General features: G+C 33.7%; 5 protein-coding genes across 5 annotated transcripts; 1 reads left to right on the top strand and 4 right to left on the bottom strand.

The window, feature by feature from the left end:
• Nucleotides 1-30,507: 30,507 nt before the first annotated feature.
• On the top strand, nt 30,508-33,622 carry LOC131032770 (wall-associated receptor kinase 2-like). The gene is made up of 6 exons (XM_057963823.2): nt 30,508-31,381; nt 31,637-31,671; nt 32,125-32,293; nt 32,448-32,939; nt 33,012-33,229; nt 33,329-33,622. Exons 1-6 carry the CDS (start codon nt 30,508-30,510, stop codon nt 33,620-33,622), a joined length of 2,082 nt encoding a protein of 693 aa, XP_057819806.2.
• A 23,053-nt stretch (nt 33,623-56,675) lies between these two features.
• Nucleotides 56,676-57,410, bottom strand: LOC131032739 (protein SMALL AUXIN UP-REGULATED RNA 12-like). The gene has a single exon (XM_057963783.2). It carries the CDS (start codon nt 57,328-57,330, stop codon nt 56,923-56,925), a length of 408 nt encoding a protein of 135 aa, XP_057819766.2. The 5' UTR covers nt 57,331-57,410; the 3' UTR covers nt 56,676-56,922.
• A 1,828-nt stretch (nt 57,411-59,238) lies between these two features.
• On the bottom strand, nt 59,239-60,623 carry LOC131032769 (protein SMALL AUXIN UP-REGULATED RNA 12-like). Its single transcript, XM_059221247.1, has one exon. It carries the CDS (start codon nt 60,533-60,535, stop codon nt 60,146-60,148), a length of 390 nt encoding a protein of 129 aa, XP_059077230.1. The 5' UTR covers nt 60,536-60,623; the 3' UTR covers nt 59,239-60,145.
• A 3,996-nt stretch (nt 60,624-64,619) lies between these two features.
• LOC131032789 (protein SMALL AUXIN UP-REGULATED RNA 12) lies at nt 64,620-65,003 on the bottom strand. Its single transcript, XM_057963840.2, has one exon. It carries the CDS (start codon nt 65,001-65,003, stop codon nt 64,620-64,622), a length of 384 nt encoding a protein of 127 aa, XP_057819823.1.
• Nucleotides 65,004-70,085: 5,082 nt separating this feature from the next.
• LOC131032790 (protein SMALL AUXIN UP-REGULATED RNA 12) lies at nt 70,086-70,469 on the bottom strand. The gene has a single exon (XM_057963841.2). The coding sequence runs from the start codon at nt 70,467-70,469 to the stop codon at nt 70,086-70,088; it is 384 nt and encodes a 127-aa protein (XP_057819824.1).
• Nucleotides 70,470-72,089: the final 1,620 nt, after the last annotated feature.

The following is a 72,089-nucleotide window of genomic DNA, read 5'->3' as shown; positions in this document are numbered from 1 at the left end:
GATGTGTATGTTATTGATACTACATGGTTACCCTTCTTCGATGTGTTTTTATTGGATTCATGTAGGATATTAACATTACCTATGCAGTGGGAGTTTCATGGTGTACATGCGTGGTGGGTATTGCACTTGGGACTTATGGTTGCATGTTACAGGTTGTATATGGTGATGAGATGTTATTCACTTGGTTTGTATGCCTTAGAGGCATGTATAGTTTATGTGTTAGTACTTATTGTGGGTCTTATTTCAGCTATGGAAACAACTAATTTTGTATTGGATACCTTTGGATTAGTGTTTGTATTCAGATATCAGTTAATGTGGGACTTACCATTTGTTGCGATAGATTGTGTGACTTTCTCTTTGGATGGCCTTTTCATGTCTACTAGTACTGGCATGATGAAGGGTGAGAGCATTCATGTATGAGATGGTGGTCACTTTGTTTCTTGTTGCAGGTATCTTGATGGAGCACTTGGCTTCCATGATGGTATATGTGCATGAAGAGATCAGTCTCTTGTTCGTGTGATGGATTAATTCCCGGCCCTTATGAAATGTATACAACAAGTGGGAAAATATTGGGAAAATGGTGTTGTACACCTTTCATAATAATGTGTTATTGTTGTATTATTTTATTATTGTGTGAGGTGGACATGGAATTATATTTTAATATCATATTGCATTATTACACCTAGGAGCACCTAGATGGACGTGCAACATGTAGAGATTCCCTCAGAATATTCTTGTAACCCCTTGATAAGTTATATTGATGCATTGGTATTATTATACAGTATTTATTTAATATTGGGGAATGTAATTGTGATGAAGTGCCCAGTATTAAATGTGGCTCAAGGGTAGGTAGGAAAAATATTACATTTTATGGTCACATGCTTTTGGGCACATGGTTTTGATGTAGTACCACTTGGTGGTTTTGTGGGAGCTTGTTTTTATAAAAGAAACCACAAGGGTAGTTGTTTGGGTTGGTCAGTTAGCCAGGTTAGCATTTGTGAAGGAAGCATGGCATGGGATGTGTGGATTCATGCTTGGTCACATGGAGTGCTTCTTGATGGCTTGTTATGGTTGGATTTCAGAAGCTTTCCACAGTTGTATTGTAATGGATGCATTGCTGAAAATACATGGTGGGTGATGCTTTTGGAGGCTGGTTTTTTCCCTCATGAGGCTTTTCCCAGGGTATATCTTGTGTCACATTTCATGGGTATGTTGTCTATTCTTTGCATGTGGATTCTATGAGTTTATTTTGCTAAGATCTATATTGGGTTATGTGGAAATTGTCAAAAAGTTGGCTACAAGTTTCTTTTTAGATTTGGTAGCATGATTGAAGGTCAGAGTTCAAGGCTTCAACGGAAGAAAAAATTTGTTCTCCAATCTCCAAACATAGTCACATAAGATTTTCTTCCTATCAGCTTCACTATCAAAAGTAACAACAACAAAACCCTGGGCACAAGGAAACATCTAAACATCGCCTTCCAAAATGGGTTCCCAATGTATTGAGATCCATTTAATCATCTTCCCAAGAGAAGGCTAGAAACCCCAAAATCTTGCAATAAGCCTCTTTTCCATAAAATGCTCTACGAAATATTTAACCTCTGCTTCAACCTCTTTACTGTGCTTAACAAAAATCCTCCCTGGTAAGGGATGCATGCACTTTGAAACAATACCACACTTCCCCTTAACCACCTCAGCAAAACCAACACCACTCTTCCTAGCATGATCAGAAGCAGTGATGACACTTTGAGGATGCAACTCAAAACCAGAGACAATAATCAATCTATCCCCTGCGAAAAAGGTAGCACCATCTCCAAAACACGGATTAACCGAAGAAGGGTGAACATGAATTTCGTTCTCCAACACCTTGCAACTATCTCAAGCCTAAGACTTCCCCCCAATTCCAGGTTGAGGAGAAACCCTAGCCACCTACGAAGTCGGGAGGTGCAAAAGGAGTGGGAGCGCCATTTCAAAAAAAATTAAAATTTTCTATAAACATCTACTCTTGCCAAAATAATATAGTTATTATTACATTATCTACTTGATCATAATCAAATTTACATACCTCAAATTTGTTGGTGTTTACACTTGGATTGTTGAAATGTGATCTTAAAATCTAAAATGCATAATCTTTGCCACATTGTTAGATTATTAATGATTATAACTCTTGAAACTTAAAAAGTATAGTTATTTGAATTCAACCTCAACTTCATATTTTTAATAGATGTATTCCAAAAGTCAAATTTTGAATCACACTTACCTTTATCATTTAGATATTAACCTTATGTTTGATGAAAGTTATATAACCTAGAAAATTATATTCATGTCCATTAATATAGTCAAATATCCTTGTTCATATTAAATCAATTATCAAAACATAATATATCCACGACATAGAGAATTATACTACTGAAATGTCCACATGAATGAAATTTGATGTTAATGTCATATTTAAGGTTGCCATTTCGCTATGCTTCTAGGGAGTCTACCTTGGCCATGTATCAAGTCAAAATAAGCTTGGCCCTTGTTATGAATAGGGTATAATAATGTCTTACCCAAGCCAAAACTTAAATGAGTGAAAGTGCAATGATTTAATTGCTTTTGAAATCCATCCAGTAAGGTATAAATCTATAAGGAAGAGAAGAAGCATTTCTTCTATAATAAAATCAATAATCAACTAACAATATTATTTAGTGTGCAATGGTATTCTCATATGCATTCACTTTTATGACTAGGAGATATAAGACTATTTAACATATGTCTACACCTCATTACTATCACTACATCATGAACAATCCCTACTAAATACTATGAGATGTTAAACTTCTTGGTATATTTCACAATTGAGTTCATCGTTTAAATTTGCAACATTTTGATATTATACCAAATTTTACTCAATCATGAGTCTCTTTATTTTTTTTAACTTCCTATTGGTTAAGTTGACATTGCAACTTGCATTCAAATCATATGGATTGATTTAAAAGTATCACACATGATACTCTATTTGACTAAAAAGAAAAATTCAAATAAATCTATGTACTTTGTTAGTTTGACATATGGTGTAGTCACGATTAGGAGGGACCTTAAGGAGATAAATCTGGACCGTGCAGTAGGAGTAAAACACAACGGAAACAAGACAAGATGATAGAGGAAATGCATAATTGATTGAATTATATCATGAAAACCAATTACAATCTACCAACAACATGCGGGTTACAAGATTTGTCTCATTGCCCTTATTATGGTATAAATGTGTTATGTAACATTTGGCTCAAGCGAGAAAGAGAGCCAACTCCAGAACACCCAATTCCTTAGATTTATTTTCTATATCCTCATCACTGCTAGATTACATTGATTTATATGATCTAGAGGGATCCGCGTCAGCTCAAGATGAACCAAATGTCGATGAACAAAATGAAGTGTGTAAAACCAGGTCGGCCTCCGCCAATGAAAATCCTCTAGAAAATCCAAAGGGAGAAGTGCAGGCCAAAGGGAAGGTCTATGACATGCCAAGGAATATTGGAACAACAAACTGGAGCTTTGAAAACTACATAAAGGATCTGAAAGATTCACCAATAGCAAAATAGGTCCAAGTTGTTATGGTGTTCTAAGCTAGAAAATTATCTCGGAATCTAGAAGTGATAACTTGCCGGAAAAAAATCCAAACGTCTCGCAGACTTTCACAAGCAAAATATAGCTTCGAAGAGTCGGTGAGAAAATGCAAAAAAATGCAGAAAGAAATGCTGAAACTATAAAACAAAAAACAAGCTAAAAATAAATGTTTTTGGTTGATGCAAGATTGCCAAGAACTAGAGATGCTCCTGCATCAACATGCTTAACAATAATGACAAGACTTGCCTACTAATGCACATAATGTAGGGGCCTTACATTAGCCAACTTGGCCAAGAAGAGGGTTCTCACAAGCAGTGGGACTACTAGAAAACCAAAGACCAATGCTACAAAAGGACCATTACACAAACAACAAATAAATGTGGGACTCGAAGAAGACAAAAAATTCTGAAACACACCAACTATTGATTTCCCAAAACACTTGGACCATTCATGACCAACCATTTCTTGTTACATTAAGGCTACTTTGCTAAGTTTTTTATTAAATTAAGTGGGGAAGAGGCCCAACCCGTTACATATCAAAATCAAAAACCATCTATCAACCAAAAAAATTTCTCATGTTAAGACTTCAAATTTTATTTTATTTTATTGGTTTGTAGAAGGATTTTTTTATATAATATTTTAAGGCTAAGCATTACATATCAAAATCAAAAACCATCTATCAACCAAAAAAATTTGTCATGTTAAGATTTCAAATTTTTTTTTTTTTTTTTGGTTTGTAGAAGGATTTTTTTATATAATATTTTATTACCTTGATAGAAGCATTATTCTATATTATCCATTTATCCAATTATAAAATTGATATAAATTTTTAAGGCTAAGCGTTATTTTATTTCAGAGTTATTTAATCTACTAAAATAAATTTAAATTTATTTATGTAAATGAATTAAAATTAAAAATAAAAAAATGATATTTAATAAAGATAAAATTAAATTAAGACTAATATTTAAGATTAAAATTAATTATTGTAAATGAATGGCCCTTTTATTGGTTGTATTGGTCGTAGAATGGCAGTCAAATCTGCGAAACAAGGGGGTCCCCTCCGCCACTTCGCCAGAAGTTTTATCGGACGACTAGGCAACAAAGCTCCGTTTTCTCTATGAAGTTTAACAACTTTTGCTGGCGCTAGAAAATAATTTTGTATACACGCCTGTCGGCGTAATAATTACCTTTCTTGAATACGGTAAACTAAATAAAATTTCTTTGCACGGTTTTGAATGTATTCATTTTCCTTGTTACATCGTTAGATGCATTCATTAATTTCGACGAATTTGCGGTATTTTTCTATGAAAACAATAGAGATTTTTTTTCACTAATAAAATATCTTGAAGACTTGTCCACGATGAGATTTTGTCATTCGCAAGTCTTTTGAGTCAACGATACAGTCTGTGATTTACGTCCTCGGGGCTTCACATTCCTTAACATCTTCCTGCTCATTATTACAAGATTATGGACAAAGATTACAAGGATCATCTCTTTATAAATTCTTCTTCTATGAGAACCTATTCGTGCAATACAAGCACCAGTGCGTCAAGCTTATTTCAGCCACCTCAGGATGGGCCATTCACTATTTCCATTGCCAATAAGATTGTGGTTATTGGCTGCCACACATTCGGCACATATACCACTGACTGGGGGGAGGCGAGACGTGTATCTTCATGTAAGTTTCAAAGTGATCGACCATACTATCATTATGGCTGTTGTGAAATTACCCTTCTAAATAATTTTAAGTTTTTAAATTTTACATGTGGATGTGCTTTTTATTTGCTCAATTCTACTACTGACATTAAAGTTGGGAAGTGTGGCTTCTCCACCATATTGAACCCTTCAACCTTCACCATTGTCGACAATAAAACAGACCTATTTTGGGGGGACGGTAAGAAGGCTTATTATGGTCTTCACTATGCAAATGTCTCCCTGGATATGAAGGAAATGGTTACTTGAATGGCACACATTGCACAAGTATGACCTCTGCACTCTTCTTAATTATAACCATTAATAGTATCGTGGCTTCTCCATTTTAAGATTATTTGAGTCTGTTTAGGGAATTTTGTTTTTTATTTAAAACAAAAGTAAAAATGAATTAAGGAATCTAAATTATTCTTTAATTTGGGCGTCACGGATGTTCAATTATTATGTTTTTTCTTTGTATAATCATCTATATTCTCTGATGATATACAGAGATTGACGAATGCAATAATAAAAGTTGAACGCGTGCGTGGAACCATCCAAGGGAGGTGTATACCATAATTTCGCAGGTTGGTACAATTGTTCATGTGCAAAGGGTTAAACTAAAAAGGGTCAAGGTGCGAGTCGGAAAGCTCAAATCCTGGTGTCTTTCTTGCAATCGCAGGTTAAAAAAGATCATTTTTTATTTTCAATATAAGTGGATTATTCTATTAAACTTTTTTATTAATATTTTTTAATTTTTACACAGGATTCAAAAAGCATAAAGAACCCTGGGAAGAAAACCTCCGGTCATAGCTCATAAAATAAACCTATAGTATCTAACGGATCAGTTTATACACCCCGCCCAAAACCACATACAAAATGCAGTCACAACACATACAATATTAGTTTTGCATAGAGCCCATATGACAATTTGTCAAAAAAACCCATCGGATAATTTTCAAATGTAGACTCCACATCTGCTATCAATAGAAGAAGACAAATTTTTTCAAAGCCCTGTGCCAAATCCCATGAGCCAAAAACCTTCCTGCCAAAAAAGAAAGTATCAAAAAAACTTTGGAAAAACACTATTGTATCAAATACCATGAGCTCGAACTCTCCTCCAGACAAGGAACATGAATACTTGAAATGAAAGGGGAAAGCGGGAATAATTATCATCATAAAATTTTACATCAACATTACTCAAGAAAATCACATAACTATTGTTGCAAACCTTCCCATACCCTAGAAGGAATTTCCTCAAAACCCACCTCTCGTTGATTGGCATTGCTATCAATGGCTAAATTTGCCAAATAATCCGCAATCTTATTAACTTCTCTGTAACAATGAGATACCAAGAAAGATTCAAACAATTCTAATTTTTGTAAAATGGGATCAAGTATATACTGTAAATTCCAACAATTTGATTTCTTTTTCATAACACATTGAATAATCACCATAGAATCACCTTCAATTATTAAGTCCTTAATTCCCAAAGAGATTGCCATATCCAAACCAAAAGACAAAGCATGAAATTCCACATAATTGTTAGTTTTAAAACCAATAGCATGACACAACCCAAATAAAATTTGCATTGTGATCATAAATTACCATGCCTATCCTAGCCGGCCCAGGGTTACCACGAGAGGCCCCATCAAAATTCAGTTTAAAGTGCCCCTGCGGAGGAGGTTTCCATCTAGCAAAGCATCTCTTACCTATTGCATCATTCTTTTTTAAAATTGAACCATGAGAGGGTAAAACTGACAGCATCTTCCAAACTCTAGTAACTCTACTATCCTAGTGCGAAAAAGAAGTAAGATTTTTCAAATTCCTATAAATAAATGACAAAGCAACCTCAGAGATTGAAGACTCAATTTTTAATAGAACCTCATACACAGGAGACCTTGTTTTTTTAAATATCCTATTGTTTCTCTCTAGTCAGACATTCCAAATCACAATAGATGGAGATATGATCCAAAGGCATGCATAGAAAGATGAGGCAAACATAAAGGACCAAGACCTAAAATGGGAAATGAGATCCTTACCAATAAAAAGGGATATATTTAACTTCTCAAACAACCACTACCAACATTCATAAACATAATCACAATGTAGGAACAGGTGTGAAGAAGATTCCAATTTTTTGTTACAAAGGACACAAGGGAAAACAATAGTAATACCAAGCCTGTCTACTCTCATACCTGTAAGGACTCTGTCCTGAACTAGCAATCAAGCAAAGGCTCCAGCTTTAGGAAGACAAGCCGAATGCCAAAATAACTTATAAGGCCAAGATGATAAATCTTTAGCAACCATAAGAGAGTTGTAACCATCTTTAACAATGTACTTACCAGAAATATTCTTTGTACAAATAACTTCATCCTCAAAATCAGAAAGAAATACAATTCTATCCCCCAAAATCTTCTCAAAATCTAATTTCATGCTTTGATCAACATCTAAGAAATCAATCAACTTCCATCTAGCTAGCTTAAGGGGACCACTAGTCACAATTTCAAAATAATCTGCTACAAAAACACCCCAAAGAAAGGAAAGAACAGTGATCAGAGGAGACCAATACAGTTATAACTTTATTACAATGTCTTCGTTTGTGGTTCTCTCTTTAGCAGCGTCTCTCTTGGTTTGCTAGCCTAAAAAACACCACTTGAAACTAGTGGAGACCAAGTATTTTCAACAGCTGTAGCAATACATAGCTTCTAGAGTTGGGAGAGAAAGCCTCAATGTTTTTTGCTAAAGAATTGGCAAGAGCTTCTAATAATTATTCAAATGAAATGGTATTGGGAACTGGTGGCTTTGGGACTGTATTTAAAGGCATTCTATTGGATAGTACTCTTCTGCCCACTAAAAAGTCCAAGCAAGCTTTCAATGTAGAGGATGGCCATGACTTTCTAAATGAAGTTACAATTCTTTCTCAAATCAATCATAGAAACAAAGTGAAATTGTTAGGTTGCTGTATCCAAACTAAATTCCCATTGTTGGTATCTGAATTCGTTCCTAATGGAACACTGTTTGAACATTTACAGTCCAAGGAAGGGTGTTTGCCAAGGGCTTCACGTGTGCAAATTGCAATCGAGACGGCATAGGCTTTGGCATGTCTTCATTCTGGAGCATCTCAACGCATTTTCCACCGGGATGTAAAATCATCTAATATTCTTTTGGATCAGACATTTTCTCCCAAAGTTGTAGACTTCGGAATTTCTCGACTCATTTCTGCTTCCAATAATACACATCTCACCACTAATATAATGGGCAAAAGAGGTTACTTAGATCCTGAGTACTTCCAAACGTATCAGCTCACAAACAAAAGCGATGTATACAGTTTTGGTGTTGTCCTAGTTGAGCTTATAACAGGTCTGAAACCACTGAGTGCAGAAAGAATCAGCGAGGACTGGAGCTTATCTACTCTTTTTCTTAACAGAATCAACAAGTGCCTCAGGGAAATCTTAGATAGGAAAGTATTGGAGGAGGAAACCGTGCAACAGATGGAAGATATTGGAAGGTTAGCAAGAGAATGCCTTCATTTGGAAAGGAGGAGAAGACCGTCGATGAAAGAGGTCATGGAAGAACTTTTGTGAGTAGGAGGCAGCACAAGAAAGAAAAGATTTTGTGAAACTGTAAATTGTGATTATGCAATAATTAAGCAGGCAAGTATTTCCAGAGAAGCATCACAAAGATCATACAAATTCAGGAGTTACAATTTTCCCTCTGTAGCTGAGATAACGTTGGAGGAACCATTCAGTACACTGATTGAGATGCCGACTCTACCTGATCTAGGGAGTTCAAAGGAGAATATTTCTAGTCTATTTTACTACATTGCAGTCTATCAGGAATTTTAACCACTCAATTAGCTACCATACTATGCTCTAAGGATGCAAGATTAAATATCATAGGAATTGTGCTAAACTATGCATAAAACACTCTGAATGAATGCTTATGGTATACTCTTCTGAATAAATAGAAGAAGATAAAAATATTAATTTGTTATCAATTAATTTTTCTTTTTATTTATATAATTTTTTGTCTAGTAATTTAGATGAATAAATTGAAACTATAATAAAACCAATTTTATTTTGTAGTTTTTCAATAGATAGGAGAAATATTGAAAATTAAATATTTTGTTATTTTAGATGTAATACATATTTTTTTAATAAGGCATTAGTCAATTAATTAGTTTTCATTTATTATTTACACTTGAAAGTTATTTAATTCATAGAGCTTAGATGACCATAAACTGATTTAATTTTCAAAAGAAAAATAAATGATATATGAAATAAAAAAGTTAAAATTAATAGTAATTAATGTTCATATTTTTAGATGTTATGAGAAGGTAAGATCTATTGAAGTTCCAATTTTTAGTTGTAAGAGAGTGTAATCATAGAAGTAGGGGTAAAAGCCCCTCCTTTACTACCAATTACAATACAAAGAAAAAATGATTCATCTGCATACGGTAATTGAACTCCGAGCCTAAATCAATGTGTCAATAAAATGTACAACATCTACTTGATGATCCTACTTTCCTAAACTTTACATACATAAATCAAAATGGACTGAACTTTCTTAAATTTAAACATAAGACAAAACCATTAATTATAGTTCTAGTACGAAAATCTCAATTCCATTCAAGATTTGGATCCTTTATAGGAAACCCATAGTATATTTTGGGCCACTTTAGCATCGTTTGATGCCTCATCAAGGACCTCTTTCATTATTTTTTCCTTCGACAGTGTTTTTTGATGGACTCTACTTTCTAAGTAGGAGCTTTGTGTTTGTTGTACCTAGTTTCCTTATTCTAGTTGTACTTTAGTGTGTGGTGTCTAGTGATGTAGATGCTTTAAGTGTAGGAGGCTCCCTTTGTATGCCTCTATTCTTTCTACATCTACTCCTAGTTGGTTTCGGATGGAGGGAGCTATTTTTCTCACCTCCTTTGTTTGTATTTCCTTGTTTCTGTGCAAGGGTTTGGTGTTTGTTTCTGATATTTTTAGTAGCTAGGTTTGCAGTACTAACTCCATCTCTAGTATGGTGGTATTTGGAGAATGTTATTGGGATATTTGGTAGCATTGGTCCCTACTACTACTAATAATGGGTTGGATTTCAAGGGGCTCTTATGCCCCTACTCTATTTTCTTTTTGGGTAATGTCTTTGTTATGCTTTATTTGGGGCTTTTCTTTTTCTAGTTTTCTGATTTCGGGTGGTGGATCTTTTGGCTGTTATTGCCATATGCTACACCCCAACATTCATTTGGGGAAAATCTGATGATGAGTCCTACTGTTTTCTCACCAGCTTCTTAGTTTCCTACAAGAGATACTCATGAAGCTGTTGTCCTTTTACTTTTTTAAGTCTATTTTAGAAAGATAACTTTGGATGGATGGTTGTTCATATATAGAAAAAAGATGTAAAAATGCATAGGCTGAATTTTAATGCTACTTAGTTGTGGTCTAGTCAGATTGTTGTTCAGGTTAGAATGCATAGGGTTAATGTTTACAAGGTTGTTTCAATACTATTCCAGTCCCGCCGTAGGTTAAATTTTTGGTAACTCTATTGTTCAATCCCTAAAACAACCTTTTTCTAGTTTTTTTGGGTTTTCGTCTTCGCTTTTTTCTTGGTTTTTAATGGGCTTGATCTGCAAGACTATTTTTTTATAGTTTTTGGATCAAATTGTAATGGGTTGGGGCTCTTCCTACTTAATCTAATTAAAAACTATTATATCATAAGCCTCCTATCCCCAAAATTCAAACCTCCCACTCATGGCTTTCCACTCATCCTCTTGTCCCCAAAATTTAAACCTGCATCTCCTACCCTTAGTGACTAGTAGAAAGGGCTCCCCTAGTAATGAATCTCCTAGAAATGGCTCTCTCATGTATAAATTGGTTATGGATGTTTCCTACTTGAAGGCATCTCCCTCACAGAAAACCCAACCTGCTACCTTCATGGTTAATTCTTTCATTAATTCTCTTCTTAAGGATTTCTTTTCTTTGTAAACCCATAAGGGAATATTCAACCCAACCTACAAAATGTTTAGACTCTTGTGCCTCCTTTTCTCTATAGGTTGTTTTGGGCAAAGATTTTTTAGACTAAGTTACATATTTTGAAAACCTCACACTTATCAATGAATTTAACTATTGATGGCCATCTCATCCTACACTATACTCCTAGATCTCTAAACATTGGAACGCATTGGTGTTAAGTAAAATAGAAATTTACCCTTGTGATTGAATGTTTTTCATATTATTTTATTTTACAATATGGATAGTAGAGATCTTGTTGCATTAATGAGATTTTGGAAAGGCATCTCTTATGCTCTATCTCTTCAGCCTTAGACTCCCTCCTTCAATCCTCTTGTAGATCCTATTGAGTTTTCCCCTACACAGGTTAGGGTCCCCAACCTCCCTCTCCACTTCTAGTGCATTGTTGCCTATGAATCTATTGGCAAAAAATTGAGCCACTTCATCAAAGTTGACCCTAATTCTAACCTCTTCTCTCGTACCTCCTTTGGGAAAATTTTGGTAGATTTGGAGCTCTCCAAACCACCTCCTATTGGGATTTCTCTCAAGGTTTGTGGGTTACAAAAAGATCAATCTTGGACTATGAAGGGATTCCATTTAGGTGTAGATTTTTTTTTGCAATTGGCCACTTGGCCTCTTCCTATCCTTGCGGTTCTTGGATTTTCTCCTCTCCTACCTAGTCAAGTGATGTTGAAGGGTGTCATCTCATGGTCTACTTAGTGGATTTAGATTTCCCCTCTCCTATTAATTTGACTCCTCCCTCTCTTGAGTTTTCCCTACTTCAATAGCTCATGTCGCCTAATCCCCTATGGACCCTACCCTAGCATCCCTTATCTCTGTGGTTGGTGTTCTTAATGCCTTGGTGACCCCTACTCCTATTGGTCCCTCTTTGTGTACTATCCATGCTCCTCTATCTCTTTTGATTTATCATTTGATCATTGTACCTATCCCTTCCATGGTCCTTTATTCTCTCTTTGGATTGCTAGGTTCCCCTTCTAGGTTTGGTGGATCGACTTTCAAATTCATCTAGTGCTTTTAAGGCTTCTATCCACATTGCTCACTTTATTTCTCTAGAAAAGTATTCTTCTTGGATTTTTGTATGAGGAAATTAAAATTGTTCCTCTTCCATACCAAAAATATTAGATTGTTTTGTTGGGCCCACTTCTTGATCCTAGGTCTAATTTTCAGTAGTGTGTGTTTTTTTGTTCTAGTTCAACTTTACAGTTTTATTGCTGAGTTACATGGGTGTAACTTTGTTTCCTTTCAATTTTTGTTATGATGTTCTTTGTTTGATCTATAATAGGTTGATTCCCTTCACAACTTACTTTAATAAAAGTCTATTACATCATAAAGTTTATGTTTGTGAAATAAACTCACAAACCTATATTTAGAGAAATCTATGTAAAAAACACCAAGCGATATCATTCTCAAAGTGCCTATTTTATTTTGTTTGAGGTATTTTATTCAACTCAAGTCAAAATCTAACCCAAATTATTATCTAAGAGGATTGTATCTCAAACTGTATACATAAATGTAACCCTAAATTAAACTTAACCCTAATTGAACCCTAACCATTACTTTAATTAATTTGTAACAATAATTGAACTATAACCCTAATCTTGGGCAAAATAAATCTATAATTCAAATCTAATATAACTTGAAATATAATTGTAAATGAACACTTAACCTTATCTAACTCAAAACATAACCATAAGTGAATCCTATACCTAACCCAACTCAAATTGAATGATAATCCCAACTTTAACTCCAACCCTTATCTAGCACAATTAATAACTATAAGTCTTCATTGAATTGTCATTGTACAATACAAAATTTCATCACTTTATTAATCTAAGAATTCAAATTTTATGAGATTTTCTTTTACAACTTGTAGAAGGATTTTTATATGATATTTTACTACTTTGATAGAATTATTATTCATTTATCAAATTATAAATTGTAAGGCTAAGATTTTTTTATATTTTAGAACAATTTAGTCTAGTAAAGTAAATTTAAATTCATTTATTTCTCATGAAATGATTCGCATTCATAAATAAATTAATATTAAATATAAAAATATTGATATTTAATAAAAGTTGAAATAAAAGAATATTAATATTTAAGATTTAAATTAATTATTATAAAGAATTCTATGGTTTATATTGTGTTCTTATAATATACTTCCTAAAGAATAATTTTAATTTTTCAAAGACACATAAACACTGAACAAAATTTTGTCTTGAAATTTTAAAAATTTAAAATTGACATCCAATGCAAGGTCCTCCATTAAATTACAGAGCCTATTTCAATATTGAAAATTACTCTCTATGTGTAATTATTTTAGCATTTGGAAAGGAGAATATAAACTATAGAGACACTAAATAATTTTAATTATAAAATGTCAATATAATTATTCAAACAACTACAATAAAAATCCATTGTAGGCCTCTCTAAAATTATGGAGTTCACTCCATTGTTAAATAGAATCATCTATTTGCAAGAATTCTCATGGTTTTGAATCTAAAAATAAATAAATAAATAAATGTCTAATAAAAAGAATTTTTGTCTACTATAATGCAACAAAAATATCTAAAGTAGTCATCTCAACCAATACTAAAATCAACCACAAGCATTTATAAAATCATAAAAAAAAATGATCAATTTTTATTAATTCAAAATGATAATCCACAAAATCTTTATGTAGACAACCAATTGGTAATTATATCCAATAAATCAAACCCTTTAAAGCATTAAGAATTTGAAGTAGATCATTTTATAGACCATGATATTACAGGAGGCACCTAACTATACTTCAAACAAGACATATGCAAGATTTGAACCTGTGACCTCTCCTTCAACAATACAAGTTCTCCACCACTAGACTAACTCACATGTACCATATTATATGTTCAAAACCAAAAATCATCCTAAAACAAAAAAAAAACTCACAGCATAATCTCCAAATCCAAACCTTAAACTTCATCTCAAAATATTACAATCCTAAAGGAGGAAAGTGAGCCCCAACATAAAATGTCAAAATTGAAACTTCCAAAAAAGAGGACAAAATATACAAGTTGGAGAAAGGGCTAACCAAGTCAAAGAATATCCATTTATTGGTCCTGTAGATGGAGTGCTACATCGCAAGGGGTCGTAGAATGGCACTCAACTCTGCGAAACAAAGGCTAGTCTAGTGCTTTCTTTCTCCTCCACCACTTCGCTAGTAGTTCATCAAGGTTGGACTTAACTGGCACATACTAAGGCTAGGGTCCCATGGAGTGGGGCTTCCTAAAAAATAAAGCTAGCGCTACTGCGATTTTTTAGGAAAATTTTAAAACTACTAGTCTCATGAATTTTGTAGTGTAGTTTAGCTTAAAAGTTTAAGCTCCAAAATTTAAATAAGTTGGTCATCTTATGAACATAATACATTTGTCTTCTATACTATGTACAATGATAAAAACAAGTAATAAAAATTATTTTCCCTTCCAAACTATTTTGAATGCAAATCTAAACATAAATATTTGATAAATAGAGATAACATCCCTAAGGTGATAGGGTAGTTTCTAGCCCCCACCCCATTTTCAGCTGATAGGACAGTTTCTAGCCCCACCTGCTTAAATATACAAGCCTAAAAAAATACTCCCATATTTTTGAAAAAAATATTCCAAATAATCCATCTTCCTGAAAATAAAAGCTTAAGCCTCCATAAAACCCACCCTAAAGATCTGCCTCCTTGGGTGGCTGTTTCCTCACGGTCACTGTTCGCTGTCAATCCCACTCAAATTTCAATTTTTTTGAACGGTTTTCTTGCCCCCGTTGCAGCTCCATATGCATCAAATAGTTTTCCAAAACGAACGGTCGTCACGCATGATCCCGGGCTGTGTCAAATTGGGAGCTTTGGAAGAGGCTATGGGCGTCCATCATCGCTGCTGGAAGCATACACAACGCACCCGAACTGTTTGACAAGATATCGAATAGAAATGTGGTCTCATTGAATGCTCCAGTTGCCGGACATGCACGAAATGTGTCTATTCAAAAGGATTTATAAACTTTAATCAATTGTATGCGGCTGGTGTAAATCCAAACTGCGATTTTTGCTAGCGTCCTCTCTGCTTGTGCCAAACTGGAAGCTTTGGAACGAGGCATGATATCCACCATAGACAACGCATGTGAACTGTTTGACGGGATAACCAATAGAAACGCGGTCTCTTGAAATGCCATGATTGCAGGATATACGCTAAAGGATTTGTTAAAAAGGCTTCAATTTTTGTTTAGCTAAATGCAATCGATAGGTCTAAAGCCGCACTCCCCGACCTTAAAAGGACAGGGATTTTGTCATATATTTAAAGCGTAATGCAAGGGAGATTTATGCCGGAGATTATCGTTGCAAAATTGCTCTAGCAGACATATATGGAAAATGTGGAAGCATAAACAAGGCACGCAAACTGTTTGACAAAATGCCTCAAAGAAATGTGGTCGGAGGAGATTCACTGTTTGTGTAATAAAAAATAAAACAGAAAAAAAGTCATAGAGAGCAAGGGGAAACTGGATTTGAACAGCTTTCCTTACGTTGAAGGGAACAATTTTTCCTTGCTCATTTTAACCATGTCTTAGCATAATTGAGCAGCTTTTGCTCCAAAACGAGTCATACTGTAAGAGGAGGATGAGGATGGTTTAAAAACATTGGCAGTCCCTCATGTAGGAGGCAATTGAAGAATTGGAAACGTTTCTTTCAAGATTGTTGCGCAGAAAAAGGTAAAGATGGTTTCAGCTGTGTTGTTTTGTTAGTATTTACTTTCTTGTGTATTTTGTTAGTCTTTTTAGCATTTGTAACTATTTAAAAAGAATAAAGGGGAGGGAGAAAAAAAAGGTGGATGTAGTTTTTAGGTCAATTGGAACATTAATTTTGAGAGGAGATTATTTTTTTATTTTTTATTTATATAAATGTATAAAAATCTAATATAGGAAGAGGGATATTTAGCTTTAGAATTACTGACATAAAATGTTGATATTATGTTGAATTTATTTGCTATTGTCTAGAAAATAATGTTTTCAATTTAATGAATATGTGAGTCTATATGGTCCAAAAAAAATTATGGTTCAATCTAAAATTCCTTGAGTTTTATCAAGAGCAATAGGTACTCAATCTTACATTGAAAATTGAATTGTGATGTGTGGCATTGATTTGGAAAAATGTGTTTAGCTAAACTTACTCACCTTTGCTTTCTTAATATCAATGTGTCAAGATAGCATGTCTAAGAACATCATTCGAGAGAATTCTTACTTATGTTCTTCTAGGTCAACCCATTTGATGGGCTAGATTAATGATGATGGGGAATATAAAAAGTAAAATTCACCACTAGGCATATGGCCTCATATATGCAAATATGATTCTTTTGTCATTTAAAAAATCAAAGTGTGCTTTAGATGTTCTTTTTATTCCCACATCTAGCATATGAATTAATGGTCTGCATTATATATCTTTTAATAACATGACATAACAAACTCTCACACAAAAGTATGTTCGAATTTGAATATAAAAATAATAAATTTTGAGTGCACTGGGTAAATTTAAATATCATGCCACTCATAAATAAACCATGGCATTCAAATGGTAGTTTTGAGGTTGGGAATGAATGTATGAAACTAAGTGCAAATGAGTGCAATAATGGCGAGTAAATCGTGTATAAGAATTTGTGTAAAAATGTTGGTAAGGTATAGAGGCATCAAGCTATAAGCCAAATATAGCATGACTATGTGACTTGTTAGTATGTTATTGTATTAAAAATTAAGAACATTCTATCAAGGTGGACAAAATTAAATGGAAATGCCATGGGTATAAAACTTCATTATTATTTTCCCTCGTCTTTGATATTCATGTGAATCCATCATAACCATTCATTTCAAAGTAAATGGGTATTTTTAGTAAATATGAAAAGACAATATCTATACACTTATACAAAGAATATATGGTCCATATATAAATTAATTGATCATTCTTGAATTGTTTTTTGTTTTATTTGGTGTGAGAATCCCATCTAATCCTACAAAAGAAAAAAATATATGCAATGAGTAGCTCCCATGTTGCAATCAAAACAACTAAAAAAATGAAATACTATCCTATAACTTAGAACCATTATTCAAGACATAAGTGATCAACTTCCAAGAAAAATCATTTTGATTAGATAAAGTGGGATAGGAGCTGAACCCTTACATACTAGCCACATGACAAAGAATAGGGGTCTCATAAAGATTGAGAATACTTAGCATGGAGACTAGCTAACACAAAAAGTTCCAATACCAGATCAACAAAAAATAATAGAACACTAAACTAGAAAATAACTAACACCAAAAAACCAATACCACCCACGGAAGACACAAACCAATTGTCTACATGATAGAGGTTTTCACATCTTACCAATCTTGGCAAAGTTATTTGACCCTCTTTTGATCAAACCTTTTCCTAACGAAGTTGTAGGAAATGGGGGAGTAGCAAAACAGATAGAAAATAGAAACAAATAGACATTTATATCTAAAAAAATCAAATATTACATCGATTGACTGAGTTTTTGTTCTTACATTCATGCCTCAACATGACTTTCTTCAGACACAATTTTTTACAACTTACAACTCTATCGAGCTAGACTCTGCCAAGAGAGTGCAAAACAAATACACACCATACAATATATAGAAGACTAAAGACAGATACATATGTAAAATATTATTTATTGAGCTACCATAATCTGAATGAATCTGCAGATGAGATATTAGGTAGGTTGTAGAAGGCCGCGACTATTCTAGCTCCAAAACAGACCTGTCGTACAACATGTCAATGACAGGTTAGTCAATCACAACCGTTAACTGCAAAACCAACGGTGTAAAACGCGCGACTAACACGCATGTTAGTCAATCCGTACTGTCTTTTTGGAGCCAGAATAGACGCGTCCGTTGTAGAAGATAATGTGAGTTTGTTGATATGATAGAGAGCTGGTTGATGCAGTGACAGAGAATCCATTCAAATCCAAGGAAAATATGCTTTGAGTGCTTTCATTTAATGTTGTAGATTAATTGTAGATCTGGACGATCATACGGAGGATGTGAGACATGACAAATTATTGGGGTAGTTGAGATTACTTCCAACACTCCCCCTTAATCTCAACTACCAATCACAACAATTCCAATTTCTTCATGACTTCATTCCCTGATACTTTGGCATCTAAAATTTTCAAATATTGGAGATCAAACTTAGGAAATCCCATGATCCTGTTGGGATGCTCTAACCATGAGCTCTAGCTCTTTTCATAACTAGTCCATTATAGGTTCAGGTGTGATTTACTTTTACTATCAACACCTCCCATAGAATCACATTGCGGGTGCTCGGGGATCTCAATTCCAATGGGCTCTGCTAGCCTCAAACATGTTTACACAAATTATAGAATGCTGCTGCATTCAAAAATATTACTTCTCTATCCATTCACAATTTCACTTGCATTTTCACAACTTGATAAACTTGGTATCCTCCTCTCAGCTTCTGATCACTATTATCAACTTTTCTTGTTTAATTTATTCTGCAAACTTTAAGTACATTCTTCTATAATCTTTCACTCTCTCTCAACCTACACAAATGCTCACACCCCTCTCAAACTTTCTACATTCTATAGAACCATCTTCAAAATGAAGAATACACAACACAAACATACTATGACACCTTCTTAATATTGCAGATAGAAACTTCTACTTCATCAAAAACAACTTTCACACTTTTATCTTTCAGTTATGACTTTCAGATCAACCTTTTAAAAAACAAAAGTAATAATCACCTTTTTTTTTACTGCAAATGTACTTTGACAGTGGCTCGACCTTGACTTCATCTTGAAAGACAACATACACCATAATCATAAATACTTACTTTCAAATACCACATCCTTAGTCCTCTTTCACAATGGTTTATATGTTCAAAAACTTGACCATCACAGCTTCTCTTTGATGGCTACAGTCTTTCCACAGTTTTCTCCCTTATTTCCACTCAATTTTCTTTGACAGTGTGCCTTCTCTTTGTCAGCGTTTTTTCTTCAAACTACGGCCGGGGCATCTTGTTCTTTATTATTTGCTGGCTGAGATGATTTACATCTCCAATCTTGGTCTCCTTATCAATGACTGGAAAATCAAAATAGCACTCTTTTGTTTTGCTTGACTTGAACCAGACTCTTCATGTCCTTTTTGTGATGACAATGATCTGTTCTTTGACTGCTGCAATTTATTGTGATAAGGACTTTTCTTAGATTGATAGCTTCAATGAATTACATTCAAATGGCTTTGGTGATGGCTTCAAAACATACGACCTCAATATCTTTCCACATTTTGTTGCATAGGACAACGATCTCTATGATTTCTCTCACTTTGCTAGAGACAACCTCTCATTACATGATGGCAGTAGAACTCTAATGGATACAGGATTTTTCAAACACAAGCCTTTCAGAAAAATAAACACCAACGGATACCAGTGTTGCCATCACAAAATCTGCAAGAGATGTGCTGATGATAACAGAGGACTTCTTGCGCTTGGATAAAGAGGGGAGACCACTATATCTATGGTGACTATGATCACTTAAACAATATTTTGAGCTCATCTAAACACAACGATCTTTAACTCCCAGCAATACAACTGACCAGGCAATGATACCACATGTAGGAAACAGGGGAGTAGCAAAACAGATAGAAAACAGAAACAAACAGACATTTATATTTAACAAAATCAAATATTACATCGATTGACTGAGTTTCTATTCTTACATTCATTCCTCAACATGACTTTCCTCAGACACAACTTTTACATCTTAACTCTGCCAAGAGAGTGCAGAACAAATACATGTTGTGTATTGAAGCCCAACGATCACCTGTTGGCTTTCCATTTCATATGACTCTTCAACTGATCCTTTGTAGTCTATTAAATAGCTGCTGCTATCTCATTATACAGATGGTATTGTTCAGTCATTATAATACATTTCCTCTGCTCAGTGTGGATGTAGGCTATTTTGCCGAACCACGATAAAACTGGAGTTTTATCTTCTGTGTTCTGTTTTGGTTACTGTTATCTGTTTTCTTTCATTGTTATTCTGAATTCTTAAATTTCACAATTGGTATCAGAGCAGGTTAGAGCTGTTGTTTGAAAATTGGCCAACAATTTTCAAAGCTATGGAAGATTTGAAAGTACAGAAATTTTCTGGGAAGAATTTCGGGATATGGAAAATTCAGATGAAATCCTTGTTGATTAAGCAAGACCTTTCTCTTGCGCTTAATGGAAAAGCAAAGAAGCCAGCTACCATGAAAGATGAAGATTGGGAAACGCTCGATGAAAAAGCCAAGGTGACAATCTTTCTTGCATTAAGTGATAATGTATTGTATAATGTTGCAAACGAATCAGCAACAAAGGAGGTATGGGACAAGCTCACTTCAACATATGAAATGGCATCCACTGCAAACAAAGTCTTCATCATTAAGAGGTTATACAAGCTCAAGATGAGGGAAGGCGAAACCATGACAAATCATTTTGATGAGTTTAATACCTTGATTAGCCAAGCAAATTCGGTTGGCATGATGCAAGACGATGAGAACAAGGCTTTCTTATTACTAAGTTCTCTTCCTAACAGCTGGGATGGAGTTGTGACAGTCATAAGCAGTACGACATCAAGCTCCAAGAAGTTGGCTTTCGATGAAGTTTTTGCCACTCTTCTCTCCGAAGATTTAAGGAGGAAAAATGATGAGCCCTCATTTGGTGATGCTCTCTCTATGGTGAGCACTGAAACTAGAGGAAGAAGCCAATATAGAGGCAGAAATAATCACAATCAACGGTCCAAATCAGCTAGAAGATCACAATCTAGAGGAAGAGAAGGCGGTTGTTGGTTTTGTGGGAAGGTTGGTCATGTCAAGAAAGATTGTAGAAAGTATAAAAAGGCACAAGAAAGGGTGTTGGATAGCACAACTAATATAGCTCAAGACAAGGATGACAGTATTCTAATTCTTTCAGCAAGCGATACAAAATTAGACTCTTGGGTCCTAGATTCCGGTGCTTCCTTTCATGCTACCTCATGCACGGAGGCCTTCTCAAATTATCAAGAAGGTAATTTTGGAAATATTTTTTTGGGTGACAATAATGCTTGTGAAATTATTGGAAAAGGTGATGTTGTTTTGCAACTAGCTGGAGGAGTTCAATGGTTATTAAGAGATGTTCAACATGTTCCCAAATTAAAAAGAAATCTGATTTCTGTAAGTCAACTTTATACACAAGGTTTTCTCACCACTTTCACGGACACATGGAAAGTCACTAAAGGTTCTATGGTCATTGCAAAAGGTGATAAAGTAGGCAACCTTTATATTGTAGAAGCTATTGGTGAGGTGGGAGCTGCTATGACTGTTGTAGGGAGCAATGTGGCACTTTGGCATCAAAGATTGGGCCACATGAGCAAGAAAGGACTAGAGGTTATGTTGAACCGAGATCAACTACCCGGTCTTCAATCCACAGATTTGGAGTTCTGCGAACATTGTCTTTGTGGAAAACAAAAACGGGTCAGCTTCTTGAAGGATGGACATGACAAGAAGACAACACCATTGGAGCTAGTACACTCGGATGTCTTCAGGTCTACGGAGGTAACCTCTTATGGAGGCGCAAACAATTTTGTTACTTTCCTTGATGATTGTACTAGGAAAGTTTGGATTTACATGCTCTCTAGAAAATCTGAAGTGTTTTCAAAATTTAAACATTTCAAGGCACTTGTTGAAAACCAAAGCGGACGCAAAATAAAATGTCTAAAAACGGATAATGGAGGTGAATTTTGCTCTTTGGAGTTTGACGATTTTTGTGCAGATCATGGTATTCGAAGGATTAAGGTTGTCCCATATACTCCACAAGAAAATGGGGCAATAGAAAGGCTCAATAGAACCATTCTTGAGAAAGCTCGATGTATGCTTTCCAATGTCGGCTTGGATAAAGAGTTTTGGGCGGAGGCAAGTAACACAGCGGTTTATTTGATAAACCGAAGTCCTTCATCTCAGTTAGAGTTTGGTATTCCGGAAGAGGAATGGTTGGGCAAGAGAGTTTTATACTCTCACATTCGGGTATTTGGGTGTCAAGCGTTCATACATGTCCCTAAGGAGAAGAGGACCAAGATTGACTTCAAATCTCAGCAATGTATATTTGTTGGATATGGTGAAGATCAATTTGGCTATCAATTATGGGATCCTATCAGCAAAAAGATTATCCGCAGTCGTGATGTAGTTTTTAATGAAAAAAAGTTTACAGCTATGAAGGAGGAAACACATATAAAGGAATCCATTCCTTTATCCGCATTTCACACAAATATTTTTCAGAATGGCCAATTGCAGCCTGTCAATCCCATAAATTCTACACCAAATTCTGTTTTGAATCCTCCCTTCTCTTCTACCACTGCAAGTTCAAACAATGAACATAACACACAGTCTGAAAACTTCTATGAAGAAGCACTAGTTCAGCCAGAACATAGTATTTTAACTCCCAATTTAAATTGGGGATTTCACAGTGACCAAGGCTATGACGATGCAGTTACAGATACATGTCATGGTAGTGACAAGGATATAGAGGAAGGCTGCCAAGGATTGAATGGCGACTCATCCAATAAACATGAATTACGCAAGTCGACAAGACAAAGGAAGGTCCCTTCCAAATTTTCTGATTATGAATTACTCTTTGTTGAAGAGGCAGATCCGGAATTATTAATTTCTGAGCAAGTTGAACCAGCAAATTACAAAGAAGCATGTTTGAGCAACGTCAAGGATAAATGGATGGCTGCTATGAATGAAGAAATGAGTTCTTTGGAAGCCAATCAAACTTGGGATTTGGTCTCTTTACCACCAAATCGAAAACCTCTTAAGAACAAGTGGGTATACAGATTGAAAGATGAAGGCGGAGGTTGTAAACGCTACAAGGCAAGATTAGTGGTAAAGGGGTATGCTCAGCAACAAGGGATTGACTTCAATGAAATCTTCTCCCCGGTTGTTAAAATGACAACCATTCGAACTGTTTTGGGACTAGCAGCTGTATGGGGTCTTGAATTGGAGCAGCTTGATGTGAAGACTGCATTTTTACATGGTGATGTAGATGAAGAGTTGTACATGGAGCAGCCTCAAGGCTTCATCAAAAAGGGGCAAGAACATCTCTATTGTAGACTGAAGTGTAGCTTGTATGGGCTCAAGTAAGCCCCGCGACAATGGTATTTGAAGTTTGATCGTTTCATGGTTGCTCACAATTTCATCAGATGTGAATTAGACCCATGTGTTTACTATAAGAAACTACCTAATGGGCAGTTTGTCATTCTTTTACTATATGTTGATGATATGTTATTAGCTGGTACAAGTCCTAGGATTGTTATTGAATTGAAGATTCAATTGGCAAGCAAGTTTGCTATGAAGGACTTAGGGGCAGCAAAAAAGATTCTTGGCATGACAATCACTCAAGATAGGAAGAAGAAGGAGATCACTTTGTCACAAAAGGAATACATTGACAAAGTAGTTCAGAGATTTAGTATGGCTGATGCTAATGTTGTTTCTACTCCACTTGCTCCACATTTTCATTTATCTTTTGATTTGTGCCCACATACACAAGAAGACAAGGATTTCATGGAAGGAGTTCCTTACAAATCAGCAGTTGGTAGCATTATGTATGCTATGGTTTCTACACGTCCCGACGTTGCTCATGCAGTGGGAGTTGTGAGTAGATTCATGAACAGTCCCGGGAAGATTCATTGGGAGGCTGTTAAGTGGATATTGAGGTATCTAAAAGGGACTTCTAATTTTGCTTTATGCTTTAATGGCAATAATGTTTTGCTACAAGGTTTCATTGATTCCGACCTTGCCGGAGACTTAGACAAAAGGAGATCTACTACTGGTTATACCTTCATGTTTGCTGGGGCTGCCATTAGTTGGGCCTCAAGGCTGCAACATTCAATTGCTCTTTCTTCTGCTGAAGCTGAGTACTTGGCACTTTCAGAAGGTGCTCAGGAGATGATTTGGTTGCAGCGACTACTTGGTGATATGAAATATCAACAAAATGACTACATTCTATTTTGTGATAGTCGCAGTGCCATTTTTATGGCTCACAATCATACATCTCAGCGATGTTCAAAACACATAGACATTCATGCTCATCTTGTGTGTCACATGGTTGAAGAGGGCAAATTGAAGGTTGTTAAAATTGACACAAAGGTCAATCCGGCAGATATTTTCACTAAGGTTGTAACCAAAGAGAAGTTCGAGTGTGCAAGAACTTCTCTTGGTCTTGTTAAGCTGAAATAAATCAGCAAGTAGAGCAGGGGAATGTTTGATCAGTTGAGGTATCCGTTGTACTTCAAGTGGGAGATTGTTGTGTATTGAAGCCCAACGGTCACCTGCTGGCTTTCCATTTCATATGACTCTTCAACTGATCCTTTGTAGTCTATTAAATAGCTGCTGCTATCTCATTGTACAGATGGTATTGTTTAGTCATTATAATACATTTCCTCTGCTCAGTATGGATGTAGGCTATTTTGCCGAACCACGATAAAATTGGAGTTTTATCGTCTGTGTTCTGTTTTGGTTACTATTATTTGTTTTCTTTCATTGTTATTCTGAATTCTTAAATTTCACAATACACACCATACAATATATAGAAGACTAAAGAGAGATACATACGTAAAATATTATTTATTGAGTGACCACAATCTGAATGAATCTGCAGATGGGATATTAGGCAGGTTGTAGAAGATAATGCGAGTTTGCTGATATGACAGAGAGCAGGCTGATGCAGTGACAGAGAATCCAAGGAAAATCTGCTTTGAGTGCTTCATTTAATGTTGCAGAATAACTGCAGATCTGGACGATCATACGGAGGATGTGAGACATGACAAGTTATTGGGGGTAGTTGAGATTATATTCTAACAGAAGTAACAAGGTGAAATATCCCCATAATATATAATGGAAAAATAATAAAATATCGTTACAATATTTCTGTCATCTGAACACATGCAGCTTGCTTCTTGAAAATTATTTTAAGCAATTTCAGATTTGTCGTTGTAGCTCAAAACTTCAAATATAAATATATAGAAATAAATATAATAGTTGCACTATTTATTATGTAACAGACTAGGAAGAACAAAAGTTTTGATACAAATTGATGTCTGCGTTTATAGGCACTAGACATTAATATATATTTGGATTTGGAAGGTTGAGACAAAGGACTCCAAGCTGCGGTACCAGATAAATCCATAAAAAAAAGGCTAAAAAATATAGAAATATTGGAGGCCATGATTGGAACCCGAGAACAAAACAATTCAAAATTAGAGACATAGTCATTCTCTATGATAGCAATTTCAAGAAACAAGGCAATCTTAAAGTTCGATGGATGGACCCTTACCAAATCAATGAATACTAGAGAGAAAAATCCTACAATCCCATGTTAACAAAGCTAGAATCAAACAATATCATCGGGATAATGGACATAAGAGTTGACTTGAGGGCATGTCAAGGTTTTGTCGAGGGGATGACGATGACCCAAAAAAATGGGATCTAAACATCAGTCCGAAGAGATAAGGATGTAATCTGATAATAGAGTTTCGGAATATGCAACTTAGGAAATGGATTAGCCTTTAGGGATATCATCTAAGGGTTGTTTCCTAATAGGAGATATAAGTATAGATAAGATATCTAGTCACGAAGTAATATAATAGAAAGAAAATGTAAGAAGAAGAGAAGTATAGTGCCTAAATTATAGAAAGTATTTAAAGGAGATATTAAGAATGGATTTTTTCTATTGAAATATTAATAGAAGAGATTTTATTATCAAGCTTATGTATTATGTTTTCTTTCTGTTTGAGTGCCTAGATTAGATCTAGAATAGAAAAATTTACTACCTCAATAGGATTGACTAAAGGATTATTAGACTACAAGTAGCAATATTAATCCTTTGGGAATAGAAATATGGTTTGTCTCCTTTAGATTTCTTACTAACACCACACTAGCAAGCTTAAGGAGATGGAAATTAAGAAGTATGAAAATCGATTATGAGAAAAAAATATATTTTTAACTTCTTTGTTTGCTTTATCTTTACATATAGATTACCCAATTCATTTTGAAAAAGTGGGTAAAGAAGAAAAATGGGAACATGTAATGGATGAAGAAATAGATGCTATAGAAAATAATAAAATTTGGAAGTTAGTGAATCTTCCACAAGGAAAACATGAGATCAATACATGAGTGAAGTGGGTTTACAAGACAAAATTGAATGCACATAGTGATGTAAAAAAGTGTAAATACCGACTTGTAGGCAAAGGTTATTCACAACAACTTGAGGTAGACTACAATGAGATATTTACATTATTATCCCATTTAGACACCTCAAGGATAATATTAACTATATTAACTCAAAAAAATTGGAAATATATCAGTGGATGTGAAATAAATATTTATGAATGGTTTATGAAAATATATCAATGGATGTGAAATCAACATTTCTAAACAGTTTTTATTCAGAAAAATATTGAATTGATGCACTCTCTTAGCTGAGTGCTTTGCCCTATTTTTTGGTTTAGCGTTTTTGGCTTTTTGGCTTTCGGTCTGTGTGGGGTTTGTCCCCTGTTTTGCTTAATTTTTCGGTCTGGTTGGCTGTTGGTCTTGGTCTGTAATACTCTGGGTTTCAAGTCCCTGTAAAACCTGTTTATCTTTATCAAAAACATTTCTAAATGGTTTCTTTAAAGAAGAGGTCCATGTTAAGAAGCCCCAAGGGTATGAAGTTTTACACCGTGACAAAAAAAATTACAAACTCAAGAAAATTGTCTATGGACTCAAAAAAAAACCAATAGCTTAGTACAACATAATTGATAGTTAGCTTTTACAAAATGGTTTTAATAGATGTAGTAGTTAGCCTAAATTGTACACCAAGATGAATGAGCAAGGTGAGATGATAAATTTTTTCTTATATGTTGATGATTTGATATTCACTAGTGAAAAATCAATTGACATGTTCAAATAAGCTATGAAAATAGAATTTGAGATGACTAATTTGGGTTTTTGAGGTACTTTCCTAGCATTAAAGTAAATTAAAAAAAAAAAGGTATATTCATTTCATAATCTAAGCATGAAAATGACATTTTGAAGATGTTTAACATGATGAATTGCAAAGAAGCCCCAAAACCAATTGTGTGAGGTTTGAAATTAAGTAAGCATGACAAACAATCGAACGAATATCCAACTGTTTATAAAAAAAATTGTTGACAGTCTTATGTATTTAATAACGACAAGGTTGGACATAATGTTTGTAGCTAGTCTTATTTCAAGGTTTATGGAGCCTCTAAAAGACTCTCATTGGAAAGTAAGAAAAAAAAAATTCAAATATGTTAGTGGAACAAAGAATTATATACTCAAGGTCAAGTGATTTTAAGCTGGTAGGATACACTAATAGTCATTGTGTAAGAAGTATTGATGATATGAAGAGTACTTCTAGTTACATTTTTATTTTGGATAAAGTGTAGTTTCATGGGCTTGAAAAAAAATCCATTTGTCACTCTTTCATCTATTGAATTAGAGTATGTAGCAGCCACAAGAGAATCATGTCAACCACTTTGGATGAGAACAATGTTGAAAGAATTGAGGCATGAACAATAAAAGATGACAAAGAACTATTGTGAAAACATCTTAGCCATAACACTATCAAAAAATCTATATTTACATAAAAGAAGCAAACATATTGAAAAAATATGTATTTTCTTAGAGAGATAATCAATAATGGAGAACTATTCTTAAAACATTACAGGTCTAAAGAACAATTTACAAATATTTTCACCAAACCACTAGGGAAGGAAAGCTTTGTGCATCAAAGAGAAAGCTCGGGATCAATGGATGGAAATAGCTATGAAATAATCCTAATTACTCCATTTACTCCTCGTCATAAACTCTTCTCCCTCACCCACTATCTTGTGTCATCTCCATCTCTCATACATGTGAGATTTATTTTTCATATTCATCTCTAGCTAACCGTGTCCTCTCATTCATCATAAACATGATGAATTTGAATGAATTTTTATAGCATAGTCTTTATTCTAGATTATGGCACATAGGAAGAGAATTGAAAATTTAATTATAATTAATAATGTTTATTTTTTCTTGTTTTGTTAGTCATATATGAATAGAGTAGGGCATTCTTTTCTATAAAGTATGTGAGAATATAGCATAAGTTTGTATGTTATAGAAACAATAGGATAGCTGTCAAGAACAAGCGAAAGTATGTTTTTTTTTTGTGTGTGAAAATGAAATAGTGGCAACTCTATTTTATAAACCAAACTTGTATTTTTTTAAAAAGATATATGAATATTTGTAGGATTTGAAGTAAAGTTTTCGTGTATCTTTGTTATTTCTACCCTCTTTTTAACTTATATTCTCCTCTACCTCTTACTTTCAAATCACAATATGTGTCTTCTACCTACAATTGTCAAAATCTAAAAATTCATTTTGAAAAAGTAACAAAATGGATCTATTTGAAAGAGAAAATGAAGTCAATAGGAGGAAAAACAATTTCAAAGACAAATCCTTCCATATGCCTTTACTTGACCTAAATCTCTAATCACCATAACAATATACTCATATTTAGTTTGCCATTCATCACAAACAATCATCCACACTACTGAAAGAAAAATAATTTAAAAGAGCAAATTGAGTCTTATAGGTAGAGAGATTGGTAGGTTTGTTGATTTGTTTTAATTAGAGGCCAATCTATGTCAAACAATGAATAAGATAACGATAACAAACATGTAATTTCAAATTCAATGGTAAAAAAATATAACAATGTGAAGCAAAATTACTTATTGATGTGGGGAAAATTTCTAGTTTGGAATCTCCTACTTTGCCATTTGTAATGGTTTGGGCCTATCCTTCTTTTCGTTAATTAGAACACTTAATTTTAAATTGAATAACAAAAAAATCTAACAATGTGAAGCAAAATTACTTATTGATGAAATATTTATGTGGGGAACATTTTTTGTTTGGAATCTCGTACTTTGTCATTTGTTGTCTTTTGTTCAATGTGTTTTGGATCTCCACGCCACGTATATTTTTTTATAAGTTTTACAATGCTCTACATGTTTGTTTCTCCTTCCTTTTAAAGAATTAAAAAAATTATTGCGAGAACCTATTGAAATGCTTCCAAATCAAATAAGTCAATTTAATGAAAATTCTCCACAAAATTATTTGAATTGTTGGAATTGAATATTAACCAAATATTGAGACTTGGTGTGGTGGCATGTGTCGACCATCTGTAATGTTCTTAGATATCTATACCAAACTTTATTGACCTCTTTGACTTAGGGTCATTTTAAAATTTAGTTAAATGTTTAATGTTGTATCAATTTTTTAATAAAATGTTTATAAATTCAATTATATACTTCATATCAAATTTATAAGATTTGTTATATAAATTACAATGACCTAATCATTACACCTCCTTTTGATGCAAAATAATTTTTTAATAAAACTCAAAAGTTTCAATTATATTTATCAATCTAGAAAAGTCTTTACAAAAGATGATGCTAATATTATGTTATTAAAAGATGAATTTAATATCATAATATTGTCTTTATAATAGATAACGTTTCCAATTCTATTTGTCAATTTAAAAAAGTCTTAAAAAAAGATGACACTAATATTATGTTATTAAGAAACAACTTTAATATCATAACATTGACTTTACAAAAAGCTAACGCAAAAATTATGTTATTATGAAACGACTTTAATATCGTAACGTTTATGTTTGTGAAATAAATTAACTTTGTTCAACACGGGAAACCACAAGTAAACTTCCTATGGTGGCAGTTTAGACCCGTCTCTTTGCACGTTTTTGAATTTATTTACTCTACTTCTTACATCATTGGGTGATTATTTCCTACATCTTTGGCCTCATTCACCCAGTTCACATTCATAATTTTCATCATCGATAGAATAATTTCTTATCTTAAATCTCGACTGATTTGCGGTAATTTACCATGAAAACAACAGAGATATTTTTTAACTAAATAAAATCTTTGGCGAAGTCTTGTGCTGCTGTCCAGTCAACCATGCTGCAGTCGGCTATATACTTCCGGGCGGCTTTCATTCGTTAACATCTTTTTATTTTGCTGAGACAGAAATGTTGTAGCGAACGCAAATGCATTGCGGTGTTGTGGTCCGCTTTGTTATTTGGCCCTATTTGGTGGGCTTTACTGCTGCTGCAAAATGTGTTCCTGAAAAGTGTGGTTCGATGAATGTGAGTTACCCTTTCTGGATCAACAACGAGAATTGTGGAAAGCATGGTAAAGGTTTTCATATGGAATGCAAGGAGGACAAAGATAATGGGATGATGGCTCTATCTCTTCCTGCTCATTATAATAATAAGGGGATGGTTAGTACAAGATCTTATTATAAGGTTTGGGATATCGATTATTCTGGGAACATCGTCATCAATTCGAGTTCTCTTAAAGCCAATTCGTGTCTGGCAAGTGGAGGGGAAGACGCATTCGTAGTGTTTCGGCTAGCCTTGCCTTTCACTATATCTATGTCCAATAGATTTGTGGTTGTTGGATGCAGCACATCAGGTAGTTACGATTATGATGACCTGGGAGGACAAGCGAGATGTGTAGCAGGATGTGCCTCTCAGAGTTATTCACCATACTGCCGCTATGGCAGTTGTGAAATTACTCTTCCAGATAATTATCCGTGGATAAAATTCACAGGTGGACGTTTATCTAATTTAAGCGGTAATGAGAAAGAATGTGGCTTCTCCACCATATTGGATCCATCCACCTTCAGAGTGGTGGATAATAAAACAAACCTCTTTTGGGGAGAAGGCAGGAAGGCTGATTATGGTCTCCACCTTAACTGGGGTGTCGGCCATCAGAATTGTTCGACGGCTCAAGGAACATCCAATTATTCTTGCTCCATCAACGCAGACTGCCTTGAATCCCCTTCCGGATTAGGTCACGTCTGCAGATGCCTTCCTGGGTATGAAGGAAATGGTTACTTGAACGGCACAGATTGTACAGGTATGACGTCCACACTCTTTATCATGGTTTGTCCAAGTTTAAAGCTTATTTCAGTCTGTTTAGGGAACTTTCTTTTTAATTCAAACATTTTGGGCATCATGGATCTTCATTTATTAAGTTTTGTCTTGTATATTCTTAAGTCTCCTCTCCTCATGCTTTGATGATATGCAGACATTAACGAATGCAATAAAAGTAGCTTGACATGCGTGGAACTCATGCTATGTTACCAGAAACGAGAAACATGAAACGTGACAGCAACAGCAACGCAACGAAAAACGGAATTTAGAAAGGTTGCGCATAAGAAACGATATTATATATATAATTCTTTTATAAAATCAAAATATAAAAAGAAATAAAAATTAAAAAATTCAAGATACAAACAAATGCTAAGTAGATATTAAATACTTTATAGAAATAAACTCATAAATCTGTAAAATACCCTAGGGGGAGGACCTCATCTGTCTGTCCAATGCTCTGCATAATCTACCAAAGAAGGGTTGCTGTAAAAATATACAGTGTTTGTTTGCTTAGTTTAGTTGAAAATCAACACATCATCCGCTACTTAAAAATATATTAAATCTATATGCATGACAAACTGCTGGTTAACTCGTGTAAGTGGTGAGTTAATAGCCTAAAAGGACGCAGCAGACAGTGGCAAGCACAAAAAACTGGCAGATATTTTTGCTACATACTCCTTCACAGCCGACTGGAACGGTCAGATGGCTTAGAAACGGCCGTTTCAGACGGGAAACCCGTTTCTGCCGTCGAAACGCGAAACGGGGCTTTCCCGTCGCGTTTCTGTTAACTATGCGTGGAAGCATCCAAGGGAGGTGTTTGCCATAATTTGGCAGGATCTTACATTTGTTCATGTGCAAAGGGTTACGCTGGAGACGGCTTCACAAACGGGTCAAGGTGCGAGTCAGAAAGCTCATATAAAACGGCCATGATAGCAGCTATAGGTGACTTCGCGCCACATCTAATGTATCTTTTCTGCAGTTTTACAGAAAAAAATTGTGAGTGCATAGTTAATAGGAATTAATAGCAATTCTGTTTGTTATATCTGCAGGCTCTGTTTATGCATTCGTTGGGGCTTCTCTAGCAGCATGTGCAATAGCTTGGTTGCTGAGAAGGCGTTACCTAAAACATGCTAGGGATGAGTACTTCCGATTCAACGGAGGCTTTTTGCTAGAAAGAATCCTAGCAGAAAAGGGAAAACAAACGGAGGGGAAATTTTTCAAGATTTTCTCTGAAAATGAGCTGAAGAGGGCCTCCCGAGATTATTCAGATGACATGAAGCTTGGCAGCGGTGGTTCAAGAACAGTATACAAAGGCATCCTTTCGAATGGTACAACTGTGGCTATTAAAAAGTTCAAAGAAATTCCCATTGGAGTAGAAGGCGAGGAATCAGTGAACCAGTTTATCAACGAAATCGTGATTCTGTCTGGTCTTAATCACAAAAACGTTGTCTGCTTGGTCGGATGCTGCCTGCAAACACAATCTCCTGTTCTAGTATACGAATTCGTTGGTGGGGGAACAATTTCTCAACAGCTGAGTTGCGGTAATTTGTCTTGGCAGAGTCGCTTGCAGATTGCAATGGGTAGTGCAGAAGCCTTGACATAACTGCATTCAGAATTGGACCGCCCCATTATTCATAGAGACGTGAAATCAACTAATATTCTTCTCGACAATACCGTCACCCCAAAAGTTGTAGATTTTGGGATATCTCGGCTACTGTGTGGGAATGATACGCACCTCACCACCAATGTCATGGGCATCTGCGGTTACATGGATCCTGAATACTTTGACACGGGCTCGCTTACTGAAAAAAGCGATGCATACAGCTTTGGCGTATTCCTGGCAGAGCTTCTCACTGGTAGAGAACCCCTATCTCCAGGATGATCTACACAAGAAATCGTCTTATCTAAGTTTTTTCTTTCCAAATGCAAGGACAACTGCTTGACTGATATTTTGGATCCAAACGTGAAGAACGAAGAGAACCAAGATCAAGTAACTGTTGTGGCAAGTCTAGCTAGAGAATGTCTTTGTCCGGAAGGAAGTGGAAGACCGTCCATGAGAGAGGTGAAGATGAGGCTTGAGGAGATTGGAGGTTCCACAACACTCACCACATCAATTTCATGTTTAAACGTCCCAGTCGACCAAATTTCAGTTGCCTGCACTCAAAGTGGGTCGATAAATTCTTTGTTTCAGCTCACAGAGATGTCCAGGATTCATGGACGCTGATCTAAATTTAGTTTTACATCAATATTGAAAGATATATTTGTACTCAGTTTGCGTAAAAGTACAAACATAGTTGTGTCTCCACAAGTTTTTTATTAAAAAGTATTTTCTAAAAATAAATGAATGTTACATATGTATAAGTTTTTGGTTTAAACTCTGTAGTTTTCCTTGTTTGAAGTTTTAGATCACATTTTGTTGTTCATAATAACAGTTATTATTATTTTATTCAATTTATTAAATATAAGTATTTTTAAATATTAAGATTTTAATTTTTTTGTCTATTGTTTAAATTTAAAAGTTTGATAAGTCAGAGAAAATTTAAATCATTAACTAACTTTAAAAATTGTGAAAAATTCAAGGTCATTGAGCTTATCAATTTGTATAGAATGATCTCCTAATTCTTTTATAGAAGAGAAGAATCTTATAGTTGCCATGTCATAATTGAGTTCTTCAATATGATTTCTTTGACTAGACTATGAATAGTTTTGTAAGGATCTTAATTGTAGGTAAGCTTAATAACATTCTTCATTGATTTTATTATTGCATTATTATCTTTATATGACTCTCTGATACTTGATTTGAACAAGGTTTCCTAATTTTTAATTTGTGCATAGAATCCCAACTTAATTCAAATTGTGTCTTTATATATGACAAATCCCAAATTTATCATAGTATAACTCAAATGAAGCAATTAGTTACCAAAATATTATAGTGAAATAGATCCTATAAACTAGAATCTTGAATGTATTTTCCACATGCATGTATACCCATTGTGAATATTCTGTGTATTTGTTGAAACTAGATGTGATTCAAAATTCATGATTTAGATAGTTCCTAATCCATGCACATTTGCATGTGCAATCTCCTTAGCCCAAAAAAAAACACCAACTTGTAAGGTTTCAATGTTACTTTCCTTCTATAAGGTTGATTTAATGTCTATATTATCATAGAGTATCCAAAAAGTATTTGCTGGGTACCAAACATAGAACAAACTAATTGATGAAAATATAAGAAATCCATTCATAGTCTTTAAGATGATTCCTTGAGTGGTCTCAACCAATATTCAATTTCTTACTATTGGTTGAATTGAAAGAATATCCTATTTCTTTTTCCAAACATTTTCATTCCTTAAAAATATGTGCCTCAATCATAATGGTGTACAATCACACCATGTCTAGAGTACTAGTGGAATAAGATGTGTTGTCTCTCTTTAATAAACTATGGAGGTTTGTACCATTAGACTAGAATCATCTTTGGGTTGGTTTCTTTAAAAAAAATCTTAAAGATGTTCCCAAGAGTAATTGGATCTAAAAATTTTAAGGGGGAGAATCGAGAGGTGCATATAAATGAGGGAATCAAAGTGGGAAGTAGAGGTAGTTTCAAAGCTTGACAAGGAATTGGAGCCAAGGTTAGTGTCACGAATGATAAAAATCTTAGGTTGATTAGAGGTAGAAGTAGAGGCCCAAAGGGAAGGATTAAGAGTAGGATTGGGGGCCAAAGTGGTTGACAATGATGCCATACCTGGGTGGGTAATTTGGGGCTTACAATCTACACCAAGATGAAAGGGTTGACACCATTTTTATTGTGCTGTTGTTACTTTATTCATTTCTCATAAGTAATACATTGTTTTTTCTACTTTAAGGGACACTTGACTATATTTTTTGTATCAAAATATCACAAACTATTATTAATTATCTTTCCTAGACGTTAGAGATCCTATTGTTGAAGAATCAAAATGGGGCTTCAATAGATATGTATCTTTGTTTATAATTTCTTAAGAGTAATTTACCCACCCTTGGATTAACGCATTAAATGATATTTAAATTCTCAAATTTTTATCCTCTTTATTATATTTAAAACTAAAATATTTTTACATAAATTAATTATTCTTTTTTCGTTTATAACATCAACATAATATCCAAAAAAAAATTGTTGAATATTCAACTCATATTAATTTATTTAAATGAAAACAAATAAAAAGAAATACAATTTGTTTTTTGTTTAAAAAATTAAAATACAAATCCATTGAAAAAATCTAAGGAAAAATACAATTCAAATTGTAAAATCAGTAAGAATGGAACTTGTCAAACATCTAACAAACCATTTGAACATGTCAAACAAAACATCCGATAATCATACTTTTCTTCGAAGCAACTGCAGTTAAATGATAGCCATCAGCAAAAATACACCTTAAACTTGAGATACTTAGAGTTTGACGATATATCTTTGACTGCCTACTTTAAAATCAATTATTCTCTTTTTAATATAAACAAATAAATAAGCCCATTATTCATAAAAACAAAAATTTCCAAAATTAATCTACAGATGTTAATGATACTGGACTTTGCTGCAAGATTCTAATATTTCATTAAACCCTATCAACAACAGAAAATTTCAAAGGTCATTTCACTGTTATACGTACACGACTTATTCAATGCAAAACGACCTCTCGGCCATCAATTGTATACCAAACTCAGGCAAACTCTTCTCTTTCTGGACTGAAACGAAAGTGGCTGTATACTTAGACGTTGGTGGAAGTACAACATTGACTTGGAATATAACGAATGAGTAGACGTGTAAAAGTGGAATGAGAAATTTTCTGCCCTTGACAGGGTTTTATGAAATATTGGTGATATTTTACCTTTAAGAAAAGCCAAGTACCAACTCCAATGTATGCGTAGATTAATCTTTGGATGGATTGGTGTCTGTTAGTTAAAGTTTCTTTTCTTTTCTTTGTCTGGAACAAATATTTTCTTGATATTATGTTGAAATATTATTAAAAAGAATGCAGAGAACAAAATGAAGAACATAAATCTCTTACAACTGAAATATAATTTAATAAATTTTTTTTAACTGTTTGAAAATTATTTTTCTATTAATTGATAGACAAAATTATGGAATTGTAGACAAGATAAATGACAATTCAGTTTTCATTTGAATTATTCAATAATGGGATTTTCAGTCTTGATGTAAGATAATTAATAATAGCTTTCATATATTTCATAGAGAAAATTTGTTTGAGTGTTCTTTTAAGTGAAAAACATTTTGTGTTATAATATGAAAGATGACTAAAGGAATTATGAGGATTGAATAATGTGACAATAGCAAAAAGACAAGAATTTAGACAAGGTTGTGTATGGGCATACACACATACAAAATAAAGTGTAAAAAATATTCTATTAAAAAAAATCTTTATATTTCTTGATAACTTTGATTATTTTGTGCCATTTAAAAGTAGGAAACAATTGTTCCACTAGGTATTCAACTATGCATCAAGGTGGAAGGGTAGAAGTAATTTTCTACAAACTAATTTATGAAGAAAATGGTGCTCTACTCGTCATATTCCATGTCATGTCCTTAAAAATGATACATTCACAAAAGTTACATTTTTAAAGCTAGAAGGAAAAAGTAACTAGAGATTGAATCACTGAGATAGCTCGTTTATTAGAAATTTAATGATCAATTTGAACCTAGAACTACTTGATTCAATTTTTTAGTTAAGGGAGGAAATATCCCTTGTGTCTTGAAATTTTTTAATTCACATTTTGATCAAGGCCTTTCCACAATGTTTGTTGTAAACTAAATTAGAGTGATCATCAATTTGTATTCTAGACCATTGCACTAAATAGATGAAATAGGAAAGTTTCCCCTAACAAAATAATCATAGAAGTTCAAAAATGAAAAATCACTTGCTAGGTTTCCAAAATGCGCTTGTACTAAGTTGAACCATGTAAATAGAAAATTTTTGTCCTACCAAGCAATATTTAAGAAATCATGTTTGAGTTTTAATAGTTTGAATATAATATCATATTTTAACATTGTAGGGAGCATAGCCTTAAAGTGCTTTTACAATTAATTTGTGAATAAGACACATTCCTTGTCTGGTGGCATTAATGAAACCTAAACTACCTTCATTCTTGGGTTGAATACAATAGAACCAAGATGATATAGACAATGCCTCTTTTATTGCCCTATTTTTCCCATAAGAGGTTCTCAATTAACTAAGCTTATTGTAACAAGATTCAGAAGACAACCACCAAGTTGATACATAAACATAACAATAAAATTGAGTATTTTATTAACTATTTGTATGCATTGATTAGTTAAAAGGAATCCTCTCATCCATTATATGATTTTCTTTTTTATTTTATTCTAGTACCACATTAGCATATCAACAACAGAAACACTAAGAGAAAATTAAATGCCTAAGTGCCTAAAGATAACTTAATACATAGATTGATGGCACTTGTAATGATATGATTTAAAAATGCAAATTAAAAATAAACAAGCATGCATGTTTCTATTCAAGCAAAAAATAAAACTTTTGAGATATTTGCCACTGACCACTCTATTTGTATATGTAGGGGTTTCACTAGGTTGGGACATTGTAGATAATACTGATCCAACTCATTAACTTATACCTCTATTCTTCATAAGTAGATTTATGGATAAGATTGTGTGCGATTTTTTTTATCAACATTTTGGATCACACTTTGTTATCCATCATCAGGATGAATGAGAGCATAACAAGAAAAAAATTGTGATACCTCTATTTTATTAGTAGTGGCTAAGCGTGATTCTAGTGTAGTTTGTGTCATTTCACATCGTTGTCTTCCTTCATCCTCATTACTATCCTCAAACTCCTTTTGCACCTCTTGTTTCAAATTGTCTCTTTGTAGGCCCAAGTCCAAAAAGAGCTCATCAATGAGCAGCCAAAGGTGAACTAAGGCCGATTGAGAGGGGTACCCCTTTGCGTATGGATACTTCTCCTAGATTTCCTAATGATTTCTTCCACTTTCTCAATTGTTTGGACATGTTCATTTAGAACCTCATCACAAGATGATTGTTGTTGGATATCCTTGAGTTCAAATTTCCCAATAGGGTTGATACTACCAGTATCTACCTCATCTCTAGTTACTGGGATCTTGAGTGTACCTGTGTAGATACGTCATTTTTTTATGTATTTAGGTGACAAAGGTCTGAATATTGTCCATTGTAGATGTTTTAGATGATGATGTTGTGGAGATAGATGCCCCATTATTTTTGTAGTGAGGAGTGGAAATGATGGCTTTCTTTAGCTTCTATGTCTTCTCCTCTTCACATAGTTCCTTTTAGGCCTTCGTGCTAGCCTCAGTGATCTCTATATGAACCTTCTATATCTCGTTTGATTTGTCCAACATTAATCTATCTAGTTATTGCTTCCTTTGATTTTCAGAGCTTTGTTTCTCCTTAAGCTTTTGAATTTGTGGAAGTGTGAGATTTGGGGATATCTTGAACTAATAGAAATACTCTTGATATTTTCTTCTTGTTGATCCCTTATCGCTACTGCTAGAGGACCTATGAGGTTTTGGACAAATTCATCTATTTTATATTTAGGGGTATCCATGTAGTAGAATGGATTTCTCTTTGTGGTTCTCTTATTAAGGAGCAACATATTTTATTATTTTTCTTGGATTTTGTTGAAGGTCTATGGGATGAACATGGTTTAATATAGTTTGTCCTCATCAAGGACGAGGGCTTGTTAGGCTAGTGAGGTGGGTTTGGGAACTTATCCTTTCATGAATCTTTCCTTTTTTAATTCACTTTCTATGTCTAGTGATGGTGATAGTCAAACCAATTGTTGCTTTTTCCTAGGGCTCCTCTTTAAGCTCATCTAAAGTAGAGCTTCATATGCCTCTTTTTTAGGTTGATTCATCTTTACTACTGGGGTTGACAACATCCCCTTTAATGGTTGGCTTCCTCATGTGTTTGGCAAGTGTGGTTTTTCTACTAGGGTATGTAATAATTTAGATCTCCTTTATTAAGTGGTTCCGGTTTGTTTCTCTACTTCTTACTCATTCTTTTATTTCTCCTTCTTCTCAACTATAGAATTTGTTTTCTCTTTGGGTAAATGCACAAAGTTGGGTCCCAATCCCGTGGAAGTCTGCGGGTTGAGAAAAGTGCCTGCTAGAAATGGGTGCCCAATTTTTACAAATTGGGCACCCATTTAGCTTCGGGTGCCCGAGCCATTAAGAAATGGGCACCCGTTTAACAGCGGGTGCCTGAAGCTAAACAGGCACCCGTTTCTTTCAAATCGGGCGCCCAATTTGAAAAAAAAGAGCACCCATTTTTGAAATATATTTATTTATTTTTTTTAACCATTTTCCATCATTTTCACTATTTGAAAAATGGGCAGACGTTTCAAAGGAGCACGGGTACCTACGTTTTTCACCCCAACTGACCCCCTAGACCATTTTTACCTCCTTCCAGGTATTTATTTTTATTTTTTATATTCTGTTTTATTTATTTTTATTATTTTTCATAAAAAATGTTAATTTATTGTTATTTTTTAATTTTAAGGTTTTAAGTTTAAAAATCGTCTTTTATTTTATTTTATTTCATGTTTAAAATAGTTTTTAGTTTTTAAATATTGCAAAAAACATGAATAGTAAAAATCACAGGAAAAAACCAAAAAACATGAATAATATTTAAACTGTAGGAAAAAAACAAAAAACAAAAACCTAAATGAACAATAAACATTAGATGCAAAAAAAAGACAATAAACCTTGAACAGAAAAACGAACACTAAACCCTAAATAGAAAAAAATGAACGATAAACCATAGAAAATAAACGAACAACAAACCCTAAAAAATTAACAAACAATAAACCCTAGATGAAAATCAACAATAAACCCCCCTTTTCTCTCTCACACACACGTACACATTACCATCTTTGTCATTACGGTCTCTCTCTCTCAATCTCTCATTATCCCCTCTCTTTCTCACACACACACATTACCCCCCTTCTCTCTCTCTCTCACACACACACACACATTACCCCCCTCTCTTTCTTTCACATGTTATGCTCTCTCTATCATTACCTACTCTCCATCTCTCAAATTATCTATTCTCTCCAACTTGCTGTATCTCAAATTACCTACTCTCCCTCCCTCGCTCTCTTTGTTTTAATCATGCATAAAAGTTTGAATGTTTAAATTTATATTTCTAAATGTTGTATTTAATTATAGGATTCTTTTTGTAAAATTTAGATGTTTAATATATGTTTAAATTGAACTTTAAAATGATAATGAATATAAATATGTTTTTTTGTGTGTGTGAAAAATAAGGTTCTTAAATCTGATAATACTCTAACTATCACTATTAATCCTCACTACTTCCTAACTTAGCCCAATCATGAAAGAGGATATCAATATCCTCAAAATAATATTTAACATATGTAATTCTAAACTCCTCAAACAAGGATAATATATTCAAAAGATATGAATCCCAAGTGGTCATGTTTAGAAGGTGATTTGGGTTTATGGAATTGGTGATAATAATCTAAAATAATAAAAAACATTTAAGATGGATATTAGGTCTTGATAGGATGAGTACTTGAAGAATGAGACAAGCCTCTAAATTGTCAAAACATGCAAGACCTATGATATAATAAATTTCATCTTAAGTATCACCATCGAAGGGTATGTGATCTTCATCTACAAAGGGAATGAAAAAATCTACAATAGGATCCTCTAGGAATTGAGAGATATGAGGGTCTCCATGGATCTCCTAAAGTCTATTCCAAAGTGTGTGGGGGAAATCAATATCCAATGCAATACACATAGAATCATGATCTTGATACTAGATCAAATCACTCCTACATGGTCAATGATGTTACACCAAGATTATATAATTTCTAGTGTTTCTAGTTTAGTTATGACTCCATACATAAAAGGAAAATGATTACACCACCTAAAAATTATCAAGATACCATTTTACAAAAGAATCATAGTTATCCCTTTCTAATTTTACCACAAAAGGATGAATAGAGAAACCTATGATACCTCCTCAAATAAAGACTTAAAAGATCAATAAAATCAATACATATAAAACATATCAAACAAATTCATCACATTTTCAAGTGCCAAGATGTCCAAGTAAATGACTAGAATGTGAAATCACAAAAAATAAAATATAAAATATGAGGGAATACTCTAGAAAATAATTGTGTTTATCTATGAATATTTATGAACCACCTTTTCAATGCCACATGAAGCATGAAAAAAATATGCTCTCTATCAAAAGTTACGAGGCTTTAAATTTACATAGCTTGATTTTAGTTAAGAGGACAATAAATCACACTAGTGGCAGATTTAATAAAAATAAGAATCAAATATAGATCAATATTGGAATCACATTTTGTGGGTTGCGACTTTGAACAAGAAAATACCAATATAAAATTGAATATAAAAAAATAAAGTTTTGTTTTGTTTTAACTCCTCCAAGAGTAGAGAACCTACTATTTATTCAAGCTTCAACTTAGTGTAGTACTACTAGTTGCAATCACTAAATCACCCAATGATTCTAGCAAAGAACACAACAAAGTAGTACATGTATTGACAAGTTCATAGATATAACTTATGACTTTAATGAATTTAGTTAATTTAACCAAAAGAGAGTAGTTGAATCGAATCCTATCAAGTTGAAAATATAAATTGGTAGCCTAATTGACGATAATGGTTAAATATTGCAAGGGTACTAAATTGTAATTCCATGGAAGTTACCTTCATTATCTAAATCAATGGAGTCATTTATTCATTATCTATTCTCTCTCTCTCTCTCTCATGATTATTTTTATGATTTTGATGGAACTTATACTAATTCATCTTTAGATGTTAAAAAGTATTGTTTGAGTTATATGGGCATTATGATGTTTTATTTTGTAGAATATTTCTTATACTTTGATTTAAGTGGATAATATTTCTTAAATGATGCTTATTATTACCCACCTATTAATAATATTATAGATCTATGTGAGTTTCCTTTTTTTATATTTAAGTTGCTAAATTGTATTTAATTATAAGTTTTTTTGGAAGGTGAAATGTAAATTAAATAGTTTGTAATTGTAAATTTTTATTTTTGTAATTGTAATTGTAATTTTTCATGTTTGTAATTGTAATTGTTAATTTTCATGTTTGTAATTGTAATTGTAAATTTTCATGTTTGTAATTGTAATTGTAAATTTTCATGTTTGTATATATATGCAGATTATTTTCACATAATGGATGAGTTTGAGATAGATGAGCTATTAGGTCTAGCACCACCTCCATCTCCACCCCCTCCACCTCCACCTCCACCTCCAACTCCACCTCCACCTCCACCTCCACCTGATCAGTTGAGACATGTCCAACTAGTGTTTTGGATGTGGATCATGAATCTTTAACCCAACTCTTAATTTAAGAAAATCTCTAACATTAGGTGATACTCTCGTATTATCGTGCCAAAAATTTTTGATCAAAATTTTGACTTCACCACTAAGTTTCATATTAGACCTTGGTAGTCTACCACTAAAAGTCCACAATTTGTTTGCCAAATCACTTTCAAAATTAACTCTTCTTTTTACAGCTCTTGATAAATTTTTGTGATGAATATTAAGATATCCACTTATGTTACTCATCATTCTTTTATTAGAAGTTGTTTGGATTACTAAAGCTGTTGTTATTGCCCATCGTGCCGCATTTTTATCTTTAGAATGACTTTTCTTTCCAATTGTATCAAAGGTGCTAGCAACAGTCGATACAACTTGTTTTAAAGACTCATCATTCTTATTGGGTTTGACATAAAAGCCTAACTTCTTTATCACTTTTCACATTTTAGTCATTTTAATTAGTTGTACCATTAATTGACATTGAAACCCAAATTTTTTATTATAAAAAAAATGTCTAAGTAATCTATTTGCACGTGCCCTAATCTGTCTCCATGAAACCAAGCCAGGAAGTTTGTTTAGTACATCACTTTTAATTTCAAAATTTTCATTTATTTGATTATCATTCAAACATGTTTCATTTTCAATTAGTGTTTCCATGTCTATATACACATTATTGGTTTTAGTTGCAGGTGGATTTTCAATTTCATTTGGAGTTTCAAATTCGGTTTCAATTTCAGTTTCAAGTTGAGATCTAGTTTCATTTGGGGTTTCAATTTGGATTTCAATTTCAGTTTCAACTTTAGTTCTAATTTCATTTGGGGTTTGATTTTCAATTACAATTTCATTTAATAAGTAACATGCTTCTACTAAATCACCAATTTCTTCATGAGAAAAAACATAGGGCTGTGAAGACATACATGTATCCAATAATGGATTAGAAGATGCACTTGAATTAAATGGTTCTATTGTGTTTCCTTCGTCAACATTTATGGTCTCATTGATGTTGTCCTCTTTTGAAACGTTTGTGGAACTTGAAGCTCCTTGTCTCATTCTCAATCTTCTCTCTCGTTAACGCATTGCCTCCTTCTCCCTATTTGCTGCAATCTCCTTAGTTGTCAGAACCTTCCTTTGCCTCTTCTTGCATTGATTTGATCCCATGGCTACACCAAAATTAGAATTCGAATCGATCTCCTTACCAAATCGACAATAAGACAAACAAAGAGAATGATTAATCAAAACATTCTCTTTACAGATCGTACTTGTTAGGCAATGATTGAGAAATCATTCAATCATTGGGATTTGTGCTTGTGGGTGAGATTCTGATCCAACAGATCTTTTCAGAAATGAGTGCTCATTTTTATAAATGGGTTCTCATTTCGCTTTTAATGGTACAAAGCGAAACGGGTGCCCGTTTTTTGAATTTAAAAAAGGGGCGCCCGTTTGTTAAAATTAGGGGTGGGAAACAACCCTTAGCTTTTTTTTTTTTTTCGCTTCGGGATAGGCTTGGTCCCACCAAGCCTATGTTTGGACCTCCAAAAAAATGACTAAGGTAAAATGACATCAGATTTCTACCTTGGCCTAATTTTTTGAGGGCCTTTCTAATTGAATTTTTTGACGAAACGAAAACCCATTAGAGTTTTCAGCATCCTGATCTCAGAAATGTAAATTTCATAGTGATAAGATTACTTTTACTATTTTTGTATTATTTATTAATCAAAAGTGGAACCTAAACCTAAAATACCAAGGTTCACTAAAACTTTAATAACTTTTTTTTTTTAGGATTCTAGAAAAATAAATTATATGAAATCAATCTAAATACAATTTCTTGGAATATTAAAAAAAATAATTGAAAAATATGAAATTTTCATCAAATTATGGTGGTCGTACACCCGATGTTTTGAAAATATACTTTATTGTCAGTTAAAAATTTATAAAAAATATATATTCAATAAAAAAATAAGAAAAAATATTCTCATCAATATTTGGTGTCTTAGGTATCATTTCCTAGAAGGATTTGCAAAAATTCATTTATTTGCATAAAAAAAGGGTGGTCATACACATGTGTGGTATGGTCCTGAAACAGACATTTTGAAAAACTGGTTTTTAAACATGCCTACTAAAAAGGGATTTCTAGCATGTGGGTATTAAAATAAATTACATATTTTAAAAGTAGACTTTGAGCACTACATTTTCTATCACTGAAGTTTTTTGAGATTCAATCTCTAAGTGCATCAAATTTTGACATCAATCGACAGAAAATTTGAAAAACCAAGAAAACACTTCGATTGTTTCCCAAAAGTGGGACTCAACTTCTTGCAGCCACCCCTTTAGCTAGTACTCCTTAATTGTTTGATAAATGGGTTCTACTAGATCTTTCGGCAATTTTAGGAGGTCTTGTGCATATTATTTGGCCTTTGCATATGAGATTTCATATGGAAGAGGTGGGATAAAGGATATTTTAGGGCTTTAAAATATCCATAATGATTAAGTATTTGTCTACCTAGAACTTTATACTATCTATTTACTTCTAGAAAATCTTGTACTTTTCCTATATCTTCTTTTGAAAGTCTTTGAATTATTTACCAAAGTCATGGATGTAGGTGTTAGGATTAAAAGATCAATAGGAATTATCCAAAATATTCACAACAACCAGTTTGTCTTGTGTCCATTCCCTATCAGCATATTAATCATGCCACACGTACAAGTGGTAATTTGATGATGAAGAATTGGAAATGTTACAAAGCAATGGCTTTTTTTTATGGGAAAAATAGGTTTTGAGGGGACCCGAAACCCCTTACAACAAGTTTTGGAGGGACCCAAAACCCTTAGATTTTACCAATATCTAGAACCCATAGTACATTGCTACCATAGAGAATAAACCATGAAAACTAGAAATCCAAACACAGTTGAGCTGACAAAAGCCAGCCAAACACCAGCACTACCACAGGCTGAAAAAACCAGCCAAACACTTAAGATATAATCAATTCAAATCATGTTGGCCACACCAACCAGACTATAGCCTCAAACTTAAGAGAAAACGATGAGGGTTAGTAGGAACCCTCAGCCAAACAACATGGAAGTTCCCAACTCCCTTGACCTGAGACAAAGACTTCAGACAACAAAAAGAATGACTAGATCGTAATAAAAAACAACCACAATATGAACTAGGCCCTTGAAAACTATCATCTACCAACCAGACAAGATAAGGCAAGGTGAATAAAACAAGTTGACTAGAAACAAAGGGATTTTGAAAGGCTTCCCTAACCTTAAAAATAGGTTTTGAAATGGCTCCCAGAACCACATCAAAGGGTTTTAAAGTAGAACCCTCAATCACCTGGAGCTGACACACACATGTGAGTCCAATAGTGGAAGACTCCAAATGTCTTCTTTTCTTGGTACGCCTCCTCACAATCTCTTCTTGAATAGAATGAAGCACAGTAGAGTTATTCTCTGTTATCTCCTTGTTTTGATTAAACATGAGCTCCATTTTCCTCTTCATTGAGTCTTGATATTCCTGCAGTGCCTCCACCATCTCTACCAAGTCCTTCATATTCTCACTTTGGCCAATTTCCTCACTGACCTCCTTCACAGAGTTATCTAGTGTTTCCCATTTATCAATCATTGCAACAAGTTTTCCCACCACCATCCAAGCACCATGTTCCTTCTCATCCTTAGCCCAACTTGAGGCTTTGGTGTCCACATAAGAAATAGCTTCAAGCCTATTAATTTTTTTTTCCTACCTCAAAATTTCTCAAAAGTCAATAGATGGCAGGTTCATGCTTATTAAATTCCTCACATAGTGCATTCACTTCCATGGAAAAGATGGGGAATTCCTCTTTGATCAAAGCTCACACCAAGGAGAAGAATTAGGGGAACCATGGGGGGAAAGGGGGGACGAGGGGTAGCCACTTTATAATTTGTTGTATATTATATATTAGTGATGATTTAATTTTTGTTATCTATTACTTTTTTGTTAAATTATATTATTTTCTATGATTCAATATTTATGTTAGATTATTAATATGCTTTGATCAATCTATTTTGAATTAATTTTTTAAATATATACTATTTTGTCTTTTAGCTTGTATATCAATATTATTTAATTATGTATAAACATTTTTTGAATGATTTCTTGTGGACCATTAATATCATTGATTATTAGCACAAAATATCTCCATAAAAGCTATATAATATATGTATCTATCTATATCTCATACTTATCTCAGTTATATTGACATTTGTATTTTTATCCATTGTGTTTTAAATTTTATACAAGTACTAAAACCTCAACAAATATAGTAAAGGGACCCTTAATATACTAGAAATAGAAAGTTTTGAGAGGGAAATTTGATAATATGGAAAGAAAAAGTGTGGGTTTTAAATCCCCTATGAGAGAAATTTTTCGAAGATGATGAGGATGATTATCATGAAGATTTTGAGGGTGGTGAAGAATAGAAGGATGTTGTCTTGATGATGATATAGTTGTAATAGGTTATTTGATGACTTTATTTGTGTTGTCAATGATGGCAACCATGTTTGTTTAGTCATCTAGGTCATCTAGATCAACCAGTGTAGCCTAACCAGTAGTGGAATCAGTTAGACAACAAAAAATTGCTAAGTTGTTGTCAATCGATAAATAGGAACAGAGCAATGATCAAGCAACCAATACAAATGATTGGAGAAGAGTTAGACATTGCAGTTTTATGGGAGTGTTGGAGACAAGAACATGAACCTATGTTCCAAACCGCATCAGTAGATTCAGTCTATTGAGCGATTTATGATGGATTTGCCAGTCATAGTCAAGAAGAATAGAGAACCAGTATATAAGAGTTAGTTTGATTAGTAACCGATAGAATTTGTTGTTGTGTTTTTAAGTTCTAAATTATTTTTCCGACAAAATAAAAGTGTAATGAGTGGGAAAATCTAAAAGGTGACTGGATTCAATGAACCTACAGAATTGTTCAAAGGTTCTTAACTGCCCTAACAAAGTTATTTATAAGGAGATGTAAGTTGTATGATTTCATGTATCAAGAGTAAGAATTTGATCATGCGGTTGAAGGAGAAGTTAGGTTTTGATGTTTAGTCGGTGATAGAAGCTGAGAAGAAGCGGATCTAATCAGGCACAAAGGTGCTAACTTTAGATTAGTTGAACTTGTTGTCTTCCTAATAGTTGTAGCAAGAAAATCCTCTAACAAGGTCACTCCTAATAGGGTGTAGTAGGATCCTAGCAGGTCGTTAGGTGAAATCCCCTAACCAGGTGACACATTAGCTTGTGTTTGTAAATCCCAGTAACATGGGTAGCTCCTAATAGGGTTGGGTTCTAACAAGCCTTATTGTATAGCTCTTAACCAAGTGTGCCCCTAACAATATAGTTGTATGACCTTAACTGATTAGATCCCTATGCTGCAGTTAGAAGACCCTTGTGGGTACTAATTCCCACCATGGTTTTTCCCATTTGGGTTTCAATGTAAAAAATCATTTTGTTATGGTTTGCATGCTTAGTTAGATTTTTTATTATGTGGTTATATTTCTCGCATGCTTATTGATTTTCAAGTTGGTGAAAGAAGTTATCAGATTTATTAAGTTTTTGCTTGCATTGATTCACCCCCCCCTCTTAGTGCCTTACAAGTTTATCAATTGGTATCAAAGGCTAATTTCCTTAAGGATTAATCGATTGGGAAGGATCTCTAAGGATAACTTGGGGGAAGGTTCAATGAGTTACAGAGAGATTTCAAACAAGCTTGTAGAATCTGAAGAAGCCCTTAATGAACTAAAGGTCAAGTACAAAGATTCATTGGATAAGTGAAGATAGCTCGCTGAGCAATTGATGGAACTTAGTGAAAATAATTCATCTAAGGAAGCAACCATTGATGCCTTGTCTAATAAGGTGGAAAAGGTGAATGATGAAAATACAAATTTGAGGAGAGAGCTGGAAGCCCTTACCATTAGGATGAGCCAAGAGTTGGAAGCGAGGAGGATAGCTGAGGACAAAATAAGAGATAAGGATCATGAGATCTTTAACCTGAACCAGGAGATTGGTACCTTGCATGTACATCTTCATGAGGAAAGAGAGGAAAAAGAGGAAATACAAGATGATCTAGACATGGCCATGTCTCTTAGAGAAAGTATCACAAAAAAGAATGAGGAGCTTACCAAGGAGTTGGCTGATGCAAATGAGTTACTAGCTAAATTCAACAAGAGCACTGCTATTCTTGATGAGCAGATTCAAACACAAAGGTAGAAAGGAGATACACATGGCTTGGGATACACAACCTTTGAAAAAGGAGAGCCATTTGGTACCAAGGACACCATGCATGAAGCCAAATCTGCACCAAAGACCAAGAAGAACATCGGTAAGAGAACCTACAAACCAGTATGTTTTAGCTATCATAAGGTAGGTCATACTACAAATGTTTGTAGAAGTAGATCTAGTACTTTTGATGGATATAGTCCTAATGCATATGAAGGATATAAGCCTAGTACTTTTTATGGATATTGCTTCAATTGCAACAAGTCTACGCATAGAGCTATTGAGTGTAGGTCAAGAGTGAACATTCAAAGATCTTACATGGGTCAAAGGTCTACTAGTGAATGGCAGAGATCATACAATGACCGGAAGAGACCCTATGTGAATCAGTCTAGTCCATATGAAATGGAGAATAGATGGAATGTGACAAGTTCAATCTGTCACAACTATGGTCATGTGGCTATGAATTGCGTGAGAAGAATTGATAGAGGCAATGCTGGACCCTAGAGAGTATCTGGAATGGCATGTTTCCATTGTCACAAACTGGGACACATTGCAAGGTTTTGTAGAGATAGAATGAACCAATCGGTTAATCAGTTTGTTGACCAAAAAGGAAAGAAGAAGATAGATGTGGAAGAAACTAGAAGTGAAATCAATAAGATATCAAGGAAGAAAAGTGAGGAGAAAGCATCGGAGGACTCCAATTCTTCACCTAGTGTGGAGAATCTCTCACTAGAAAACTAAGCTATGTATGAAGCTTAGGGGAAGCATATTGTTAGATCCATTTTTTGACCCCCTAAATGGTGTGCAGTAAGTCAAATATACATGTTTGGATGCATTATGATGTTATGAAGTAATTTTCAGATGTAACTGGTAAATTGAATGTGATATATGTGAATTGGTAGCAAGTTCAAGGGTTGAACGGTGATTAGGGTATGTTCAGTGGGTTTAGCATTAAATGCAGTTGGTAAAAGGTAAATAAAAAGTTGTTTTATATTAGCATTTTTGAGAGCACATTCGGAGAGCAATAGGAAAATAGAAGAGAATTTGATTTCTACTTTGGCGAAGTTGATAGCGGATTGTGAATATTTGTGGAAAATTGAATCGGTGGAAGAGCATTCAAATCGGAAACCCTAGTTGCAAAGAATTTTAAAGGTATTTCTCTATGAATCCGAATTTGTGTTTGAATTTTCACAAAGGATACACCACATATTGTTGATGTTACCAAAAGACCTCAACCATAATTTAAGAGACATCCTCATAAGTCCACGAAGACAGATCCAACTAGAGCCCTATCCAACATACCCTATGGAGTTTTGCATGTTGAGGACATTCAATCATACATCCATTGTAAACTAGAGAATTTGGGCACTTTTTCCATCTTTGATCAATACTTAACATTGTGTGATAAATAAGGATTGATGAAGGATGAATTCAGAAGGGTATTCGATAGAAATTTTCACCATACTGTAAACTTTCTGGATGATTTTGAAGAAGAGCACGTGAGATATGTTCTAAGTAGGATCCATGATTAGTTTAAGTGGTTGGATAGACTGCACAAGATCACAAAAGAGGCCATCCATGCTATCACTGGATTATGGGCCATCGGTGAAGTCCCTGTTTTGAGAACAATCTCAAAGGATGAGGTTATTTGACTGACAAAGTCAAAGTGGGATGGTCGTGCCATGATGGTGAATGATATAGAAGATCTAGAAGTGAAGTTTGCATGCATGGTCATTGACTACAAAGTCTACCATTCGAGCTAGATGAATAGCATTCTTGGAGTTGCTATCCACATAGCATATCAGATGTTGAAAGATAATGTTGATTATGACCTAGCAGAAGCCTTGAGAGCCCAACTAGTATTGAATATTGAATCAATCAAGAAGGACAAGTGACAAAAGTTCAAGTTTTGTCAAGTTATTATTGGATTATTTTTCTATTTCCAAAATTACTTTCCTAGTATTGGTGATATCTAATGGTCTATGGATACACCGACAGTCTTGTGAATCAAGAACAACATTAAGATGCTTGGCAATGAGTTCACTAAGACTATCTGGGGATACTTCAATGAATTCCAGAAGAATATGTATGACAAAGAGAGGATACTGGAGCATGTGGTGAAAAGGTATGAAGACTCCATTTATTTTATGGTTGATATTGATACTTGTCAGATAGAGGTTACAGATCCAAGGACTTCATGGGTCATGCCTATGGGGTATGAGGTAGAAGAAGATATCTTGATTATTTATGCTGACTACCTCCTATCTAAACTCGTAGATCCAAATGTACCTAGGTTTGGTACATTCAAAGAGAAATCACTAAAGGTACATGTTGAATTGGCCACACCAGTAGTGGCAGAAAAGATCAGTAAAGAGGTTGAGGAATTTTCTTTTGCACAAGGCTTCACAAAGGAGATGATTGATGAAGAAAGAACTATATTTGAAGCAAGGAAGGAAGGAACCTCTAGTGTCTCCACCAGTAGACAAAATAGGAGTACAAATGTCAAGAAAGAGAAGCCCCCTCCTCCTCCTAAGATACAAATCAAGAGAAAAATGAAGGAAGATAACCCTCAAGCACCTAAAGTCTCAAAAGTTACAAAAAAAAGAAAGAAAGAACAAGAACAAAGAGTTTTTAAGGCTATATAAGAGGAAGAGGTAGATGAAACCGAATTAGAAGGCGATAAGAAAGAATTGAGGAAAAGTGGCAAGAAGTCTAAAGTGGTTGGTTCTCCCACTATCAAATTAGTTAAGCCATAGGTAACTAAACTTACTTCTCTTGAGAGCTTGTTGATGAATATAAGGAATTATGGTATATTGTTTGGTGTACATAAGTACTATAACAATTTTGGTGAGGAAGAACATAAACAAATTGAGGATTCAGTTATTTGGTTTATGAATCCTTATAGAAAATCATTGATTGAGTTACAAGGACAGATACCTGATTCTTTGTATAGAAAATAGGAAGCTAGATGGTAGATTGCAATTAAGCAGGATAAGTAAATAATAGGGTATGTACTTATACATTTACAACTGGAGACCCCCAAGGAGGAAGTGCAGGAAATTATTTCAAATTAAAAACCATTATTTCCTACCAAAAAGAGGTTAACAAGATTGCTTGCTGGTGAGCCCCATTCTGTGCAAGCTGAGATTGAAGAAATTCTGAAAAAAAATTTAGGACTTGAAAAGGAGGAGCCAGAGGAGATTGATTCTTCTAAGGAAGACAATCTCTCTAAAGCACCGGTAATTGAAGGTGAACTACCGAATGCGTTTTAAATTGATCAGACACCAAATGTTACTCAAACAAAGATAGAACTAGAAGGTGACGCCACATCAATTCCTACCTTTACAAAAGAACAACCAGTGATACCAAAATTTATTCCAATCGGTAAAGATGAAGAGAAGACAGAGACATAGGAGAATGCACAAATTGATGATGTGCAAACCACAGAGCCACAAGAGAAGAGATAAGAAATGGAGAAAGATACACAAGATAGTGCAAACTACAAATCCCCCGGTGAAGGTGGAAGAGAAGCAGAAAGAAGAAGAACAAGAGCAGAAAGTGACCTACCAGTCACTTACTTCAAATAAAATCATTGATGATGAGGAGGATGATGATACAATGGCCATCCAAGGACCAATAAATATGGATATATTGAGTCCAACAGAACTGAGGGAGATTGTATCTGCTATGCAATTGAAGGCCAAGAAGAAGATGATGAGAACTCAGAGGAGAGAAGCTCAAACTACACAGACTGTAGTTGACATGTTTTCCCATCTACTACTGGAGACTGATACTGATAGTCTCACAACTCCCATTGAAAAACTAGACCACTTGGTCACAACAATAGGGGAGCAAATGAAAAGTCTTGCAGAGGATACTCTACATAATGTAGAGAAAGAATATGAAAAGAAAAAAATTAAGATATTGATCAAGGTAATTGACAAAGACAGAGAAGGTCTTACTGTGAATATGGACCAAATCAAAGAAGCCTTGAAGAATGGAGGTAAAATTCTTTCTCCTATTTGCTAATTTTCATTTCTCTTTGATGATATTGATAAGAAGAGAAAGGAAGCTCGGTAGGAGCTATATAGTTTGAGTGACTCATTTGATCCATTAAATGATTTAACAATAATTTTTGGTAGATCTGTCATAGTGATACAACATAAGCTTAAGGCATATGAGGCAGAACAAATCAAGAGAACTACATCATTGCAGGAGTTACGAACTGATCTAGTCCCCAAAATAGAATTTTTACAAAGAGGATACAAAGAGACAAAGGGAATTTTGACTACACTTGGAATGAGTACACTTGATGCTATGGAAGAGATTTCATACCAGGTCTGAACACAGATTGAGATTACATCTACTCTTTCGGAGACATGGGAGAATGATTTGAAAGTCTTGAAGACTAATTTTGCTGATGTTTTTCTCAAAATGCAATTGTAAACTCTTATACATTTGGTAATGCAAATTTTGGTGTGTTGTATTCATTTGTTTCAAATGTATTTGCTTACCTTTGTCATTGATGTGAAAGGGGGAGTAGTATAAGTCAGTCAAAATTTTGTGATAGAATGTAATTTCTAAGGGGGAGTTTTGTATTATGTATTTGAGTTGAGTCATGATTGTTGTAATGTGACACTTAGACAAAAAAAATAAAATCTTAAGTGTTGCCATCAATTCCAAATGGGGAGATTGTTGGATTGATGATGATGATATAGTTGTAATAGGTTGTTTGATGACTTATTTGTGTTTTCATTGATGGCAACCATGTTTGTTTAGTCATCTAGGTCTTTTAGACCAAACTGGTATAGCTTAACCAGTAGTGGAATCAGTTAGACAACAAAACTACCAAGTTGTTGTCAACTAGTAAACAGGAACAAAGTGATGATCAAGCAACTAGTACAGATGATTGGATAAGAGTTAGAAGTTGAATTTTTACAAGAGTCTTGGAGATAGAAACATGAACCTATGTTCCAAAATGCATCAACAAATTCAGTGTATTGAGCGAGTTATGACAAACTTTCTAGTCACCGTCAGGAAGAACAAAGAACTAGTATAGCAGAGTTAGTTTGATCGGTAACCGATAGACTTATTGCTATGTTTTTAAGTTATGAATTGATTTTCCAAGAAAAGAAAAGTGTAATGAGTGGGAAAATGAAAAAGGTGACTATATTCAATGAACATACGGAATTATTCCAAGATTCTTAACCGACCTAACATAGTTCTTTATAAGGAGATGTAAATTGTATGATTTCATATAGCAAGAGTGAGAATTTGATCGTGCAGTTGAAGGAGAAGTTAGGTTTTGATGTTTAGTCAGTGATAGAAGCTGAGGAGAAGTGGATCTAATCAGGCACAAAGGTGCTAAATTCAGATCAGTTGAACTTGTTGTCTTCCTAGTAGTTGTAGCAAGAAAATCCTTTAACAAGGTCACTCCTAACAGGGTGCAGTAGGATCCTAGCAGGTCCAAAAGTGAAATCCTCTAACAAGGTGACACATTAGCTTTTGTTTGTAAATCCTAGTAACATGGTTAGCTCCTAATAGGGCTGGGTCCTAACATGCCTTATTGTATAGCTCTTAAGCAGGCTAAAACACTCTTAATTGGGTGTGCCCCTAACAAGGTGGTTGTATGACCTTAACCAGTCATATCTCTACATTGTAGTTAGAAGATTCTTGTGGGTACTAATTCCTACCGTGTTTTTTCCCATTTGGGTTTCCACGTGAAAAATCATTATGTTATGGTTTGCATACTTAGTTAGATGTTTTCTTATGTTGTTATATTTCTTGCATGCTTATTGATTTTCAAGTTGGTGAAATTAGTTATTAGATTTATTAATTTTTTGCTTGCACTAATTCACCCTGCCCTCTCAGTGACTTATAAGTTTATCAGAGGATATTTTGTGTGAGATTATCAATGAGGACGAGCTTCTTTTGGGCATTCTATTGGTAGCTAGATTATTTGATGTGCTTACCCACTATGCATCTATTGTTCATGGTTTGTCTTTGAAGGAGAGTTTAGAACTAGGTCTTATATATGGTTTTATTTCCCAAACATTGATTCTTTTGGTCAAGTATTCTAGAGAGGTTGTTTCTTGACCATGATGGTTGTGTCTGGTAGGGGTTTTGTTTCTATTGGTGTTCTTTCTAAGGAAGCTTCATTTATTACTTCTAGGATGGGTATCATCTCTATAGTGGTGCCTTCTATTGTTTCCCTTTTGATTCCCCTCTTATTTGTGTGTTGAGCATATGAGTGCAGTCATTAGTTATGTTATTAATAAGAATTTTAGATGATAGAATCTCCTAGATATATATGGTGGTTGCTTCTTAAATTGAAATTTTGTATGGGAATTTAAATGATAGGATCTCTTAGAGACAGATGTCGGTTGCTTCTTAGGTATATTTTTAATAGTAATTATAGATGGTACAATCTACTATAGATAAATGGTAGTCTCCTCAAATGCATTAGAAATAATATTTGAGCCCATTCAATAAATTTTCTTTAACTCGCAAACATGCACATATGGTAATGTAGTTATTTTAGTCTTTCCAAAATCTACCATTATTAAGTTATAATGGTTTTTGAGCTTATCATTAAGGTAATTTAGATATGGATAAAATTTCTTCTAAAAATATTACAAAACATGAAATATTTTAAAGATAAGATTATAATTTTTTTTTTGTCTAAAATAGATTTTCTATATAACATTTTAAATGATATAATATCCTAAAAATAAAGGATAAATTGTTCTAATGCAATTGTATATCACATGGTGTGAAAGTTTACTTAGTTGACATTGTTTGACTCTAATCATTGTAAAATATTTAGATTGTGGTTATGATGTATGTGGTTGAATTTTTAGGTAGTAAATGATTTTTAAGGTAAGATTAGATGTTGACAACAATTACAATTATTAACTCATGTTGTTCAAAAACTTATATGACATTTTTTCACAAAATCAATTTTAAAAATAACTGTTTACAAAATTTCAAGAATTATTTTGTTAATTTGCATTTGTAAGACATGTTATGTCACATTTGAATGTATGCACTTATTTAATTTTATAAAATACATCTTAAACATTGCAACAAAATTACATTTTAGATAAGATGCTTTCTTCCAACCTATAATTTTAAAAGAAACACTTATAAAATAGAACTACAAGTACAATGATAAGAATGAATTGCATTATACATCATCTAATATTTAATTATTCTTATATAAGAATTCTTAATATTTTAAATGTCTTTATACTAAGAAAAATAAAAATTATTTACCTCTAACTAAATGTAAACTAAATATAAAATTATATTAAATATTTCACAATTTCATATTTAAATAGAGAACCAATGTTCCCATTATTATTTTTGTAAAATGTCAAAAGAGAACAACATCCTCATGTAATAATTCATCGTAATAGTAAAGTTGATAAGAGCGTAAACACAAATTCCGTCAGATAAAGACCCACCAAACGAGAAACTAAAGACGGCAGAATTGTTAAAGCCATTACATTCGAGGAGATAACAAACAAGAAACGCTGTCATATTCATGACAGATGCTTCAGAAATCTTATTATATGCAAGATAGCAGAACAGTGAAGGCCATTACTTCTAGAGAGATGTAAACAAAAATTGAAGAACAGTGTCAAAAGAAAAATATAAAGTCTAATGACGAGTCCTTAGATATTTAGTGTTGTTTAAAATATATACATTATTATGGCTTCTAATTATCTAGAACAGTGTCAACCGGGCATCAGCCCAAAACTGTACACAGGCTGGCCCGTTCCATGTGAAGCCCCTGCTTTTGCTTCAACCAGCTCTAGGCAGGAGACGCTCCTCAGACCTCAAAACAATGAGATCTATTTCTCTTCAGGGATGAAAAACTTTGAGTTCATACATCCTTTTTCTCAACATGGACGTCAGATACTGGAAAGCAACCTCCTCACAGGGAATTGTAAGTCCCATCTGGTGATCAAAACCATACTCCTCTTCGGCTTTATCTAGCAATTCCCTGAATAGAGAATGATTCAAATACTTTGTGGGGATAATATACCTAGACTGTTCGCTGCCAACATACACTGAACAGTGCCTCTTTGGGATATCAGCAGGGAGGCCACCACACGATCCGTTCAAGAACTCATCTCTTGAGCTAAAATGTATTCTACTCTTTGAAGAAAGTGCATACCCATTTGCCTTAATGGAATTGACAAACCTACAGAGGACTCTGATTATATGCTTCACAATAAGGACTTGGGGATTTCCCTTGCTCCTTGCCATCGCAGAATTGTTAAGCAAGGTTAATGGAACTGATTTACAAACTAAGGCGAGCAACTCAGATAAGAGAAGGTTGGAGTCTAAGAATTAGAAAGCGTTGTGAGTAAAGGGAAGAATAAGCATAGTATATATAGCAAAGCAAAACTTAAACCAACCATTCATCGAACCACCGGCACTAACTAAAGGTGAACATAATATGATTAGAAATTCGGACTTCTGTTGAAATAGCTTTTCTACACTGTTGCTTTCCATGGTGGGCATCTTAGTCGTCGTTCTGTCATCAAATCAAGGAAGCAAAGGAAGCGTGGGCTTGTCCAGGTGTAGGCTCACGTGCAGACCAATTCACATTTCCTCTACAGCGAATGTCTGTCTTTATCGCTAAAGAACTTGATTGAAATACACAGCACATGACATGTTGCTTGAGTATATTCTCCACCATAAGAAGATACATCCACTGAAAAGTGAAAACCCTCCAAATTGCAATTTCACAGCGCATGGAAAACTACATCCAAAAAGCACATCGCCATCCTCAAGAAAAACCAAATCTGACCCCCACAAACACCCATCACTAAAATAAGCCTTAATGATCAAAGCACCTTCAAGGCCCATCTCCATAGGGTCACTAGAAGGAGTAGAGAAAAAAACAATCCTAGGAACCTTTCCTAATAGGAAAAGAGTATTGAAAGGTAGTCTCACAGAGGGGAAGACAAGGCTACCACACTTCAAGACCCATAAAACCCAAGGAAGCCACCTAGCTTAGCACAAAAGCCCACCTCCATAGGAACAAAGATATAGAGTAGAGGAGCCCAATGTAGCATCAAAGCTTCCACAGGGATCCATACCCAAATAGAGTTATTTAGTTAGATTTTGTGTCTCTTACTAAAATTTTAAAAGAATTAGTAAAAATTTGTATTTAAAGTAATTTATATAAATACATTTAGTTTGATGTATTAGGTATATTGATTGGTAATCATGAAACTTATAATTAGTTAGTTATCATATGTTTTTGATTGTTATATATTAGTTGTATCTATTTTAATCTTTGTTTTGGGTATTATTTAGTATTGAATTATTCAACATTGCATTATTCAATGTTTAGATTGGATTGGATTGTCTTTATATGTCTGAATATATATCGAATGATGTCTCCCAATTTATCAAGATAATTGATTATTAGCTCAAAGCATTTCTAGGGAAACTCTATCATTATAATGTTAATCTCTATCTCGTATTTGTATCTATTGTATTAACATTTGCATCTTTTCTTGGTGTGTTTTCAATCTTTCTACAACTATTAAGGTGATTGATGACTATGAAAAAGAGTAGTTGTGTTCCCTCATTTTTTACTAGGCATTACTATGCTTTTTGACACAACCTCTTCCTTAACAATGAAGTACACAAAAAGACAAGCCTGTTATAAGTGACCAAGTGATTCCTAGACAAGGCTACACCAATCTAAATTGTTCTACATGACCTTGTCAAAAGCTAGTTCATTGAATGCGATTTTATTCTTAACAACTAAAATATTTCAATATGTTTATCCTAAGAAAAATGTTGCATGTAAAGAGTTTGAACCAAAATGTTGATTGTGTGTGTTTGTTTGCATCAACATTTCGGTTCACACTCTGTGGCCCATCATCAATGTTGCATGTAATTATTTGTACAAGGTATTTATTACCATAAATTGTATTTGACTTCATCTAATCAAATGACCCATACAATGTAAGACCATCCTTTGTTGTTTATGAAATAACATCACATAACCAAATACAAAAATGTAATTACACTAACTGCCTTCATGATTGTCTTGCTATCATGTTGATGCATGCCACTTGCACCTCACTTGAAAACCATACATATTTTTTTCCCTTAAATCAACCTAAAACAACTAAATATTAGTCATGAACACCATTTGAACAACACCATTAATGATCATTTTATTCATAAATCTTTATTTTTCTTTAGAAACAAGAACTTGTTCTTTCCCTATTCATAGTCATATTCTTCGTCTTGTTGCTCACACACTATCTCTTTCCCTTGTCATATTACCCTGTCAACCTCACGTGAGCTCTTCACTTTTTGTTTACCACACTGCCTAGTCAATCCTCACCTTAATTGGCCTATTCAAGGGCCCTCTAGCTTATTGGCTCCTCTACACAGCTCCCCATGTGCATTTTTGTCTACATTACGTTCAATCTAACCGCTGCATTTTGCCCCTTTCCCCTTCGTTGTCAAATTTCATGTCTGATATCCATTCAACCTTTTTCTACGACTCATGCATCTCTATGAACTCTTCCTCCTCATGATCACCTTCTCTATTTTTCTATCCTAGCTGTCTCAGTCTCCCTTCTCTGCACCGAGACAATCTAAGGAGATATAAACAAACAAGAAACTTTGCCATATCCATCACTGAATGTTTAGGAAACCTTAGTGTATGCAAAATGGCAGAACAATTAAGGCCATTACATATAGAGATATATAAACAAAAATTTAAGAGCAGAGTGTCAAAGAAAAATATGCAGCTCATTGACGAGTTGATAGATTTATAACCTTGCTAAAAAAGTATACATTTTAACGATTTCTGATTATGTACAACAATGTCTTTCTGGTGACCTCAACCGGGCATCAGCCCAACATTGTAGACAATCTGGCTTGTTCCCTGTCAAGTCCCCGCTTTTCCCCCAACCAGCTCTTGGCATGATGGTTCATTTTAAGGTGTAAGCAACATTGGCTGACATGGTGCTCCGCAGATCTGAAAACAATGAGGCCTATTTCTCTTGAGGGGGGGAAAACAATGAGGTCCTACACTTCATATCACTTAGTGATACACTCTTTTCTCCAAAATGGATGTCAGATACTGGAAAGCAACCTCCTCACAGGGAATTGTGAGTCCCATTTGGTGATCAAAACCATACTCTTCCTCCGCCTTATCTAGCAATTCCCTGAAGAGAGAATGATTCAAATACTTTGTGGGGATAATATACCTAGATTGTTCGCTACCAACATACACTGCACAGTGTCCCTTTGGCACATCAGCAGGGAGGCCACCACACGATCTGTTCAAGAATTCATCTCTTGAGCTGAAATGTCTTCTGCTCTTTGAAGAAAGAGAATACCCATCCACCATAATGGAACTGGCCAGCCTACAGAGGGTTCTGACTATGTGCTTCACAATAAGGACTTGGGGATTTCCCTTGCTCCTTGCCATTGCAATATTGTTAAGCGAGCTAAGTGGAATTGATTTACACTAAGGTGAACAATGCAGATAAGATAAGATTGGAGATGTGTTAGAAAGCTTTGTGAGTAATGGGAAGAACATGTAAAGTATATATAACAAAGGAAACTCAAACCATCCTTTCATCCAACCACCGACTCTAGATAAAGGTTGACATAATATGATTAGAGTTTTGGACTGTTTTTAAAATAAATTAAAGTGGTATCAAGTGTCCTTTGTAGCTTTTGTATACTGTTCCTTTCTATTAGTCGTTCTGACATCAAATCAAGGAAGAAAAACTTGCGTGGCCTTGCTCAGATGTAGGCTCACTTGCAGACCAATTCACATTTCCTTTACAGGAAATGTCTGTCTATATTAATGAAGAACTTGATTGAAAAAAGACAACACAAGATATGTTGCTTGTGTATATTCTCTACCATACGAAGATATATCCACTGAAGTCCCCCAAATTGCAAAATAGTTATGTGAAAATTTCCAAAGAAATAATATTACGTGGTCCAGTGTTTATGTATTTTAAGGGATAAAAGAGACTACTTCACATATTTATCCTTTCAGTATTATGGCCATTTTATATAAATGTACAATAATTGATGTGTTTGAATTTATATTAATGTACAATTCAGTTTTTATTATTTATTAGTGATATAATTTTAATTTTTGAATTAATTCTTTTTCATGTTGATTTATATTGTGTGGTATGATTCAGTTTTTTATATCAGATTGTTTAATATGGTCTTACTGAATCTATTTTAAATTTTAAATTTTTTAGTTCTTTAATTAAATTTTCTAAAATATAATTATTAGCTCATTCATTTGGGTGTCAAAAATCAAGTTAATTATGTCTATGGCATTTATTGAATGACGCATTATGAACAATCATTTTGATATGGAGCTCTCTCAGGCTGCACAACCTACAAATGTTGATGCTCTTATGGGTGACCCCCCTCCTCCCACCACTCCTTGGGGACCATCTCCACTTCTTCAAGGATTTCCGTTGGAGCCTCTGCTACATCTATCTATTCCTTTAGAGCCTCATTATGTGCAATTAAGGTTGGGCAACCCCTTGGTTGTGGGTGGTTCTATCAACCATGTTTTTCATCTTTTCTCTGGTCCTGTGGAGGTTAGTGGTGATGGTGCTCATAGGAGGCTCATATTTTCTATTGGGGATCAAAGTGTTTCTTGTGCGGCAATTGTTTTTGTTGTTGCCTCATTCTATGGAAATCTTTGCTTATTTCGTTGTGCCAAAACCTCCTCTGTTGTGGTGCACAACCAAGATCTAGCAAAGAATGAGGACTTTTACCAATGTTGCAATTTGGTTTGTAGATTCTTAGGTCTTTGGCCTTCCCTTCCAGATCCTCATGGATAAGTTTTGGAATACTTTTTACCTTTAGTTTTGGGTAATATTGAGCTCTTGCCTTGTGTTAAAGGATTTGTATTGCTTCCTTTCCATCTTCTGGTGATAGAGATCTAGAGATGAACAAGCTATGGGCTTAGGGTGTGCATTCCCTCTCAATTAAACCTTAAAAAATTCATTTAATTACCTTACAAAACCACTCATTTTCATCTAGTGTGGGGTTGCCTCCCTAACCTTCACCTCTAATTCTGGGAAGTTTCTTGTTACCAATCCATTGGCTACTTCCTACAGGTTGATTTTCCACTTCCTTCATGACAAATTCTACTTTTGCATACATTTTTTCATGGGGATGTGGTTTTGATGGTGGGGTATAGGCCATGGACTCAATCGTTGGATTATGAGGGCCTCCCATTCAGTGTTGTTACTGCTTCTCAATGGGCCATTTGGCCACGAATTCTACTCTTTCACATTGTAAAGGTGTTGCTACTAGTGGAAGCATGCTAATGATAATCACTTGACTATCCAAGCTTCTAGATCTTATTCTAATGACTATCATGACGATGATGACTCATCCCTTGATGATTTTGATCCACTTGCTATAGGTTGTCGCATGCAAATGTAATTGGGGAGTTTTGTGCCTAGTTCATATCAAATAACCGATCTATTATTTTTGAGGCTAGATTTGGATAGTAGATCCAAGTAGCTATTCTCACTATGGTTTTTCTATTTTGGATTTTCACATATATTTGGTGCTCTCTTATGCTGTTGTGTGTTTATGCTTGTCATTTGAATTATTTTTTTAACATTAATTTATGATCTAATTTTTTTACTAATGATAAGTTGGATTAGAAGTTGAGTTTCTCCATATACTAATTCATGTTCCTTACCAATATAATGTGTGTTATGCAATGTGTAGTATAGACCTCCTAAATTCTCTTTGCATACTTTTTCACCACTATGCCAATGTTTGTTTCCCCACACCACTTCACCTTCAAACTGCCATTCAAATCTCTTCCTTCCAATACATTTCTTCCATTCATCTTTGAGTATGGTGTCTTGTTATTCTTTTTAACTTTTTGTTGTTTATTCTAGCTCTCTTTTTTGGGTGTAGCACTTTATTTTCCATGCCATTGTTCTTATTAGGCATTAATCTCTGCTTCTTTATCATCCCACCAATGAGTTAAATTACATGGTGGGAATGTCTCCTTGGCAATCCAAAAGACAATGGAACTAGGAACAAACAGGAAACCATTTTACTTGACATTAATTTTCAATGACTATTTATATCTTTTGAGACCACATAAATTCAATTCAACCAAACAATGAAGCTCTAGAGTACATATAAAAAATAATACAGTTTGTCGCTATAATTGACAACAAAGTCAATCTACTCTACCAACTGGCCACAATTCACAATAGTTGCAAACCAAAAATGAAAAAAAAACTTAAACATAATTTTTTTTTGATGATGTGGATTGTAATTCACCTTAATTGCTCATGGATTAGAAATATTTTAAAGGTAAAATACTCAATAGTTTTTTGTTATTTAAATTAAACTTTTTATAACATTTTAAATGATAGAAGCTCCTAAAAAATAAATTTTAATCTCCTCAAATATAATTTCTATCATATAATGTGAAAGTCGAATTAGTTTGAGTTGTTTGAATCTAATCATTATAGACTATTGTTTAGACTATACTTCTGATTCATTTGATTTAATTTATGTAGTGAATTATTTCTATGATAGGGTTAGGTGTAGACGCAAAAAATCTAATTATTATAAAATATTGTGTCTTTATTGAACCATTCACATGATAAATCAATTTTAAAAGCATTCAATCACAAAACTTTAAATATTATTTTATCAATTTTAAATCTTAATTTAACTTTTTAATGTGATATTTAATGATATAAATTCTGTAAATTTACAAAATAGATATTATAATAATATTTCATTTTGAATGTAATTCTTTCATACAAACTATACTTATAAGAAAAACACTCAACAAAATATGATTGTAGTGAATTCTTATATTATGAATTCATCTAATATGTAATTATTCTTATATATTTAATTATTTTTACCTTTTATTTTTCTTTCCAACGAAAGCAAACCAAGCATTCATCGCTTTCAAAAAATCAATTAAATAGAAGATTATATTTAATATCTAACTCAGCACAAAATGTTCGTATTTTTATTTGTATAAAATGCCAAAGGAGAACAACAGCCTTATTAAATGATTCTTTGTGACAGTAAAGTTGATAAGAGCATAAAAACAAAATTAGGCCAGCTAATATCCACCACATAAGAAGCTCCAGATGGCAGAATTGTTAAAGACCATTATATCTAGAGAGATGAACAAAAACTTAAAAGCAGAGTGTCAAAGTAAATAATGCAATCCATCAACGAGTGCTTGGATTTTTAATCATGTTTATAAAATATACATTGTAATGATTTCTGATTATGTATGACACATTCTTTCTGGTGGCCTCAACCGGGCATCACCCCAAAACTATACACAGGCTTGCCTGTTCCCTGCACAAGCCCCTGCTTTTACTTCAACAAGCTATTGGCGGGATGGTGAATCATAACATCTAAGACACATTGGCTGAGATGGTGCTCCTCAGACGTCAAAAAAATGAGATCTATTTCTCTTCAGGGAGGGAAAACAATGAGTTCACCCACTTTAATATCTTTCAACACTACACCCTTTTCCCCAACATGGACGTCAGATACTGGAAAGAAGCCTCCTCACAGGGAATTGTAAGTCCCATCTGGTGACCAAATCCATACTCTTCCTCGGCCTTATCCAGCAAATCCCTAAAAAGAGAATGATTCAAATACCTTGTGGGTATGATATACCTAGATTGTTCGCTACCAACATAAACTGCACAATGTCCCTTTGGCACATCAGCAGGGAGGCCACGACACGATCTGTTCAAGAACTCATCTCTTGAGCTGAAACTTCTCCTTGTCTTTGAAGAAAGAGCATACCCATCTGCCTTAATGGAATTGGCGAGACTACAGAGGACTCTGATTATGTGCTTGACAATAAGGACTTGGGGATTTCCCTTGCTCCTTGCCATTTCAGAGTTCTTAAAGGAAGAAAATGGGATTGATGTACAAGATAAGGCAAACAACCCAGATAAGAGAAGGTTGGAGAAGAGAGAATGCTTTGTGAGTAAAGGGAAGAACATGTTAAATTATATAAAGCTAAGGAAAACTCAGACTAATCATTCATCTAACTACCGACTTCAACTCAAGGTTAACATAATATGATTAGAAATTTGGAGTGTCGTTGAAACAATAAAAGTGGTACCGAATGTGCTTATAGTTGTTGTACAAAATTGCTTTCTATGGTGGGCATCTTAGTCGTTCTGACATCAAATCAAGGAACCAAAGCATGTGTGGGGTTGCCCAGATGTGGGTTCACTTGCAGACCAATTAACATTTCCTTTCGGTGAATGCCTGTTTATATTAATGCAGGACTCGATTGAAAACGATTGCACATGACATGTTGCTCATGTATATTCTCCACTATACAGAGATCTATCAACAAATAACCCTCTAGATTCCAATAAAGTTTCGTGAATATGTTAAATGGTAAACTCAGAGAGTAAACTAAATGTTGTTTCAATAATTTTAGTTTTTTTTTTTTTGGCCTGTACTATTGTAAAAGTGAAAATATATAATTTTTTTCATGAATTTTTAAAAAAGTTTAGTAGAAGAACAAGCCCAGAAAATCTAATCGAATCAAGTTTAATTAGAAATAACTGAAGCAAATCCAACAAAATTTAAGCAAAATATAATTGTTTTTCTCTAATCAAATGTTCCATATAATATGGAACTGTCCTTATGTTAATCACGAGAACGCCACAGAACCTAAATAATTCTTCAGTAACTGATATTCTCATCTTTGTCTTCGCATAGTCTAGTGAATAGCGTGATTTTCATGTATTATATTTGAACAAAAAATTGTTTTTCTCTTCATATCATAAGCTAGAGCATGTATGTTACCCCAAAAATGACCAAATGCAGCACATCAATACACTTGCATTGAAGATGTTGGAAGGGGCGAATGCCTGCTCATTATTTTCTACAAAAACAATCATATTATATCCTGAAATAGGAAGACATTTTAGTTCATACAATATAGTCACATGATTGTTATTTGTCATGAACTTCAATGACTTCTTGTGACATTCTACAACTATATTTAACGCTAAACTGGTGGATTCGACCCTCAATCCATTTGTAGAATAGTTGAAAGCATTATTACTAACATTATAACAAATAGTAAATGGAACAGTTAAACTGATTTAAGTATTAGAAGCTCGCCATTTACTTAGAGTTGTTCCTATATCATAATTTCCCCCTGAGCAACATTATAACAAATAGTAAGTGGAACAGTTAAACTGATTTAAGCATTAGAAGCTCGCCATTTACTTAGAGTTGTTCTTGTATCATAATTACCCCCTGATCGTAAATGAATTAAGAGAAATTGCAGAGAAATTCATTGCCAGTGATTTTTATTTTAGAATTTTTTTTTTCTATATTTATAGATCTAGTGTTCTTTAAATAAATAGTATATGTGGATAGATGTGTTTCTGACACGAGACATGATTATCAATGACAAATGTTTTCAAGTATGATCAAATATATTTAAATGTTTAGCATCCCTTATAAATTTTATTTTATCACAAAATTTAAATCCATGACGGGAGCTACCTATAGCAAATAGATTTATCAGCTATCAATGCACAAATGAAAAATATTTAACACTAATATCTTCTCCAAAGTATAGATAACTGATTCTTATTTTGATCCTTATTACCTTCATTCATCATTTTTTGTAATAAGATGTCTTTCATAATTCTATTAGTAAAGAAGGTCAAGTCATTGCAATGATCTTAGTGCTTAAAACCTTCATAAGTTTAGCAACAATCTCTATGATTTACACTACAAATTTTATATTCAACTATGGTATCTACGATCAATGCTAGAACCTTTTAGATTCAATTGTGATATATATGATAGATGTTACAAATTTTTAGGTTTAACAACAATATTGACAATCAATGAAATGTATTTTACATATAAAAATGGTTTCACTACAAATATCAGTTCTCTACATAAATAAAATTCAAGTGGACCTTATAATGTTCTAAATTAAATTGATTGAATTATATGACTTTTAGTTTGATACATTCCCTTGCATGTATTTGATGCTATAATATATATTTTCTTGTGAAAATATAGAAGAAAATATGATAAAATAAATGAAAATAAGATTGACTAAAATAGACAAATTATGAAAATAGGAGGAGTGTGCAATAATTTATTTATTCTAAATAATTATATATACTTGTAATTAATTATTTCTTGTTACTAACAATGGTTTTATTCAAATATTTATAACTCCTCAAATTTGAGCCTAAGCCAATAATGAATTGCTATTGCTGCAAGCTCCATCATACAACAAAATCTAGTTAGTCTTTTCAAATTCTTTCATATTTATAAAATTATAAATGTGATCCTCTCTAGTAAGTTCAATCCTAAAACAATTCAATGTATTCAAATATTGAATTTTGAACATACAAGAGAAAATTAAAAGACCAAGGAACAAACCTTACAATATGATACTTTACAAAGAAAGGGCAACTTGAACAAATTTACCAAATGTTTTATGCAAGATTTGAAAATTCCACTTTATCTAGAATGTAGAGCTCTAAACTAGTTTTCCAATGCTTTTTAAATTTTGATAATATAATATGTAGATCAAACGTTTTGCTTGTTTTCATGAAAGGTGATACACAAGGACCATATGTGCCCTTATACTAACCAAATATGACCCTGTAATAATCAAATGAACCTTTGCATTGACCAAATGAATCTTAGGATGATGAAATATACCTTTCTAGCCTCTACATTATTGAAGCACATGACTTTATTGATCAAATGTGTGGATTTATTGACTAAATTCATTGGTTTACTAACCAAATGTGACTTTATTTACCAAATATGTAGATTTAATAACCAAAATCATGGCTTTATATTAAAACATAATGAACTCTTCTATAGAGAAAAATAGATATTATTTTCATATCAAATGCACCATAGTTCGATTCAGAAGCATGACTAGTCGATTTGAATGCACAAACCTAACCTACAACTTCAAAATAACATAGTTTCTTACAAATTTCTTCTCAAAATAAGGGATTTGAGTCCCATGAGGCAAGCCAAAGTATGGGTGACATGAAAATATGAATCAAATAAGATGGAAACAATGCAATGAAGATCCAAAGTTACATTCACAAATTCACTCAATAGCTTAAGATTTATGCACACAACAAATGATAAATAATAATATCATAGCAAAGACCTTAGATTTCTCTATTGTTTCTTGATAATGCCAATGATCGATTTGTGCTTGATAATAGATTGAATAGGATACTAGATCATAAGAAAGCTACCTAAGATAGATATTTCATGATATTCTCTAAAGATTTTTGATAATAATAGTGCTAACTAGGGTAGGATAGATTGATCATGATATGTTCTCTTGATTTTGATAATGAAAGTGTTAGCTAGGCTAAATAAATGAGTGAAGGTCTTATTTATATTCCCCACATAGCATTTGACAAAAGGTTGAGATTAATTAGAAAGATTAATGGATGAGAAAAATCAAGAGAGGGTAGGACCTATAATGCACATAGATTGATGACGTGGAAGGATAAAGAAGATTGTGAAATGCATAGAGGAAATAAATAAAATAGTAATTTTATTTATTTGAGGTGAGAAAGTTAAATAAATTAATTGAAATTTATTTAATTTTGAAAAAAATTAGGAACTAAAATTTAATTTAATTAAATAATTGAATTGCTTAATTAATAGTAAACTTAAATTATTTAATTAATAATAAAAAGAAAAGAATAATTAATTGGTTAAACAAATAAAAAATATTTAATTAATCTAGATAAAAGAATTGGCCAAAAGTGATGACATGACAAGACAAGACATAAAAGCATTAGTGATTTTTTATATGTCTACAAAATCTCTTAAAAATAAAGGATGATATGCTCCAATGATAACCCTTTTTTATTTAGCTTATTTGACTAGAATCATCACAAACTATTCATATATGAATCTTGTTCTATGTGATTTAATCTTTATTATGTAGTAAATGATTTCAAATATAAGATTAGGTATAGTAAAAGAAGTTAAATTATTATCAAATATCATTTATTTGTTGAAACATTTACATAAAGATTTTGTTGAAAATACTACTTTTGAAAACATTCGTTACAAAATTTCAATTGTTATTTTATGAATTTTGATCTTTAAAAATATTTTTTATGTTTTATTTAAAGTTACTAATATTTTTAAAAAATAATTAAAGAATTCATTTTAGTTATTGCAATAATACAACATTTTAAATAAAATGTTTTTTTACAACATATAAACATTCAATATAAATATTGCAGCCAAATATTACCTTATAAATGTATTATAAATTTATTTTCTTTTTGCTTATTACATCTATTAGTTTTGAATATTAAAAAACTACCCAAGACAATTATTCATCACTTTTTAAGATTAATTAATTATAAAATTATATTTAATAGGACAACAATGTTCCTATTATTGTTCGTATAAAATGCCAAAAGAGAGCAACAGTCTCATTAAATGATTGTTTGTAATAGTAAATTTGATAAGAGCATATAAACAAAATTCAGACAGCTAAGATCCACCACACAAGAAACTCAAGATGGCAGAATCGATAAAGGCCATTACATCTAGAGAGATAAAAAGAAAAACTTGAGCTGAATGCCAAAGAAAAATATACAGTCAATTGATGAGTTCACAGATTTTTAATATTGTTTTAAAAAATATACATTATAATGACTTCTGATTATGCACAGGCTGGCCTTTTCCAGTCAAGCCCCTGCTTGTGCTTCAACCAGCTCTTGTGAAGATGGTGCATCATAACATGTAAGCCACATTGGTGCTCCTCAAAGCTCAAAATAATGAGATCTATTTCTCTTGAGGGAGGGAGACAATGAGTTCATCCACTTTCACCTCTTCTAATGTTACACCCAAAACAATAAGATCTATTTCTCTTGAGGGAGGGAAGACAATGAGTTCATCCACTTTCACCTCTTCTAATGCTACACCATTTTCCGCAGCATGGATGTCAGGTACTGGAAAGCCACCTCCTCACAGGGAACTGTAAGTCCCATCTGGTGATCAAACCCATACTCTTCTTCGGCCTTATCTAGCAATTCCCTGAACAGAGGATGATTCAAATACTTTGTGGGGATAATATACCTAGATTGTTCGCCACCAACATAAACTGCACAGTGTCCCTTTGGCACATCGGCAGGGAGGCTACCACGCGATCTGCTCAAGAACTCATTTCTTGAGCTGAAACTTCTCCTTCTCCCTGAAAAAAGAGCATATCCATCTGCTTTAATGGAATTGGCATGCCTACAGAGGACTCTGATTATGTGCTTCACAATAAGGACTTGGGTATTTCCCTTTCTCCTTGCCATAGCAGAATTTTTAGGCGAGGCAGAAGGAATTGATTTACAAACTAAGGTGAAAAACCCAGATAAGGGAATGCTGCAGAAGAGAGAATGCTTTGTGAGTAGACGGAAGAACACGTGTAAGTATATATAGCAAACGAAAGCTCAAACCAGCCGTTCATCCAACCACAGACTATAACTAAGGTGAACATAATATGATTGGAATTTTGGGGTTCTGGTTGAAGCAATAAAAGTGGTACCGAGTGTCATTGTAGCTTTTGTACAAAGTTGCTTTCTATAGTGGACATCTTAGTCCTTCTGACATCAAATCAAGGAACCAAAGCATGTGTGCAGTTGGCCAGGTGTTGGTTCACTTGGAGACCAATTAACATTTCACTTTCGGTGAATGCCTGTTTATATTAACGCAGGACTTGATTGAAAAAGATTGTACAAGATATGTTGCTCAGTTATATTGTCCACCGTACCGAGATATATAAAGAGATAACCCTCTAAATTCCAATATAATTCTGTGAACATTTCAAATTGTAAATACAGAGACAAAAGTAAATGTTGTTTCAATAATTTTGTTTAAATAAGTATTTTTACCTCCACTCTTGCAAAAGTGAAGAAATCCAACAAAATCTAAGCAAAACATCATTGATTTTCTTTAATCATATGTTCCATAAAATGTAGGGCCGTCCTTATGTCAATCACAACAACGCCACATAGCCTAAATAAATTATTCATTTACTTATATTGTCATCTTTGTGTTCGCATAGTCCAGTAAATAGTTTGATTTTCACGTACCATATTTGAACTAAAGTTTTTTATTTATTTTCATAGCACAAGCCAAAGCATTTTCAGTTTCTGTGCATGCATATTATCCCAATGACTAGTCGATGACCAAAGGCAACACATCAGTAGACTTGCATTGAAAATGTTGGAAGTGGCGAATTTCTGCTCATTATTTTCTACAAAAATAAACATATTATATTATGAAAAAGGAATACATTTTAGTTCATACAATGTAGTGAAATGATTGTTATTTGTCATGAACTTGAATGACTTCATGTGACATTCTAAAACTATATTTAACGACAAACCGATGTATTCAACCCTCCATCCAATTCTAGAATAGTTGAAAGCATTATTACAAGCATTATAACAAATATTAAGTAAAATAGTTAAACTGATTTAAGTACTGGAAGGTCGCCATTTACTCAGAGTTCTTCCTACATGATAATTTCCCCTTGATCGCGAATGAATTAAGAGAAGTTGCAGATAAATTTATTAGTTGAGAGTTTGGAGAGAGTTTGAAACTTAAAAAGAGATTTTTTTATTTTTTTTAAAGTTGTTTAAAGTTGCAATCAATTGGATGGCCAATAATGTTTTAAAAGTGCATTATATTGAAATTGGAGAATTTAATAGTTTTTCTAATTTTCTTTTTATAGATCTAATGATCCTTAAATAGATAACATATGCGAGTAGATGTGTTTCTTGTTTAAGACAACTTTCCATGATAAATATTGTGGAATTTGATCAAATATAATTTATATTTTTAACGTATCCCATAACATTTATTTTATCACAAAACTTAAATAGATGATGAGGGTCACTTATAACAAATAGATTTATTAGCTACCCATG

Source organism: Cryptomeria japonica, chromosome 5, assembly GCF_030272615.1.
Source record: "Cryptomeria japonica chromosome 5, Sugi_1.0, whole genome shotgun sequence".
Taxonomy (NCBI): domain Eukaryota; kingdom Viridiplantae; phylum Streptophyta; class Pinopsida; order Cupressales; family Cupressaceae; genus Cryptomeria; species Cryptomeria japonica.
This window is presented reverse-complemented; position numbering and strand designations above follow the sequence as displayed.

Bases quoted from the DNA above. Each gene is read 5' to 3' on its own strand.
- LOC131032770 (XM_057963823.2), top strand. From the start codon at position 30,508: ATGCATTGCGGTGTTGTGGTCCGCTTTGTTATTTGGCCCTATTTGGTG. The intron at 31,382-31,636 runs GTATGACGTCCA...GAAACGTGACAG, and splicing joins GAACGGCACAGATTGTACAG to CAACAGCAACGCAACGAAAA. The intron at 31,672-32,124 runs GTTGCGCATAAG...CGGCCGTTTCAG, and splicing joins GAAAAACGGAATTTAGAAAG to ACGGGAAACCCGTTTCTGCC.
- LOC131032739 (XM_057963783.2), bottom strand. From the start codon at position 57,330: ATGGCAAGGAGCAAGGGAAATCCCCAAGTCCTTATTGTGAAGCATATA.
- LOC131032769 (XM_059221247.1), bottom strand. From the start codon at position 60,535: ATGGCAAGGAGCAAGGGAAATCCCCAAGTCCTTATTGTGAAGCACATA.
- LOC131032789 (XM_057963840.2), bottom strand. From the start codon at position 65,003: ATGGCAAGGAGCAAGGGAAATCCCCAAGTCCTTATTGTCAAGCACATA.
- LOC131032790 (XM_057963841.2), bottom strand. From the start codon at position 70,469: ATGGCAAGGAGAAAGGGAAATACCCAAGTCCTTATTGTGAAGCACATA.